The 72089-nt window shown below is 43.0% G+C and overlaps 1 protein-coding gene across 2 annotated transcripts; it reads right to left on the bottom strand.

The window, feature by feature from the left end:
• Positions 1-11704: 11704 nt before the first annotated feature.
• On the bottom strand, positions 11705-53591 carry HPCAL4 (hippocalcin like 4). Of its 2 annotated transcripts, none has more exons than XM_083173796.1 (4): positions 53311-53591; positions 20218-20381; positions 19206-19421; positions 11705-13349 (listed from the first exon to the last, which is right to left on the bottom strand). In XM_083173796.1, exons 2-4 carry the CDS (start codon positions 20377-20379, stop codon positions 13152-13154), a joined length of 576 nt encoding a protein of 191 aa, XP_083029922.1. In that variant the 5' UTR covers positions 20380-20381; positions 53311-53591; the 3' UTR covers positions 11705-13151. The 2 variants fall into 2 exon arrangements, with proteins under 2 accessions (XP_083029922.1, XP_083029921.1); XM_083173795.1 differs by having other exon boundaries at positions 53315-53588.
• Between the last annotated feature and the right edge of the window lie 18498 nt (positions 53592-72089).

Below are 72089 nucleotides of genomic sequence, written 5' to 3'. Positions count from 1 at the left end.
TACGGGGGACCCTAGTCATTTTGTCCCCCGTATTTTGGGAACCAGCCCCGGACCTGGAGCCTGGGGCTAGTTGTTAAAAATCGGGGAACCCCTATTTGTCGGGTTCCCTGATTTTTAATTACCGGCCCCGGCTCTGTCAGCCTGGTGCTGGTTGCGGCTGTGGGGGGGACCCCATGCTGTTTTTTTTTATTTATTTTTCTATTTTTTTTTACACTAAAGCCTGCACAGATCTGACTGATCCGTGCAGGCTTAAAGCAAATACGACAGGAAAATAAGGATTATTTTCCTGCCGTATTTTCGTGGCTGTTTCACGCCAATTAGCAGCCGTATTATCAATACGGCTACTTAGTAAATCAGGAAATATTTTTTTTTAATTAAATATATATTCATGTGCTATAAGCACATGAATAAAAATAACATGCCCCTTCACAGAAAAAAAATCCAGATTTTTTGACACCAAAATTAAAAAAAAAACCTTTTAGTTTAAAAGTTCACATTCCAGTTCTCCATGAAAAGATGGAGAATTGCTACACGGAGAGACACGGAGAAAATCACTTAAAAAGACGGCGAAAATATCACATTGAATAGGGTGGTTCACTTTTGGAGAGCAAAGTGCTCCTTCCAACGTGAAAATAGCACAAATTTGCCATAAAACAAGGCAAATTTTTCTCATTGAATACTGGCCTAAGAATACGAAAATACGTTTTTTTTGGCATAGTAAATGCCAAAAATACGTATACACCAAAAAAAATTGTATTTTCGTATGAAAATACGATTTTTTTCCACGATTTTTTTTTTGTAAATTTCCCCCTTTATGTGTGTTTTTTTCAAGCCAATGGCCCTATAACTCAAACCAAGCAGTGTACAAACCTAGTAGAAACCAGAAAGTAGGCCCATTTTCTGTAAACAAATAATGACTTTTGAGTGTGACCATGCTGCTGAAGAGCCTATTCATTTCAGGGGAAAAAATGTAAATACTGCCTGCAAGAGTCTGGGCCTGATTCAGTAAGGGTTGCTATGTAGCGGTTGTCCGCTATATTGCAAGCTCCTTAACTACGCACGCCACCCAACCGAATGCCCCCCCCCCGGCCACTCCCCAATGGGCCACCCCCCACGCTGAAACCCCTGGATAGTAGCATGTGAGGGGATGTGTACGAGAACACATCCCCTCGCATGCACACATAAGAGAGAGAAATCATTTGATGGTCGGCGACCATCAAATGATTTCCCTCCCCTACGGAAGTAAAGGTCAGTCTTATATTTCTGTCGGTGTCCGCTCAAGAGGGGGCTGGTGTTGATGTTGTTTGATGTTAGTCGCCCCACCCCCGGCAGGCATCATCCCATCCGCATTCTCAGGGAACGCCCAGCATTTTCATGGGGACGCGCATAAAACACTGGGCATTCCCCTGCTCCAGTGCCATTTCCGCCCCCGGCCCTTCCTCCCCACAATGAACGGCCCGGCGAGTGTATAACTCATCAAAGCCATTCGTGCTGGGGTTTGCACATGCGCAGAAATGTGCATGTACAAACCCATACCATCGGGGCTGGGGCCGAATTCAGATCACACCCAGTGATCCTGAATAGGGCCCTTTGTGTGTTATTTTTTACACAGACAAATCTGTTTTACGTTTAGGGGGTTGAATAAAGTTGAATCTTTGCTATAATATAACTAGCAGGAGACAGAGTTCTGATGATCTCTTCTTGATCGCATGTGTATTTTTGTCTCTTTGGTCCATCTGAGTGCTGTGAGGCACTAATGCTAACCCTGCTTCTTCATTATGTTCTGCTGTGGGAAAAGGAAGGGGGCTTCTTTGTCCTGTACTTATGACTGTATTTCTGTGTCTATAAATAGACCGGCCTGCTCTCCCCACTGGTGCCAATTGGGAGCAGGCCAGCAATGACTTCTGCCTTATCATCTGTCCGGGGACTCCAAAAACAGACTGCACAAAAACAACTGAAATCACACAGGGATATTCATATTAAATGCTTTAAGGTTTAAAAGAATTACCATAGCATTTAAATATTAAAAAAAAAAAAAAAATTTGCGAAATGTAAGGATTGGATTAGAATGATGATGAAATTTAGATATGTAACTCACTCATACACCAGCAATGGCACATCTATAATGCACCCATAGAAATATACTTACCTCTCTGCCATCTCCGCTGTCCCACATAAGACATCAGAAATCCCTAGGACAAATGGGTTGTTGCCAATAATTTGCATATTAGAGAGGTCCACAGGAAAAATGTATAGGTGCCATGTTCCTGGAGACCAGTGTATATGCACTAGGCTTTGTCACAAAACTAGTGTCCACTGCTTTCAGTGAACTGCTAGAGAAGAAGTGGATGGCATGAATTGTGCACACAGACCCTCTCTCCTTAAATGACCACTGAATACAAACTCTTCACTGTTGCAAGAATCGTCAAATCAGGAAAACTGTGGAAGTGGGTGTAAGATTTTAGGATCATTTATCAGTAGCTTTTGAAACCTATAAAATATTAAAGTAGTACTAACCAGTGGTGGCACAAGGGGGTACGGGACACACCTGGGTGTCATCCACTGAGGAGTGACACCAAAATGCTGGCTCCTGCTGTGTGACAGGAGATGCCATTGCAAACAGGAAGTCACCAAGGAAAGCCTGCAAAAATGGGGGGTAGGCCGAGAGGCCATGCCTCCTCCCATCGAGGCTATGCCCCTTTAACCACATCACTCCCAGGGAGTGTCACCACTAGACATGTGTCTAGCAGGAAGTCCACCAGGTACAGTGCTAGTTCATGGCCCTGGGTAGGTGATGATTACAGGTACAGCGCTAGTTCTTGACTCTGGGCAGTTGATGATTACAGGTAAAGCGCTAGTTTTTGGCACTGGGCAGTTGATGATTACAGGTACAGGGCTAGTTCTTAGCTCTGGGCAGTTGATGATTACAACTACAACACTAGCACTTAGCTCTGGGCAGTTGGTGATTGCAGGTGCAGCACTAGCATTTAGCTCTGGGCAGTTGATTACAGGTACAGCACTAGTTCTTGACTCTGAGCAGTTGATGATTAGAGGTACAGTGCTAGTTCTTAGCTTAGCTCTGGGCAATTTGTGATTACAGGTACAGTGCTAGCACTTAGCTTAGCTCTGGGCAATTGGTGATTACAGGTGCAGCGCTAGCATTTAGCTCTGGGCAGTTGATTACAGGTACAGCACTAGTTCTTGACTCTGAGCAGTTGATGATTAGAGGTACAGTGCTAGTTCTTAGCTCTGGGTAGTTGGTGATTTCAGGTACATCACTAGCACTTAGTTCTGGGCAGGTGGTTACAGGTATAGCACTAGTTCTTTGCAATGGCCAATTCATGATTACAAGTACAGCGCTAGTTCTTGGCTCTGGGCAGTTGATGATTAGAGGTACAGTTCTAGTTCTTAACTCTGCAGTTTATGATTAGAGGTACAGTGCTAGGTTTATGCTCTGGGCAGTTGATGATTACAGGTCCAGTGCTAGTTCTTGGCTCCCAGCAGTTTATGATTAGAGGTACAGTGCTTGTTCTTAGCTCTGGGCAGTTGATGATTACCAGTACAGAGATAGTTATGGGCTCTGGGCAGTTGATGATTACAGGTACAGCGCTAGTTCTTATCTCTGGGCAGTTGATGATTACAGGTACAGTGCTAGTTCTTGGCTCTGGGCAGTTAATGATTACATGGTAAAGCGCTAGTTCTTAGCTCTGGGCAGTTGATGATTACAGGTACATCGCTAGTTCTTGGCTCTGGACAGTTGATGATTACAGGTACAGTGCTAGTTCTTAGCTCTGGGCAGTTGATGATTACAGGTACAGCGCTAGTTTCTGGCTCTGGGCAGTTGATGATTACAGGTACAGTGCTAGCTCTTGGCAGTTAATGATTACAGGTACAGCACTAGTTCTTAGCTTTGGGCAGTTGATGAGGTACTTATATGTTAGTTGGGTGCCCACTAAGCTATTTGCTTAGTTTTACGTGTCCCCGCGCGGGGCTCACTGCGCTTGCCACACTATATAATATCTACTCCATGCCGACATGGATAGTGGGGGTATGAGCGTACTAACTATAGTGGGTGCCCAACTAACATATAAGTACCATTGATGATTACAGGTACAGCACTAGCACTTAGCTCTGGGCAGTTGATGATTACAGGTACAGCGCTAGTTCCTGGCTCTAGGTAATTGGTGATTACAGGTACAGTGCTATTTCTTAGCTCTGGGCAGTTGATGATTACGGGTACAGTGCTAGTTCTTGGCTCTGGGCAGTTAATGAGTACAGGTAAAGCTCTAGTTCTTAGCTCTGGGCAGTTGATGATTACAGGTACATCGCTAGTTCTTGGCTCTGGGCAGTTGATGATTACATGCACAGTGCTAGTTCTTAGCTCTGGGCAGTTGATGTTTACAGGTACAGCACTAGTTTCTGGCTCTGAGCAATTGATGATTACAGGTACAGTGCTAGCTCTTGGCAGTTAATGATTACAGGTACAGCGCTAGTTCTTAGCTCTGGACAGTTGATGAGGTACTTATATGTTAGTTGGGCGCCCACTAAGCTATTTGCTTAGTTTTAAGCGTCCCCTTGCGGGGCTCGCTACGCTCAATACGCTTCGGGCTCGGTGGCTCACTGCGCTCGCCACACTATATAATATCAACTCCATGCCCACATGGATAGTGGGGGTATAAGCGTACTAACTATGGTGGGCGGCCAACTAACATATAAGTACTGTTGATGATCTGGGCAGTTGATGATTACAGGTACAGCGCTAGTTCCTGGCTCTAGGCAATTGGCGATTACAGGTACAGTGCTAGTTCTGGGCTCTGGGCAGTTGATGATTACAGGTACAGCGCTAGGATTTAGCTCTGTGCAGTTGATTATTACAGGTATAGTGCTAGTTCTTAGCTCTGGGCAGTTGAGGATTACAGGTACAGTGGTAGTTCTTAGCTCTGGGCAGTTGATGATTACAGGTACAGCGGTAGCACTTAGCTCTGGGGAGTTGATGATTACAGGTACAGCGCTAGTTCTTGGCTGTGCACAATTGATGATTACAGGTACAGCACTATTTCTTGGCTCATGACAGTTTATGATTAGCGGTACAGTGCTAGTTCTTAGCTCTGGGCAGTTGATGATTACAGGTACAGTGCTAGGATTTAGCTCTGGGCAGTTGATGATTACAGGTACAGTGCTAGGATTTAGCTCTGGGCAGTTGATGATTACAGGTACAGCACTAGTTCTTAGCTTTGGGCAGTTGATGAGGTACTTATATGTTAGTTGGGTGCCCACTAAGCTATTTGCTTAGTTTTACGTGTCCCCGCGCGGGGCTCACTGCGCTTGCCACACTATATAATATCTACTCCATGCTGACATGGATAGTGGGGGTATGAGCGTACTAACTATAGTGGGTGCCCAACTAACATATAAGTACCATTGATGATTACAGGTACAGCACTAGCACTTAGCTCTGGGCAGTTGATGATTACAGGTACAGCGCTAGTTCCTGGCTCTAGGTAATTGGTGATTACAGGTACAGTGCTATTTCTTAGCTCTGGGCAGTTGATGATTACGGGTACAGTGCTAGTTCTTCGCTCTGGGCAGTTAATGAGTACAGGTAAAGCTCTAGTTCTTAGCTCTGGGCAGTTGATGATTACAGGTACATCGCTAGTTCTTGGCTCTGGGCAGTTGATGATTACATGCACAGTGCTAGTTCTTAGCTCTGGGCAGTTGATGTTTACAGGTACAGCACTAGTTTCTGGCTCTGAGCAATTGATGATTACAGGTACAGTGCTAGCTCTTGGCAGTTAATGATTACAGGTACAGCGCTAGTTCTTAGCTCTGGGCAATTGATGAGGTACTTATATGTTAGTTGGGCGCCCACTAAGCTATTTGCTTAGTTTTAAGAGTCCCCTTGCGGGGCTCGCTACGCTCAATACGCTTCGGGCTCGGTGGCTCACTGCGCTCGCCACACTATATAATATCAACTCCATGCCCACATGGATAGTGGGGGTATAAGCGTACTAACTATGGTGGGCGTCCAACTAACATATAAGTACTGTTGATGATCTGGGCAGTTGATGATTACAGGTACAGCGCTAGTTCCTGGCTCTAGGCAATTGGTGATTACAGGTACAGTGCTAGTTCTGGGCTCTGGGCAGTTGATGATTACAGGTACAGCGCTAGGATTTAGCTCTGTGCAGTTGATTATTACAGGTATAGTGCTAGTTCTTAGCTCTGGGCAGTTGAGGATTACAGGTACAGTGGTAGTTCTTAGCTCTGGGCAGTTGATGATTACAGGTACAGCGGTAGCACTTAGCTCTGGGGAGTTGATGATTACAGGTACAGCGCTAGATCTTGGCTGTGCACAATTGATGATTACAGGTACAGCACTATTTCTTGGCTCATGACAGTTTATGATTAGCGGTACAGTGCTAGTTCTTAGCTCTGGGCAGTTGATGATTACAGGTACAGCGCTAGGATTTAGCTCTGGGCAGTTGATGATTACAGGTATATCGCTAGTTCTTAGCTCTGGCCAGTTGATGATTACAGGTACAGTGGTAGTTCTTAGCTCTTGGCAGTTGATGATTACAGGTACAGCGGTAGCACTTAGCTCTGGGCAGTTGATGATTACAGGTACAGCACTAGTTCTTGTCTGTGCACAATTGATGATTACAGGTACAGCACTATTTCTTGGCTCACAACAGTTTATGATTAGCGGTACAATGCTAGTTCTTAGCTCTGGGCAGTTGATGATTACAGGTACAGTGCTAGTTTTTAGCTCTGGGTAATGAATGATTAGAGGTAGAGCTCTAGTTCTGGGCAGTTGATGATTACAGATACAGCGCTAGTTCTTGGCTCTGCGCAATTGATGATTACAGGTACAGCGCTTGTTCTTGGCTCATGGCAGTTTATGAATAAAGGTAGGGTGCTAGTTCTTAGCTCTCGGCAGTTGATGATTACAGGTACAGTGCTAGCTCTGGGTAATTTATGATTAGAGGTAGAGCACTAGTTCTTGGTTCTGAGCAGTTGATGATTACAGGAACAGAGCTAGTTTTGGTTGAACACTATTAAATAAACAATTAATTGATCATTTTAAAAGCGCCTCAATATTATTAGATTGGTTTTATATCGTTTTTTTTAACAGTTGTAGGGGGTTATTCTGGTTGATTTGCAAGGCTGCAAATTTGCAGCATCATGAGTCCACCAAATGGCCACATGCACAGGTTGCGAATGGATGTTTAGCATAATGCTGGGAACATCCAGATTTTGTGGGACGTGGAAGGTGCATGCATAAAAAAGTGACTATCAAGTCACTTACATATGTGTGCAGGCTGGGACGGAAATGGGCGGGCAGCTGACATCCCGTGATGTCAGCAGCCTGCCCCTCGCACCCGCACCACAACCTTATTACCATGAAAACACCCAGTGTTCTCATAGGAACACCCATGCAATGCTGGGCATTACCATATTGTAATGAGGCTGGCCGGCACCCCACGCCCCTCTCCACCCCCCGCCAGCTATGTTGGGTGGGTGCACGAACCCTGCGTATGCGCACTAAAAGAAACATTGGTACCCGTGCCAATGCAGACTAGCTGCGTATGGACCAGAATAAGGGCCATAGTTGGGAAATAGATCTTAAGAAGCTAGTTAAGTGTAGGAGTTTATATCAGCTACATCCAATTTTAGCAGTGTAATTATGGGATATTGGGCTTGATTCAGACCTAAAAAGCAGGGCTGCAAATTTGCAGTGGCTTGCGTTCAGTTCAGTTAAGCCTACACCCCGCTAAAGTGAAATCCCACCTTGCAATTCAATGTGCAGGCTGTGCATATGGATGTGTATGGCCACACATCAATTCGCAACTGTATGGAGAGGTCATCGTAACAAGCTCACCATCGAATTACTTTTACACTGGCCACAACTCACGTGTTTGCATGAAACATGCACTCGCGGTCCATTCGCTCACCGTCTTACCGCAGTTGGACGGTGTGAGCGATCCATATGGTAGGCGGGGCTAAGAACACTCGGTGCCCATCCGAAATACGCATCCGCCCGATTCAACTAGAATAAGGGCCTGTGTGCTGAGCTATGTTGATTTAACTAATTAATTCAATTCTATTTCTTCCATTGTGGACAACATTGTAAATACTACATTGTCCCTCCCCATAGGTTTATGTATCAGTTAAAAACTATACTTGTAATGCCTGTCAATACGCTGGATGCAGCTTCAGCCACATTTCCTTACATTTTGGTGGATTTATTTCACTGGTTTCAGGATTTTTCATTGCTCTTGTCACAATAGAAATCCGTTACTATGAGAACAGAGAAATAGCAGAGAATATTTGCTTATGTTATGCAAATAAGATGTTTTTGAATCTCATTATTTGAATCATATTTTCTAATCGATATTTGGTTCACAGTGTCTAGGTTGACAGTCAATCGGTCAACCACCATTAGTCGACAGGCAATAGGTTGGCCACTATTGGTCGATAGGCAACATAAAAAAAATCAACACGGTCTTGGCTGATATTGAAAAAATGTTGACTCAAGCAAAAAGTTGACATGTCAGTAGTTGACATAAAAAATGACGTTTTCCATGATTTTCTTTTTTAAACCAACTTGTTTTTCCATCCAAGTGGCTATAGCAGGAGAATATAATAATGTTCATGATGTGAGGGGATGCGGTACACTAATTCAGTGTTCATGTCGATGAATGTCAACATAGACACAAAAAAAAAAAGTGAAAACTTGTGTTGACCTTTTCCTGTGTCGATCATTTTCACAGCAACCTTTTGCTTGTGTTGACCAATTGCCTATTGAACTTTTTTAAATCACAGCACACTAGATTATAATTTTTATCATGGCACCCCTAGGCCAAAAGTTCGTATTGTGAAATTCAGCAACTTTATTAAATTAAGTAAATTGTGTTTATCTGTTGCCCATACATTATGCTGTGTGGTGACAGGGACATGTTTGTCTGTACATTTTTTGTGATTTGCAGACAACAGCTCTGGATTTTCACTGTCACACTGTCAATATTTTTGGGCCCGATTCAGATCTGCTTGCTTGTGTTGACCAATTGCCTATTGAACTTTTTTAAATCACAGCACACTAGATTATAATTTTTATCATGGCACCCCTAGGCCAAAAGTTCGTATTGTGAAATTCAGCAACTTTATTAAATTAAGTAAATTGTGTTTATCTGTTGCCCATACATTATGCTGTGTGGTGACAGGGACATGTTTGTCTGTACATTTTTTGTGATTTGCAGACAACAGCTCTGGATTTTCACTGTCACACTGTCAATATTTTTGGGCCCGATTCAGATCTGCTCGCTAGGCAGCGTATATATTCCACGCCTACCGAGCAGGTAAGAGCCGCCCCGACGAACGCCCACCCCCTACAGCACTAGGGGGGTGGGCACAAACTTTTTGGCAGGGGGGAGCAAAATTTATCATTACGCCACTGATGATGGGTAGAGGGTAGCACCTCCCCAGTATTCTATTTGAATTTACATTCTATGGATAAAGAACAACTTTTTATCCTTTAAGCAGCTTGGAGTGGTGGATCTTCCTCTCGCAATATTAAGTATTTTGTAAGTGTGCCAGTTTTATGCACATTTGTGATCTCTAAACTCAAGCTTAACTGCTGAAATAGTTATGTACATGTATAACACACCTTAATATTTAGTAAATGGGGGAAGTTACAATAAATGCATTATGTGGGAATTCTTTAGACTGCTATAGTCAAATGATAGCACATTGCAGGTGTATAATCAATGGAATTCCACATATAACCTTGGCTAGGAAAAATGCTGATTTCTGAATAGTTGACGGGAGCCAATATGGTTGTCTGGATGCCACCAGATTTGTGAGTCTCCCAGAAAGTAGACAGATATGGTGCCGAGCTGAAGGACAACATCACCATTACCCACCTAGTAGCTTTTCAAGTCTTCACTGCGAGTATTATAGCCTTACCTCCAGTGTCACTCTGAAAAGTTTGCTCAAGAGATATAGAGACTGGGGTTTAGTGGTGCTTTAAGGAGAGTCTTGCAGACATATGTTTAAAATCTTGTTTATTGGTAAAGCTTTTGGCTATTTTGCTTTTATTACCATCAGCCTATTACCTTCCTTAATGCGACTTTGTATGGAGTTTTTGGGGCAGATGTATTAAGCCTGGTGAAGTGTTAAAGTGGTAGTAAAGTGGAAGTTGGTAATGCACCAGCCATGGTCCGGTCATGTTACAAATCCAGCCTGTATCTTGACAGGAGCTGATTGGCTGCTGTGTTATCACCTTCCACTTTATCACTTCACCAGGCTTAATACTTCTGACCATTGTTCTGTAGTTATGTTTGTACATTATGGAGCTGATGTTTGGGTGAACATGCCCTCTTTTGTGGCGAATATTCCTACTGTGGTCATATCTAATTTATGCTAGAACAATAATAATATATTTTCTAATGAAAGAATATAGATTCAATACATATTTTAATAAAGATTTAAACTTTTGCAATACAACATATAAAATAATTAGATATAACCCACTGACAGTCAATGGTATAAGGAATATTTTGTATATTCCAACAAAATAATTTTAAGCCAGTAGATCTATATATATTTTTTTATAATATATGTAGTATATTTTATGATATATGTAGTTATTTTATATATGTTATATATTTTATATTGTAAAAGTTCAAAGCTTTATATTTTTTTAAATGTTAAAATATTTATATAATCGATATGCTCTTATTAGACTATATAAAGTATTACTGTTGTTCTAGGTATATTCATCCAGAGTTATTTTCAGAGCAGCATTATATATAAGTGTCACTTGGGTAACTATATTAGTTGTGATCATATCTACACTTACAGTACATCTAAAGAGGTGAAATTTGGCTATAAAGGGGTGTTTTGTTTAAGCTCAGTGTGAATGTATGGCATTACATGTACAGTATGTTATGCAGACCTGGTGAAAATAAGATTTTTTTGGAGGTGCATCTTTGCACCTGGTATGCGTGTAAGTGCAAAAGTTGCCATACAATGGTCCAACTTATCTAAGGCACAAGTCGGACCAGTTTTCCTTTGAACTTCCCCAGCAGCTCCCCGGGAGTCCTTCATCGGACTTGCCATTTGTTACATGCGATTTATCGGATGTAAAATGACTCCCAGGGAGCTGCCAGGGAAATTCAAGGAAGATCTTATGCGATACATCGCAGATACTATAAAGCACCCACGATGTACCCCTGATGGTCCAATTCCGATTTATCCTATGCTCGGCACATAAGATCTCAGGATTCAATCCGATGCCCACGGGAACATTCATTGTATCCGATCATATCTCAAACACCTTCCATTTGGCCAGTTTTCATCCAATATATCATAATCGGATAAAAAAAAAAAAACAGGCCAAATGGAACCTGTGTATAGGCATCTTAAGTGTGCTCTACACTGATGATGGCACATGGGAAGTAAACTGGTTGGGTTCAGGGTGTGTAGTGTGGCCACCAGCACAATCTGCACCCATAATAAATATGCCACTGAATGCAGTCACATCTTCAGCTAAGTACAGCTCTACATACGGGCGAATGCATACATTTTTTCCAGTGTACACTTCTTTAGAGCAAAATATACACAACTTTGCATAAATCCCATGTGTTTGCCTTGAATCCTTCTTATTTAAACAGTAGTGTAAGATAAAATCCTTAATAAAGTAAAGTAATGTGTATGCACAAATTTATTGCACAGCTATGTATATATAGACACATGTATCAACAAACATACAGTATACAAATCTACATCTACCTTTGTTCTGGAGAATATTAGTATGACGTTATGTTTCATCATTGTTTTTACACAGCAGCACAAGACTCTTAAAGTTTAGAAGCCAAAATGAAAAATAATTTGTATAATGTTTAATGTATTTTATTTCAATTAGAAAAATATACCAAGTCCACTTGCACTGTTCAGACTATACGCTCACACACAGAGCAGGTGAGGGATTGGGGATGTTCTGCTGGGACAGTGATGGGGACAGCTGGGCTCACAGGCCCTAAAGTGCTGACAAGGGGTTCTCGTGCATATCTGAAAAAGCTCTGAATGAGGAAAAATAGCCTGAGAGAATTCCCCCATATTAGCAATAGCAAACCAACCACAGGGCAGAATTCTGCTTGCTCACCCTCTAAATTGGCACATTTGGGGCCTGAAATGAAATACAATGACCTCAGGAATCTTATTACAACGAAAACTCTGAACCTGTCTCTCCAAACGCCCAGTATTGCGGTACTCCAGCTACAAACACGTATCTGCAGTGCACTGGCGGGGGGTCACTTAGCTCTGTACGAGATAACGTTTGTTGCAGCGCACTGTATTGCCTCTGCCACTTATGTACATTGACAAACACACACATACAAGACGATGCACTGTATATATATAACACAGATTGGTGAGCAGCATATAGGCATGCCATATAGATCACATGCAAATATCTCCATATACATAGCTATAAAGCACATGCATTACACTGCATATCCAGAGGCAGCCTTATAATGAGTTACACCAGTATGGTCACCATTATACCAAATATTCTATAGTGATCAGGGACAGAACATGTTTTCCCCAAGGAACAGTGATTACCTATGGCAGCAAAATGACCGTGGCCAACCCCATGCAGAGCTCTATAGCACATAACATATGGTGGGACAGACAGTGTTGCATCAAGCATAACTGAACACTATTATACATAAAATCTACGGCAGACAAATTAATGTCTATTAAAACACTTCCACTTTGAATAAAAACATTTTTTTTTGTTCCTTAGGCATTGGCAGAGACAGGCAGATACATATACGAGTTATACTGTTCATAAAATCTACACTATCAATCCAAAAAATATTATGGGACAGAGCTCAAATCTGGTACTGAATCAAATTGCCCCGCAACGTGGCTTTGTGTACAGCTCCATGTGCATGTGTGTTCCACATGCCAGTATCTTACAGTCTCATTACTGAATAATCATACTGTTACCACTTCCCACTGTTACATAAGATCAGTACTGTGTGAGATGTTCTCATTGAATAGGAGGATGGTCCCAGGACACTGTGGGATGGGAAAGGTAGTGAGGTGCATGCAGGGTGCTCAGCTGAGCTGTCAGAATAGATGGCTTGCTATTTCTGCATGTCACACTGCAAGAGGAGCACTATAGAAGGATCACTCTTTGCTGCCTCTTTAAACTCTTCCAGGGTGATCTGGTCATCTCTGTCCTTGTCCATCTTTGTGAAGATTTTGTCAACCCTTTGTTGTGGAGTTAGACCATCCTGATTCATGCGCATCATAATTACAGTGCCTACCATCTTGTAGATTGCCTAGGGGGTTTAAAGATAAGGACAAAGTTAAGAGTGCATTCTCTGTTGTATTATCATTACAGCTGATGGCACATATATCTATATATACATTCAAAAGATTGGGGTCAACCAGACAATTTTGTGTTTTAGATGAAAACTGACTTTTATTTATCAAATGAGTTGCAAAATGAGTAGAACATATTATCAAGATATTGGCAAGGTTATAAATAATGATTTTTATTTGAAATGATAATTTTGTCCTTTAAACTTTGCTTTCGTCAAAGAATGCTCCTTTTGCAGAAATTACAGCATTCTAGCTGTTAATTTATTGAGGTAATCTGAAGAAATTTCCCCCATGCTTTCTGAAGCACCTCCCACAAGTTGGATTGGCTTGATGGGGACTTCTTGCTTACCATACGGTTAAGCTGCTCCGACAACAGCTCAATGGGGTTGAGATCTGGTGACTGCACTGGCCACTCCATTACTGGCAGAATACCCGCTGCCTGCTTCTTCCCTAAATAGTTCTTGCATAATGTGTGAATGTGCTTGGGTGTGCTTGGGTCATTGTTCTGTTGGAGGAGGAAATTTACTTCAATCAAGCTCTATCCACAGGCTATGGCATGGCATTGCAAAATGGAGTCATAGCCTTCCTTATTCAAAATCCCTTTTACCTTGTACAAATTTCCAACTTTACCAGCACCAAAGCAGCTCATCACATTACCTCCACCATGCGTCACTTTTTCTTCATCTCTCAAATGTTCTTCTGTGTGATCCAAATACCTCAAACTTAGATTCGTCTGTCCATAAATCTTTTTTTCCAATCTTCCTCTGTCCAATGTTTGTGTTCTTTTGCCCATATTAATATATATATATTTTTTTTGCTAATCTCAGTTATGACTTTTTCTTTGCCACTCTGTCTAGAAGGCCACCATCCTGGAGTCGCCTCTTCACTGTAGACATTGACACTGGGATTTTTCTGGTCCAATTTAATGAAGCTGCCAGTTGAAGACCTGAGAACAGGGCCGTTGCTAAGCACTGGAGCACCCCAGGCCAGGGGGGGGGGCGGAGGGGGCGCACCGGTGCTCACCCAGCGTGGGGTGGGGGTGCCGAGTTTTGCGACGGCGGGAGGCCGTCAGCTCCATGCCGCACTCTCTCTACAGGGGGGGGTGTCAGGGCATTGTGGCAGCAGGAGGCCGTCCGTTCCATGCCGCACTCTCTCTACAGGGGAGGGGGGGGGTACTGCGACATCCCACAGGGGGGGGTGTTGTTTTGCCAGGGGAGAGGGAACGGGGGATCTGGGGACAATGACGCCGTCACTCACCTCCATCCAGGAAGGTGGACATCTGCTCCAAACTTCTGCCCTCCAGTGGCCGGCACCCTAGGCAAATGCCTAGCGCTGCCTAGTGGTGGCGCCGACCCTGCCTGCGAAGCATCTATTTCTCAAACTAGAGACTCTGATGTACTTGTCTTCTTGCACAGTTGTTAACCGGGGCCTCGCTCTTCTCCTTGTACTTGTGGTTAGAGCCTGTTTGTGTTACGTTGCCTACTATGGCACAAGGAGCAACGGCTGGTAGATAAATGCAGGTGGTCAGGCGTGAGCCCGTAGCCGGGACCGCCGGTTAGGACGGCCACAGCGGAAGCTACTCTAACTCTATTGAGTCCCTGAGGCAGATGGTAAACCCCTGCAGAGCTAGGCTTCACCTGTGGCCGCCGCGTCCGAAGGCGCGAGTTAGGCCCGCTCCGACCCCGATGCAGCCAGGTCTTATGTATGGACAAGGGGTAAACGATCGCCACAGGGTACCCAAGAGGACTGCTAACTACAGGGCCTAGCTGAGAGAGGACCCCTGACTGCCGGCACCAGGCCAAACCGGGATGCGACCAAGTCGCAGACACAATACAATGGGAAGAGGAGTCCCCAGCAGGCTACGACCAGGAACGGCGACTCCTCAAAACCAGGATGGCAAATAGAGGATACTTCCTATCTGAAAAGATGTTAAGAAAGACAAAAAAGGTACAAATAAGAGGGTAAAGAATAAACTCACAGAAGAACTCGGCCACGGCGGGCTACAGGAAATAAAGGGAAGGAGAATACTGCACCCACGGAGGGGTACGGCCACGACGGCCAGGGGAGGTGTATGAAAGAGACAAGAAAGAACCCATGGAGGGGCACGGCCACGGCGGGCCACTGGAGGAAGAAAGATAGACCGAGGCTCCACTGGAGCACTTACGTGACCCACGAGAAGATGGAGACAGTGGGCCAAACGCAGGCTCAGGCTGAAGCAGGTCTTCTGGTAAAAGCAGGAAGCTGACAGGACACTCCAGGGAAGGCTGGGAGAAGCTGACGCTGGAGACACCAGGAGCTGGACATAGGACTTGTGAGCTGGAAGCCACGGGGACCGGAAAGCAATGGCTCAAGTAAGCATAAGCTATAACCGGCGTCTGTGCCTAGCAGACGCCGGCTATTTATTTTGAATTTCGCGCGTCCTCTGCCGCCGGGCGGAAGCTCGGGGACGTTGCCTAGCAACGTCCCGACGCTCCGCATCAAAAGGAGGCTTGAGACGCTGCCGGGCAACGTCCCCGGCCGCGTCACTGGGACCAACATCCGCCGTCCGTCCGGGTGCATCGCAGCCCGGACGGCGGCGTGCAACAGTTTGTGCTGTTCTCTGAAGGGAGTTTTAAAGCTTCTCTAATGAGCAAACTGTTCACCTGTGCAAACATAATTGCACAAGGGTTTTCAAGGGTTTTGTAATCATCCATTAGTCTTCTAACACAATTAGCAAACACAATGTACCATTAGAACACTGGAGTAATGGTTGCTGGAAATGGGCCTCTATAAGCCTTTGTAGATATTCCTTTAAAAAACAGATTTTTGCAGCTGGTATAGTCATTTACCTCATAAAAAATGTATAGAGTATATTTCTGATTAATTTAATGTTATCTTCATTGAAAAAAACAGTGTTTTTCTTTAAAAAATAAGGACATTTCTAAGTGACCCCAAACTTTTGAACGGTACATTATGCAGTGTGTACAGATGGTATGCAGGTCAACGGTACACTTGCTTCAGATACTGCTGGTGTTGTGATGTCAGAGAAGAGACATTGGTCCAACGATTGGCCAAACCGTACACATAAAAGCAAGATTGCAGTCTCAGACAGTAATGCGGTGAAATCATTCTGAGGGTCTGTTACACAAGTGGGCAACAATAACAGATAACACATGTACAGTAATGTTTTGTTCCGTTCCAGGGTCAGAAACACAGGATCAAAGGTAGTTTGATCAAAATAAGTTTGAATTAGAAAACAGTGTAGTTAGGAATCTTGACTAGAATTGGTGTACAGGAGACCAAACTGGAACATATTGTATAGTAACAAGACAAAGCAAATATTAGCAACTTGCCCACATGCAGTTTCATTCCCACAACAACAAGGACTTGTGTCTGTAGGTCATACACACTAGGCGATTTTGAGCTAAAAGTATCTCACTTATCCCATCTTGAGCTACTTTGAGCTCAAAATCACATAGGTTGGCGTTGAGCGCTGATGCGCACTCCCGCATCGTCTCCAGCCGCCTCCAGTCCTCGCCCGGTATTATTATGATTTTCATAACATTGTTCATGGGCAAAAACGCCACGTGAGTATGCACCTTAAGCTATATTTATTTATTTATGTTGTTTGTCAGTTATAACTTGTTTGACCTCCATATTGTCCCCCCCCAAATAGTACATGATTTCTTCCAGATTACACAGCTCCCTCCTTATAAGGTGACATCTAGTTGTCGCAGCCCGGCCGTGCCCACAGCACTTACCTGTCATGCCACAGGGCCTAGTCTCTGTCCGCACAACAGACCTGCAGGGGGAGGCTGCGTGAGTGTCCGGCCTGCGGCATCTCTCTCCGTCTACTTCTGATACCAGCTTGTCTTCTACAATTATCCTCATCCAAGTCTGGCCCAGTATCCTGGTGAATTCTTCCGGTACCAGCTTGTCTTCTACAATTATCCTCATCCAAGTCCAGTCCAGTCTTCTAGTAAATTCTTCCAATACCAGCTTGTCTTCTTCTGTTATCAATGTTCAAGGACAGTCCACTAACCTTGTGAACTCCTCCTGTACCAGGCCACATCCTCCAGCCATATTGTCTTGGTACTTTGCCCCACATTTGACAAATACAATTCCCATGCGGAAGACCTACATTTGCCCTGCTACCTTCTTGTCACCAACAGTCAGAATTTACACCTATGCTCTCCCCTATTGATGAAGAGGATGAGCTGGAGGCGTCCACTGAGGAACACAGTGGCAATAGAGAAGGAGACAGTGTTGGCCCAGGGAGCGGTGACATGGTGATTGGCACTGGACATGAAAAACGGGAGTCGGATTTCTACGACATTGACAACAATTGACTTTTAAGTGCCGTTCTTTATTGTGGTCTTTATTTTTTATCAGGCTGCAAATCTACTGAAGACTGGTAGTGTGAGGAGGATGGCTTTATACATTACTGTACATATGTATATGTGTATATTTATACAGTATATGTATATTTGTAAATATTGTACATAATATCTATCTATCAATCTATCTATATATCTATAGATATCACTATCTATGTATCTATGTATAACCAATTTACTAATCTGACAGGTTTTGATCATAAGCCAATTTTGTTGGTTTAGTTAATGTATTTCATACCTGCAAAATGTGATGTACACGCTCCGGCTCCAAATGAGCCCCATGGTGTTATATAGTTATTGACACCGATAACCATAACACGCTGCTTACAAATCCTGTTGCTTCCAAGGTGTAATGATATTGTGTGTAACATAAGGTGTAATATACTGCATACTTTACATAACTGTGGGTAAAAGAAGTCACCCCAGAGGTCTGTGACCTGTATAATAAACAATGCCTACAGACTACTGCATGGTCTCATCGCTCCTCCTTCTAATATCTGTGGGGTAGATTTATTAAGCCCGGTGAAGTGATAAACTGTCTGTTTTTTTATCATTGGCCAATCAGCTCCTACCTGTCATTTTTCAAACCAAGCCGGTAACTTCACAGTTAGGAGCTGATTGGCCAATGTTAAAAAACAGACACTTTATCCCTTCACCGAGCTTAATAAATCTGCCCCTGTATCATTTAAAGAAGGGTGCGCATTACCCCAAATAGTGGGGCAGATTTATTAAGCCTGGTGAAGTGATAAAGTGCAAGACAGGAAGAGGGAAAACCCACATGAAGTGATAAAGTGGCTGGTAAAAACCCACCTGCCAATCCGCTCCCAAATGTCATGTTACAATGAAAATGGCTGTTAGGGGCTGATCGGCTGCTGCATTATCGCAGGCCATTAAATCACTACACCAGGCTCAATAAATCTGTCCTTCTATCCTTAAGCCCCCACCCCCCAGAATCCTCTACATAAGATGACAGATCATCTAGTATATACCCAGCTTTAGTGTACCATAAGGACCGGGGTTGGGAATGCATGACATACAGTATAGCGTAGCGCAAGTAAATGACAAAGAATATAAGAAATTCTATTCCACAGTGGTTTATATCTATGATGTCAATTAAATGGTGTTTCTATAATAACACCATTAGATGAATAGTAATAGAATAGTCTGTAATCTGCGGAGGTTTCAAAAGAAACTGCTGCCAAATAGAACACACCCCAGCGGGTCGTCATTTAGAACCACCAGGGATCAATAGTGGTTTTAGTTTAGACATCAAAACCGACTTTTAGTAAATGTTATCAGTGACATTGAAACCGCCATAAACTGACAACAGTTTCCGTCTGTTTCTAAATGACACAAAACCTGTGGTTAAGTTCATGTTGCACCTCATCTCACAAACTTTATTGTACCCTACAATCTGGGTTTTATTTCACAACCTACCTCAATAATCTCCAACATCTCCAGCCTTGTTATCTTCCCATCTCCATCTAAATCATACATCTCAAACGCCCAGTTTAATTTTTGCTCGAAGCTCCCACGTGATGTGACACTTAAAGCACAAATAAATTCCCTGAAATCAATAGTTCCATCACCGTTCTTGTCAAATGTACGGAAGGCATGCTGGGCAAACTTTGAGGCATCGCCATATGGGAAAAACTGCATTAATGATAAAAGCAGAGAAATAGAAGGAAATATAGTTTGAGTGAGTAAAAGTTAAACAGTAATTCATTATTGTTCACTAATATGCAGTGTGTATTTACTCATTTAACATGAATGTAGTTACTTGGAAAGTATTACCATTATGCTACTTTGGGAAGTAGCATTGAGTTTCCAATGGGTGCCAAAATGGACAGTAATGTCTTACTAACTGCAAAACACTATATTTACAGTAAAAACTATGTTGTTATCTTTTTCTGTACTCTGTTTTTATTATTTCTTTATGAAAAGTTACGTTTTGTCTCCACGTACTGTCATATTGTTTGCCCTTTGTACGGCTCTGCGAAACACTAGTGGCGGCTGCTAAATAAAATATAATAATAATAATAATTTATAATGCGCCACATGGGTATCGTAATGCTGTACCTATGTATTCATCTTTCATTTATAATATGCCACAAGGGTACTTTCACGTTGTACATAGGTATAAGAACAAACATCATATTACATACAGTGTAATACATTACATGAATCATAATAACAGCCGACATTTTACAGATTTTCTTAGCGTAAGATAAACGGAGAAGAGCTACCTCTTAAACCACTTCTATTCACAGTGCCAAATGCTGGTTTTATTTGTACACTGTCGTGTGAGAAATGTATTTTAAAATATGAATATTTATTACCTAGATTTTAATCCTCAAAAATCAATATTTCAAATATTTTTATAATATTCAGTAATGTTATGATTATGGACGTTATGTGAGTAGCGTGTAAATGCTTCTAAATACAGTACCTTAATATAGAGCTGCTGGAACTCATTCAGATTGAGGATACCAGATGGACAGTCCTTCAGGAATCCTTTGTACCAATGCTTGAGTTCCTGTTCTGTGAATTCTGTGCTCTGAACTAAGTCCTGTAGCATCTCTGGAGCCAGTTTACTGTTTGGTTTCCCCATTTCTATCAAATGACAAAAAACAAAATGAAATATGAAATGTATGTTAGTGACTGCTTTGTGAATTTCAATCCAGACACACGCATACTGTCTCTGGTTCTAAATGGCACAAATTAAAATGTTGCCATCGGACAGTAGGATTATACAGTACAAGGCAGACACAGAGAATGTGGATAGCAGATAAAGATCAATTTCCCAGCTAGTAAGGGCCATTCTTTTTATTGTTTATTTTGTGTATAGTTTTGTTTGCCATACAGACTAATATTTTTAGCACATTGATAAGTGATTCTTGTTGAAATAGGGCCTACATATGGCAGTATATTCAGCATTCTATTATCGCATCTGCTGGATTTAATTCCAATCTTAGTTTACTGTATTATAATATTTTGTAATGTTACACCCTCAGCTTGTTTGATAGTCACTATTTCTATCATTTATCTTACGCTGACTACATCGTTCGTATGGTTGGTGCACAACATATTAGCTGATGGAGAGGGATACAAAGTTTCCTCTCCAGAGAAATTGTTGTCTATATGCTACAGAGGTTAATGTCATCTAAAGATGGGGTTAACTACTGAGGCCAATCTCCAAAAACCTAAGCTTCTTTGGAGCTTGGTAAATTCTTCATTCCCAATTATGAATAATTGTAAATGTTGAAACAAAATGTAATATCCTCATAGGTAGAATAGCACATCCAGAAAATATTTATGCATAGGTTTTGGAACAGGGGGGAGTGGTCAGCGGGGGCATCTGGACACCTCTCCCAAACAGTTGTGAGGTGCCAGGTATGCTGCTTTCAGACTGCAAAACTGACTTTGACCAGGTATTTTAAAATGTTTCTAAAAACGGGTCTGCCAGCTAAAACCCCTTTCACACTGCATGTCTTTCAATGGTATTCAATGGTATTTCAGTGCAGATTCTGTCCTTAAAAGGTACTTCAATGCAGTTTTTGTTCCTTCACAACACTGAACCCATTTTAACCCATAGAAAACAGTGGATGAAAAAAACGGGTCTGAAACGGGTAGGACCCTGCTTTATTACCGTTTAGAAATACCAGTTCAATAGAACCGGTAAATTCACTCGGCACCTTTCACACTGCACAAATTACTGTTTAAAATGGAAAAAAATGGAAAAATAACGGGTAAAAAGTGCGGTCTGAAAGGGGCATCAATGTCCTGGGTTGCAGGTCACAGTGTAGCCATTATCAAGAGTTACCATTGGGAATGTCAAGACAGAGGTAATCTCATCTTCATCTGCTCTACCTCCTCCCTCCCCACAATGTATGGTTAGTTACTGTGAACTGGCCCATCCCCAGTGACCAGCCCTGCACCAAGCTCACCTCCTACTTCATATGTTTTTCCCCTTAGCTCCCCCTTCATTCTTTCTCTCTCACTCATTTGGACTCAACAACCCCCTAAGGCATCCCTATTCTAATATACTTTTATCTGCATTCCCAGGAATACTGATTACTTCCCTTGCTCCCCAACCCTAACCCTCCCTGTCCAAAACTTAAAGGCATACACTAGTCTGACTAGTCCTAAAGATGATTCGGACCTGATTTCTCTTGAGGTCCCCTGGCAGCTCCCCAGGAGGGCTCACATACGATTTATCGCATGTATCTCCTGGGGAGCTGCAGGCAGGGGGCGCTGGAGGATTAAAAAAATTCCATTCAAAAGAATGGGTGAGCTCTCTTAGGCAATCAGCAACCGCCAATTCTTTTGTATTTGCTTAGTTTTTTTGTTTCCTGCCCGCCGGGGATGCAGAGCAGGGAGAGCTCTTCTCCTGCCTGGTGCTTCCCTGCTCTGCAGATAGGTTTGTGCCTGCGGTGCAGCCTGTCCGACCCCCTACTTCGATGTGCATGGGACCGCGCATCTGATCGAATGTCATTCACATACAATATGGGCTGATTTCACCCGATTTCTCAGCCTGATCCGTGTAAAATTGTGCCCAAATCGCATAGTGCATGGGGGGACCTTAACTCTAACACCCTGGCCTGCAGTCTAACCCTAACCACTATTGCTTAATCCTAACCTTCCTACCCTGCACACCAAACCCCCCCGACCCATGACCTTGTTAAAAGTCCCCCCTCGTGCCTAACCCTAACTCTCACCTTCTCCCAAACCTACCACTAACCCACCCCGCATACTTAAATTCGGTATTCTGACTGCTAGCATCTTATCTGCCCGGGATTTTACTGCATCCCACATTACCCATATTGTCCTCTACGCTTATATACTATATGCTACAGTATGACATGAAATAGATGTTGGCCTTCCTTCCTTCAGAAAATACAGTATGTAGTCAGTTCCTGAAGTTTTGCACCACTCGACGGGTCATTTCTGGCATTATTGTTGCAATGGTACTTATGTAGTATCTGGGCTGCCGATTTCTAAATCGGGTACATCGCATCGCATCGCATGCGACCATCGGATGCGATGCGATGCGATGCGATGACCCGATTTTTCCATAGGAATCAATGTTAAAATGGACTGAGTCCATTTTAACATGGAATTCAATGGGAAAAAGGGGTCCTTTTCATACCCCTACTATCCAAGTGGGCATGGAGTTGGATATAAACCTGTGGCGAGCGTAGCGAGCCACCGAGCCCGAAGCGTGGCGAGCGTAGCGAGCCCCGCGAGGGGACACAGAATACCGTCCCCTCGCGGGGCTCGCTTCGCTCGCCACGCTTCGGGCTCGGTGGCTCGCTGCGCTCGCCACAGGTTTATATCCAACTCCATGCCCACTTGGATAGTAGGGGTATGAAAAGGACCCCTTTTTCCCATTGAATTCCATGTTAAAATGGACTCAGTCCATTTTAACATTGATTCCTATGGAAAAATCGGGTCATCGCATCCGATGGTCGCATGCGATGCGATGCGATGCGATGCGATATCGCATCGCATCGCATCTGATTGTATGCCTTAACTTAAGGCATACAATCAAAAAATCGGCAGCCCAGATACTACATAAGTACCGTTGCAATTTCTTGACAAGGCTCACTTTCATTTGTCTGGTTACATTAACAATCAGAATATTTTCATTACTGAGCGAAAAAAATCCTTATCAGCTTCATAAAAAAGGCTTCCACACAGGACTGAGGTCTACAAACATCACCAAGAACCATTAATGTTTGAAGGCTGCTATACAATATCATATTTAAACCTATTAAAAATAAACTGTTAAATTACGTAATAACATTTTGAATAGCATTTACCATGATTTTTTGTTAACCTTTAAAAATTTGGGAAATTTATTTGCCTCATATATAATACCTATGCCTGTCATCAGGTAGGTGGAGTAGTGGGTAAGTTCATCTGTCCCAAAGGGGGTGACATTCAGAAAATGACCACAGTTGTGTATAGGAACGCTGTATGTGTATTTCGACTTGACTGAAATAACTTTCAAATAAGACTTGATTAAGTATTGCACATATATGATGTCTTCATGTTTCCTTGACTACAAAGCTCTTATGAGAAACAGCTTAGCAGTATTCCTAGTAAGCTGCCTTGTATAGATATCTTTATGTTATTTGAACAATCTCAATCCTTTTTAATTACCCATCATCACTTATTAGCAGAATGTTCTTATTTCTGTGAGTTTATATCAAAATAGGTCACTACTACAATGAATGTACGGCTTTGGCACATGCCTTTTGTCCCTGTGATTCGTTAATAATTGCCCTACTCTCTCTTCGTCCACTTTACCTGAATGGGGACAAAGAGAAAAACGAAGATGGAGCATGTGGGCAATTTGAAGGTCACGCATTTCCTTTGAAGTTTAAGTTAGTTATTTGGGCCTCTACCAACATGAAGCCTTGTTTGCTTTTCAAATCCAGGGAAGTGAACAAAACCTTTGTCATCACCATAGTATGCCAGGTGGGTGAACTCAGACATGGCTGCCTAAAGTCTAAAATGTATGCCAAAGATGTAAAGATTAATAGAATCTGAACAAACCATTCCACAATGATACTGTCAGGAAAAACACAGACATTAGGAAACATGGGATTGATTAAGGTTCTTTCGCAAAGAACATTTGGTTTGTTAATGGACAGATGTAACGTGTAGAGAGAGTTAGATTTGGGTGAGTTATTTTGTTTCTGTGCAGGGAAAATACTGACTGCTTTATTTTTAAACTGCAATATAGATATCAGTTTGAAGTACCCACCCAAGTCTAACTCTCTCTGCACATGTTATATCTGCCCCACCTGCAGTGCACATGGTTTTGTTAATCACCTCCCATGTTTGCAATAAAACCAAACATGAAAATCCCTTTCTTCTTATAAACATTTCCTTTTTTAACCCCTCCACTACATATGTCCTCTTCTCTTCACATTATTACTAGATACGATAGGCCAGCAACAAAAACAGACAGGTGTAAATGCTATATCTACAAAGCCAATTTGCGTCTCCCACATTGTTGTGCTGGCATCTTCCATTTAGACCTTAAAAAGCTCCTCATAGTTTGATACCTCACATTTTTACCATACTCCATTTATTCAACATCATTCTTTGATGGGCTGTGTTCCCATACAAAGCACTTCTATTAGTAATGGGCACTTAAACAGTTCTTGTCTTGTTTTGCCCTGCGACATGATTTGTATGACCCCAGCATTATATAAGGATATTCATACAACTCAGACTAATGACCAAATTCAAGTAGTCCTATTAGGTTAACAGGGGTAAAAAAGGGTGGTAGCCACTGTCACCTGACACTATTCAATTCCAGTCCATTTTGAACCCGAGCTCCTTTATAACACTCTTTAAATAAATAAAAAAACAGGCCTTAACACTAGGGGGTAAGATGGGAGTACTATTAAAGATGAGAAGCAACATTAAGGAGACCATACCACAGCAATTATGTTGATGCTCTGTTAGATCCTGGTTAAATTTATTTAACCCCAATCCATTGAATAGCTTGATTCATGTCAATCCTTCATTATACTCCCTAGATGGTTTCCACAATATACAACTACCAGCCTCACATCAACAGTGGGGAGCATTTGCAAAAGGATGTACATGTATTTGTTCTCCATAAGAGAAGCCAGCAAAGCATGTTTATGTGCATATGTTAGGAGACATCTATCAATATGCCTCAAGTTTATTTATTAACATATGTAGCAGACATACATGAAACATTACAAATGTAACCCAATACAACACAGAAAAGAGCTTGTTTGCTGATCAACTGGGGCATGAAATGCCTACCAAGGAATGCAGTGGGAGGGGCCCATGATTAAGGGGTGTGATTAGCCACTTCAGAGGCTTGGCCAGCCATAGCCTGCAGACAACATGGACACTGCAGTGCATGGTCTGGGCTCTTTTATAAATAGATAGATAGGTAGGTAGATAGATAGATGATAGATAGATAGATAGTAAATACTGTTTTATTTCATGAAGTATAATCCACCATCCAGATTCTATACTGTAGCCATACCTCATAACTTTTGGGTCTATTAAAATAGGGGCCCCTGCGAGCCACAGGCATGCTCTGGCAAAAGGTTACGACCTCAGATGTAAGGGATTTTGGCATCACACATAGGGTGGGATGTACCAAGCAGCGGCCATGTCACTACTGCACCTTGAATGTAAATCAAATTCGATATCGAAATCGAATTGAATGCAAAAGTGAAGATCGAATGTGAAAACAAATGGAAAATCAAAGGCAAAATCGAAAGGTGGTGGAGAGGGGAAATCAAATTGAAAGCGAAAACAAATCTATGCGTCTGTACGCACCTTAACACACATTGACTTACTTTCGATTCAATTCGATTTGCTTTCGATTTCCCCAATTCCATCCACTTTCAATTTGGCCTTTGTTTTCCATTTGATTTCGCATTCGATCTGCACTTTTGCATTCGATATTGATTTCGATGTGCATTCAAGGCAAACTGTATACTTTCTATTTACTGGATCAAATTCAATATTTTCTTGCCTGCAGTCTATTTTTCGATATAGAGAAAACGGGAATGCGCTTCGAATTGAATACGTATCGAAAGCATCTTAAAAACCATTCGATTTCTATTAGTTTTTGGTTCTTTAAGCAAAATCGAAACGAAAACCTGTCAAAATCGAAGCATGTGTGTACCCCTAAAGTCTGATAATCACAAACACATGTTTGTGGAAGTGTATCATGCCAAGAACAAAGGAGATTTCTGAAAACCTCAAAAAAGAGTTGTTGTTACTAATCAGGCAAAATCCGCCACTGTTCTCTGCCTATGAAGCCAGATGCAGTCTGTGAGACTGTTCTGGCTTCAATTTGAATGGCAGTGACTTCCTATTGCAAGTCTGACCTGCCAGTCACTCAAGGCATCCCATTGGGAGGTATTCCCTCCCTCCGGGATGCCTATCACTGTGCGCAAATGTGGGGCAGCTCCAAAAAGGGTTATGCGCATGCGCAGTACCGCGGACGACACTGCACATGCACCGGACTCGGGAACCTAATTAAGCCTCCAGGAGCTGCTGCAAACTCAGCCAATGGAGGCTTGGGCCAGCGTATGCGCAGTATGTATGATGTTATTTTGCATGCGCTGGCCCTGTGCAGGGGACCGTCAGCAGCAGGGAGCACAGCAGGCAGCAGCGGAGAGTGCCGCATCACGGTAGCCCCCACAAGAGAGCCGCCACTGTTTCTTACATTAGCTAATGTTAATGTTCATGACCACCATCAGGAGGACACTGAACAACAATGGTGTGCATGGCAGTACAGATGGTGTAATGCAGTGGCATGCGGTGGGGTGAGGCAGGTGAGGCACAGCCTTTCCTGTCATACTAGCGTATTTGCCGGAGTTTTGCATTTTTTAAATATGTAAAAAATACAAATAAAATATTAAAAAAATCTTATTTTTATTATTCTAATAATTTTTATAGTCAAAACTCTGGAGTAAAAAGTCTATGGCAGGTGAGGCAGTGCCTCACCTGGCTATCTTTTCGGCACATCTCTTATCAAAACTCATCAAATCTCCAGCATTGTATACTGCTGTACATGTGTATAATGCTGGTATGTACCCCATGGCTCATATATTGTGTGCAAATCTGGCTCTGATACTTGCCAGGGACTCTTTGGCTATTTACCTCACCGCACGTCCCTGGTGTAATGGTTAGCATTACTGCCTCACAGCACTGAGGTCATGGGTTCAATCCCCACCATGGCCCTAACTGGGCGGAGTTTGTATAGTCTCCCTGCACTTGCGTGGGTTTCCTCCGAGTACTCCGGTTTCCTCCCACCATTCAAAAATATACTGGTAGGTTACTTGGCTCCCAAAGCACAATATAATGTAAAGCACAATAGTAGTGGCATCATAGTTTGGGCCTGTTTTCCTGGATCAGGATGAATTGTTATATTTGATTGGATATTAAATTCTAAATTATATCAAAATATTCTAAATGAAAATGTCTTGACATTTGTCCATGAGCTGCATCTCAAGAGAATGTTGGTCATGCAGCAAGACAATGACCCAAAGCCCACAAGTCATTCGACCAAATAATAATCATGGTTAAAGGAGAATAAATTTAAAATTTTGGCATGGTCAAGTCAAAGTCCTGAAATATTTGAAATACTGTAGAAGCACCTGAAGCGAGCAGTTCATCAGTGGAAACCCACCAACCTAACAGCGTTGAAGCTGTTTTGTACAAAGGAATGGAGTACAATTTTTTGTGGGTGATGAACCTAGGTTCAACTGAAGTACATAATATGCAACATGGCAGTGGGTGACAGGGAGAGGCAGAGGGTGACAGGGAGAGGCATAGGAAGGCAGAATGTGGCCAACTCTAACATTTGGGATGATTCAGGTTGGCTCGTAAGGAGCCAAATTTAGTCCGGGGACCGATGTTGCAGATCTGAGCATGCATATCGCTGAATATACGCATGTGCAGACCCGCAGTGCGAATGCCTTTGGTCAGTATCACACTCACCAAGGATTTTGCACACAGCAGTGCAGACAGGGGGTGGGAGCATGAGGTACATTCCCACAAAAATGGTGGGTGCGTCCAGAAAAACGCTGGGCGTCTCCATTTGAAAGCAGGTGTGCTGAAGCCTGCTTGGAGTGGGCAGCTGACATCAGAGCCGGCCCTAGGCATAGGCAAACTAGGCAATTGCCTAGGGCATTTGGGATGCCTAGGGGCACCAGCAGCTTCTGCTGATTAAAATGATATGCAGCATGCCTATATTCTGTGTGTGAGTGAGGCTGTATCTGCATATGAAATAGTGTATTCAGGGAAATTACTGTAACATAGCATTCCGTATGCAGGTACAGCCACAGTCGCACACAGAATATAGGCATGCCGCATATCATTTTAATCATCGGAAGCTCCTTGTGTGTCCTGGTCACATAACAATGCAAATAAGACGGATTTTCAGCAAAAAAGGCACCCAACGTTAGCAGAACTGGCCAGGAGCTGCATGGCCTATTGAGGCAAGATGTATGAGGAAACATCTGTATCCAAGCAGAGGCAGAGGTCACAGTGTTAGCAGCTGTGTGAGTGCTGTCTGCGGGTGGGTTGGTTGTGCAATAGTGTTCTGCATATGTATAAGGGGCATTATGTGTGTCATGTATAAATGCATTAATAATGTGCGACATGTGTAAAAGGCATTATGTGTGCCGTGTATAAGGGCATTAATAATATGCAACATATGTGTAATGGGCATTATGTGTGTCATATGTTGCATATTATTAATGCCCTTATACACATGACACACATAATGCCCATTACACATATGTTGCATATTAATGCCCTTATACACATGTGCAATGGGCATTATGTGTGTCATGTGTATAAGGGCATTAATAATGTGCAACATGTGTAAGGGGCATTATGTGTGTCATTATGTGTATGAAGGGCATTAATAAAGGTTGGCATAATGTGTAAGGGGCATTATGGTTATAAGGACATTCATAATGTGTGTCATGTGTAAGGAGCATTACGGTGTAGTATTATAAGGGGTGCCGAGAGAAAGGGGTAGAGGGTACAAATTACCCAGGCCAAAGTCTGATGGAAGGGCAAAGTGGGGGCCCCGGGCCCCCTCCCCTTAAATGACAGCAGCAGCTCTTCTCCTCTGCCCAGCACACACTGCTTTGTGCTGGGTTGCATTGTGGCCATGGAGGTGCTTAAAATACAATATTTTCTCAGGATTTTTTTCTAAGGGTATAATATGAATAATGTGAGTAATGTATATAAGGTAAAGTGGTACTACTGTGTGATGCAACGTGAATAAGGGACACCATCGCATGATATAATGTGAATAAAGTTTCACTAGTGTGCAGCATAATTTGAATAGGGGATACTATTGTGTGGCCATGCCCCTTACCAGCAAGAACACACCCCTGTTTGAGCTGTGCACCAAATGTGTGCACTGCTTCTATTTAAAATATTGCGGGTAGGAGCACCAAAATGATGACTGCTATGAAGAGGGTTGATGGTGCTGGGAAAGGGGAGCAGGGTCAGAGGCAAAACTAGTGGCGGTGCTAGGGGGCACCAGACAAAATCTTGCCTAGGGCGTCATTTAGGCTAGGGCCGGCTCTGGCTGACATCACACGACGTCAGCCGCCCGCCCCATCTTTGTCCAGGCGCTCAGCCAAGACAGACTTTTATTTGCAAACAGGTGTATCTTGTCCCCCGTACACTCGCATGCGATTGGATGTGTGAGTGTATACATCCATTTGCGGCAGTTTGCTCACGGAAGGGAATGTACACTGCTTATCGAGCCAGCGTGAATCACCCCCCTTATGAATCTCCTTAGGATGCTGGAACTTGAGGTACTGTATGATGTAGTTGCATTCTAATGACAGATATATTCTCATTTCACTTAAAGTTGGTGGCAGCTATGGAATACCTAAGCCGCTGATACCACACATCTCACTGTTTGACTGTACTCTCTGGTGCAGTGTTGAAAGCCAGGCAGGGCAACCCTCCCTCCCCTCCCAGTCAATCAGCCAGACAATCTGCTCCCTTTGAGGAGACAAGGAACTAAGCAATGAAGATGAACTGACCAGCACTGCAATGTTATCAGGTACAAATTGGTCTACACTCTCAGACCATACATCAGGTCCATACTGTATGTCAGGACATATTTTCTAGTCACTTATGTCACTATACGGCAGATGTATTACGTCTTGGAGAGTGATAAAGTGGAGAGAGATTACGCAACCAATTAGTTCCTATCATTTTTCAAACAAAGCCTATAACAGTTAGGAGCTGATTGACAGGTACTTTATGTTTATCCACTGTACCACTCTCTAAGGATTAGTACATTACCTCATAGTAACAAAGTAAGAATTCTTCACCATGCATATCAGATAAACCACAAAGCAAATCTAATAGTCAGACACAGAGGATGTGTTACTCGCACAGGACCCTCATTAATTCTGGAGGAGAACAGGTGGACCCCCAATGAACAGGAAGGACAAGAATGCTCCTTATTCTGTTTCTGCAGAGGGTGTGCTACCATTGGACATATTTATTGTACATAGAACAAGGAAAGAAAAAGCATGTCACAACGTGGTGCACCTAATTGACTTAGCACGAATAAAAGTTAACTTTTATTAACATTATTTAAGATAGCGAAATATAAAAAAACACAGACAAAACAACATAAATGGTGTGTTTAAAAACGGTGGCTCACGGAAATCGCACAATTTCAGACAATTTCAATATGGTTGTATACAGGAATAGGTTGCCAACATTAGTACTGTACTTTATATATTTATATCTCTTGGCTTAATTCTCCAGTATACAGGTACACGGAATTGTGTATTTATACAATGCAGAAGTGTCCGTCCAGTGTGGTGCAGAAGAAAATTTCCCACTAGTTATCTGTATGTTTCGTGTGGCACATTTATTGGTGTAATATACTGAGGTTTATTACATTTGTATTATTGTATCACTTTCAGCTTACACTTGCTGATAGAGAGAGTCGACATTGGTTTCAACCAGTGTCAATTTGTCACATACAATGTAGGACTAAATTGTCCCTTTAAATCACTTTGGAGAATCTCAAACTGTTAGTAGACTTCTCAATTAGTCACCCTGGTGGAAATGTGACATGTTAGAATGTTTTTCATTCCTTCACCGAGGGTATCGCTCAGTAGGTCATATAATGCGCGAAAAAAAGGGGGAGAGAGATTCTATTTGGGACAGTCAACACAAATGTCGACCAGTTTCAGAATTATCACATATAATATATAATACTGGGGCTGGACTACTCCTTTAAATTTGTCACAGTGACGAGAGTTAGTAGGCTGCCCAAGTGATTATAGAAATGAGGATGTGACTAGTAAAGTTTTTTACACACGTACAGTTTGTGCAACTGTTTTCTTGTATGTCTCACATAATATATTGTGTCATGTAGGAGAAATCCGTTTAAACACAATGCTGTTTGTGTGGTTTCTTTTTTTGTATCACATCAAACAGTCAACACATACATTAGTCCATGTCGACCGTCCGATGCAATATATTAGAAATAAGACACTTTGTAATATTTCTAAAAATGTCTCAAAGTTGCTTAGATATTTTCCCTCCTGGGAGTATGATTTTAGTATAATTTTGCAACAATGTATGCGACCTTTTTTAGAAAGTGTCAAGGCAGTATCCTACACTGTGTGGTGCTGGAGAGACAAATTCAACAGAAAAACCTCAATATAATGGTGCTACAACTGCATATAGGTGTTAACCACACTTATATAATCTGTGAAGACGGCATTAGGTGACCAGTGTCTGTCTGCACAATTTCCAACTGTCAAGGTTGGTGTCGACTATTGTGTTGATAACATGTTTATAGAGTCAGGGGGGTGTAATATGTCCATCTTCACCCCCAGGTCGTCCAATAGTATCTGGTATAAGTTCTATCACAGCCAATGTATCTCATTATGTTGATTTCTTTCTCCAACCCTATGTTCCGACTTTAAAATCATACATAAAAGATACCACCAATTTATTAAACTAAATTCAGCATATAGTGTGGAGGGACAATTATGCCTTCCTCACTCAATGCCCTCTACACACACATACCCCACCAAAAGGGTTGTGATGTTGTGACGAGACGTTTATCCCAAGATGAGAGTTTGAAGTCGGAACATAGGGATTTTATTCTAGACAGTATTTCCTTTATACTCACTCACAATTATTTTGTTTTTCACAGTGATTTTTATTTACAGACTATGGGGACGGCCATGGGGACCAGGTTTGCGCCCAGCTATGCGAACCTATACATGGGGGAGTTGGAGGAGACCCTTGTGTGGTGAAGCAGCTGGGCGGCGAACCTGGTCTTCTATGGCCATTACATAGATGACCTTATTATAATTTGGGATGGGGATTAACTTTCCGACACACATTTTGTACAGTCACTCAACCAAAATATATACAATTTAACTTTCACTCACACATACAGTCCTATTTCTGTCAATTTCTTGGACCTGACTCTCGAAATTAGAGATAAAAAATCATATCATCAAATTATGTAAAACCAATCATATCATCAAATTATGTAAAACCAGTGAACACAAATTCTTATGTTCACTTTAAAAGTGCACATTATATGCCTTGGAAGACCAATATTCCTAAAGGCCAATTTTTACGCCTTCGGCGTAACTGCACTGACACAGATCAATTTATGAGACAAGCATTTATGAGACAAGCATCCATCATGTCGGATTCTTTCAAAGAAAGAGAATACCCTGAAAAACTGTTAGACGAAGCCCTTACACTGGCACTTAGAACAGACAGGGAGAACTTATTGAAACCCAGAGTCCAAACATCTGAACCCAAAGAAAGTAATAAAGATCTGGCTTTCATAAGCAAATATAATGTCTGTGCTAAAGATATCAAAACCATAATAATGCGTAACTATAGAGTCTTACATCAAGACAAAATATTGTCCGATATCATTCCAAAAAAGCCTGTAGTCATATATAAAAAGAACAAAACCCTAAAAACTATCCTTGCCCCTAGTTTTCTAAAAAAAAATAATAATAATAATAGATGGGAAAACAACCACAGCAATAGATAACCATTTAACATGGCTACCTAGCAAACCAAAAGGATTTTTTAAATGTGGTAAAAACAAGTGTACCTTGTGTAGACACATTCCCAAATCCAAATCACCATACACAATAACACCCCTAGAATCACCCCATGTCTACAAAACTTTTAGTAATTGTGATTCCATATATATAATTTACCTTTTATGGTGCAGTTGCAATCTACCATATGTGGGTCGAACAACTAGATCCCTTAGAACAAGGTTCATGGAACATCACAGAAACATTAGAAAGGGTTTATGAAACATAGTGTCTCTCGACACTATAAGACACATCACCAATCTGATCCCACCTGTTTAACTATAGTAGGTCTGGAACCATCGGCGAATCTAGGGGGTGGTCCGGGGGTGCACCGGACCACCCATTAGCCCATTTTGTAGCTGAGGGATGGGGCTTTTCAACGAGCCCAGCCCTGTGTCTCTAGCCCCCTGGGAACCAGAGATACTGCCTGGAACGTTTTCCCTATAGGATAGGGAACCCACCCACAGACGTCCCTCGATACTCATCTGGATCAATTTCTTCTGGGATAACCGCTTGATCCCTAATTCATTCCAGCAAAAACAAGAGGAGGCCTATACAAGTGGGAACCGTGAGTCCTTGAAAACATAGGACAACTCAGGACACATACGTCACCTGTCTGGATACAATCATTCAACAGACCACCCAGGATGGTAACATTGATTGTCAGCTTATGATTTGCCACCAAGCCCATAATATCCCGGTGATATATAATATAATTTTAAAGGATTTGATTGGACACAAAGTCTATTGATTCACACCCATTCATTGTTATATTGTATTTTATTTGTGTTTTATTAATATTACATTTGTTATATTTTTGAGAACCGTCTGATCCAATCATTGGCATAGCCAGCGCTGACACATTTTCTCATTTATGTTGTTTTGTCTGTGTTTTTTTTATATTTCGCTATCTTAAAAAATCTAATATTCAGATTACCATAGTTTCGGTCACTGGGTCTGGGCAGCACAACTGGAGGCTCCACAGACAGTGGGTGAGGGATGTCGGCTTGGTTGGTGTGAGTCGGCACTATGGGAAAAGAAGGCCATAGGGTTCTGTAGGGTAGGGCCAGAGAAATCTGGGGTAACCCTCCGTGGCGAAAATGCAGCGGTAGGTAATTAATACATTCGTAAATGCAGTAAAAACACAGAAAACAGGATTTTTAGCGCACTCTTCGTTTTGCTAAATCCTAGCCTATGGGAGAATAGGATGAGAGGGAAAGCTGGGGAAAGAGACCCAGCAAGTGATGAGTTTATAATTCTAGTTTACATATTATTACATTAATGCTTTAAGATAAAGAAGCAATCATACAAATAATCTATTTAAAAAATATTTATTTCTGATGCATGTAGCACTACTAGGTTACAAGCAACATTAAAAAATATATGGGTCTGTTAATTTGTGGGAGATAAGTCCTGTCTCACAGGAAAATTGTTTTGGGTGTGTTTTTTTGCCGGATTTAGGCCTTACAGGGGTGGAGGTTTGGCCCTGACAGAAAAACTATTCAATGGGTGTTTCCGGAGAAAGCTTCCAGGACTCCTGTATGTAAGAATTTTCTGCTTGCTATAGCCATCTCTGGTTGGTGACAGTATGGGCAAATTCAGAACAAAAATGGACTTAAATGTACATTTATTTAAATCTAAAACTGTACATATATATTTCTAGAAATAATAATGACTAGTATCTGTGAGTCTCCAAAACATTGTGATGCTGCCGGGGACTGAGGGCTGGGGACACTGGCGTGAGATCGCTGGGGGGAGGGGTACGGATGGTGAAGCCGGTGGTGTATGTGTGTGATGATGGGGTGTGTGTGAGGGGGGAGCTTGCGGATAGTGGCTCACATGCCATGGGGGGGGGGTCCTCCTGTCGCTCCGGGCACCCTGTCTCCACACATTGCATCACAGGTGCTCTGGCCAAACCTTCCACTTCCAGGATTATCATCCAATGCCAGGGCGGGAGCACCGCCCCCTCCCTGCCCCCTGACAACGACAGCAGAGTAATCGCGGGCACCTGGTGGTGCACACAGGACATATATGTATATATATATACATATACATATACAATCTGCTGTACCCCACTGCCCCCCTATATTTTTTAATCTCTTCTCTTTGATATATTAGCCCAGATCTGTGTGTATAACGCTGGGCGTAGTCATACAGTGACTACGCCCAGCATTATACACAGACTCACAGATTGACAGTTCTGGGCTATTATATAAGTCTTAGAGATATACACACACACATGAACACCATGTTGCTTGTACAGTTTTTTTTTTTTTTACCGTTTAAAATGGAGTAGGATGATCTGTACAGAACAAGCTGTCTGACTGTTGGTTGCTATGGTAGGACCCAGGACTGGCTCCTGCCATACAAGTGGAAGTAGTACTTTGAGTCTTAATAGTGGTGCCTGTCAGGGCTGTCTTAACAGCAGTGTGGGCCCCTGGGCAAAGTAATGCACTGGGGCCCTTACCCATTCTCCCCTTCTAGGGGTGGGGGGTGCTATCAGCAGCAGCTTTGATGTCCCACAGGTGACAGGGGGTGCTCTATCTTCCATTCAACATGTAGGACCTGGAGCAGTAACTTCTGCTAATTACTCCTTTACTGCACAGGTGGTGGGAGGGTGAACACTAACGTGTGGAAGGGGGCACTGAGCTGAATGAAGGGTCCCTTGTGAATGACTTCCAGGGAGGTAGGTGGTGTTTTATATGCAGGGGAGGGTTGGATAATGGAGTGGGCTTGATATTCGTCATTTTCCGGTGGAAGGGTAGCTTGTTTGACTGCAGATATCGCCATTATCTGAAAATAAATTTCTTAGCCTTCAGTAGTATAAAAACCTAGAGTCCCACCTTTCAGAAGGTGCTGGGGACTTGGGGATCAGAGATCAGGAGCCAGAGCAATCTGTTGACAAAAATATAAAACTGTACACCAGACGTTTGGAGCTGGAGCAGGGACCGGCTGCTGGAAGGCTGATATCTCTGGTTCTGGGAATGATAGAGACAAGCCGCTAGTGTCAACAGAAAGGGGAGAGTCCCAGCTTTTGTAATGTACTCTGAGAAAAACTCTAAGTCAGAGAGAACCTGATAAATATGACTGGGAATTGCAATTAACAGGTCGGATGTGGACTGCTGCTTTGAAATTGAATATCTCCAGTTCCCCAGCGCCGATTTTCAAAATTCGGGTATCCCTGGAAAAAGGGGATCCTCAGCTATCAGGATAGGACCATTCTTCACCTGGGGCCCCTGGATAAGTGCCCATTAAGCCCATACGAAAATACGGCCCTGGTGCCTGTATAAAATGAACAAGTTTTTATGCTATCACTGAATTTAATGGAGATCCAGACAGCAATCCTTTGTTGACCTGAAGACTCAGGGAACCAGCTGAAGAGAAGAGATTTATGGATTGGAGCCCAGGCAAGCATTTGGACTGCAGCCTTGCCAGTTAGTTAGGAGGCGTTAGAGCCCTATTTATTTTACAATAGTTAAGTGTGTGAGGGGCTGGAATGTGGGCATTGGGAAAAGGAGGGGTAGTAGGTTGAAAATTTACCTCGGAATCCATGAAACCTTCCAGCTGCTCTGAAATTATAATATATGAAACTCAATGCCTTTATGTATTTATAAAGCGACCGTCCATGCATGTTAGAGTCATCACAAATATCTGAACACTGCCAGTTGCTGCACATGTTTAAACCACAGCGAAACTCCCAAATGTCATTATTTATATGGCACCGCAGGGATTCTGCAGCACCTGACAATACATAGATGAGTAAAAAACAAGAAAATAATGAATTACAGTACAATGCAATTTAGGACAAGTACATGCTCCTTCTATTCTCTTACTGTACATTGCTTTGAATCAAATGCCTTTTTTCTTATGTTTTTATATTGTATGTTTACATTTTTTATGTAACATTTTTAAATAGATGTAAACTAAATTTTTTTGCCCCGAGTTGTGTATGAAAATACTTATTTCTTTAATATAATGCTCCTACTTGCTCAACAAAAGCAAATAAAATCTAGAAATGCATCCCCAAACCATATTATGAAGAGTTTAATTTCATTGGCTCCTTATTGTGCCAGTAAAGAAATAAATGATGGCACCTGTTTTACTTCCTGTCAAATACACTCCACAACCCAGGTAATAGCACCAGTGTTTTTTTTTTCTTTTGTGGGTCCAATTGGCCCTTGGCAGTACAGTCGTGCTCTGACAAGCATAGGGCTGCTAGATAGTACTATAGAACAGGAACTCTGCTAGGGAAATGTAGATCACATGGGTAAGCATTTAAATCACGGCTGCAACTGAATGTATGACTGAATAGACCATGGGTCCTCAAACGGCGGCCCTCCAGATGTTGTGAAACTACAAATCCCAGCATGCTTTGCTACAGTTTTAACACTTCCTTATAGAAAAACTGTGGCAAGGCATGCTGGGATTTGTAGTTTAACAACATCTGGAGGGCCGCAGTTTGAGGACCCATGGAATAGACCATCGACAGAACTTGGTCACATTTCTCCATACACTTCAATAGGACCGGCAAATTTATGACCATTCTTATGAGAAAATATTTAAACCACGAATTCACCTCAAAATACAAATTGCAAATATGGCACCTTTCCCATTTCTGTTTGGTGAAGCATCACTTGGATCAGTCAGATCTGTGCAATGCTTCTATGTGTAAAGAAAGAGTGAAAAATAAAAAAAATGGCTTGTGCCCCCCCCCATCCCCCCACTAAGCATAACCAGCCCCGGGCTCTTTGAGACAGTTTTGGTTTCAGAAATACAAATAGACTGAGGTCCCCTGTAATTTAAAAACCAGCACCGGGCTCTTGGACCAGTCCTGGTTCCAAAAATACAGGGGACAAAAGAAGTAGGGTCCCATGTATTTTTTAAACCAGCACCAGGCAAAAGCTAGTAGGGTAATGGCACAGCCAGGAAACACTTTAGTACAATTAACCCTCTAACTGCTCAGCTCTGGCTGTGGTCCCTGGAGGAGTGAGGACCCCCGAATATTAACCTGGCACCCACCAGGACCCCATGCCGGTGGGTGCCGAGTTTACAGTATTAAAAGTGTCAAAATAAAGAAAGAAAATAACATTGGCTGTGTAACAATAAGTCCTAGCAAGCCTCCACTGCATGCAGGTTCTTGGAGAAAAACAAGTACCAACCTGCGGGGAACTAAATGGCCCACTGAGACTTTTAGTTCCACAGCTAAACCAATACTAAAATAAATACACACACAGTGAAAGTACAAGATTATTTACTTAGATGCACTCACACATGCACATACATACATACATTTAGCTATGTTCTAACGTAGTTCGGTGCTTGTCTCTAGTAGAATCCATCAGGAAGCGATGGGGAAAAATGTTACTCGCCAAAATCCATTGTAGGTCGGTCCTCTTCCTCCCATGAAGGGGGATCCACTGATGTCAGTTAATGGGAATCCCTTCAGCTAATCAGTTGTGTGCTTAGAGGAGGTCTGTGTCTGATTAACTGTTCGCGTCCCATTGAAGCCAATGATATGAAAATAAGACTGACTTCTATGACGGTTTTCATCATAGGACACAATGTTATGAAAATCGAAGGTATCCCCAGGGTGACCTCTATTAACCTTGGGAAGGTAAGGTACAGTTACTCCGACTTCCTAGAGAAATTGTCAGAATGGCGAGATAATATTGGGAATTGCAGAATCTTATGGATGGGATAGGACTAAAATGATGAGGAGTGACAAATTTTGCCATGATGGAGCAGTACCTATGTTGTGAAGAGCCAGCTCTTCCTCATTTCCAGGCTTCTATTCTCCAAGAGAGGAGCAACACACAGTCGGCAAGTATGGCTCATAATAGTGCACAGTCTGAGGAATTCTTCTTATTTCTGTGTATGCACACTACGGAAACCTCAATATGAGGAAATACTACCTATAGCCAGCTACTAGACGTATTGTGACATATTCTCTTTACATTATTAGATGTCAACTAATAATGTACCTCTTAAATAAAAGCTCATTATGTATTTTTTTCTCATTCTGTTTTATAAAAGGCACTAAAACGTAACTGGAACAAAGTAACATATTGTGGGACTGTTGAGATAACTACTACTCTACTAATGTCCCATGGCTCTAAACCAGGGGGTACAGTGCAGAGCGGTTGGGGGTACTTGAAATTAATATTGGTAATGGTAATATTTGGTAATGACGGAAGAAGTCTCTCGTTGCCATGGAGATGAACAACTTCCGGTTCCACCTGCAGCGTCATCAGCATCCCCTTGTGCTTTTGCCTGACCAGCAATCTACTGGGAGCTCTCACGCTGCCCTCAGACATCAGCATGCATCTGGAGGAAGAAGCAGCATGAATCATGCAAGCATTAGTGGGAACCCTGGAGAAACCACGTAGCCAGAGGCCAGACACAGAGGGACCTGATTCCTGACCGCACACTACTCCTCCGCTACTCCTTAATATAATGACACGCATATAGCTCAATTCTACTCCAATCATAAGTACTGTGGATATTTTGAATTGAGAATAGGGGGTACTCATAAATGAAAAACCTAATCATGGGGTACAGGCAGGGCATAAAGTAGTCATGCAGAGGTGGGGGAACTCATTTCTCTATGCCACCTAATTACACCCACTCCCCTTCCCCCATTAGGCAGAAACAGGGCCTAATGGTAGGGTATTTGGCATCCCCCTGCAAACTAGAATGTGTTTCTGTGAGAATTACTGTGCAGGGCCAATGTGGAGGTTAAAATGTTCCACCTCACCATTAGAGGTGGTGGAACTCAGTTCCACCCCATTCCCCCTCACTTTAACCCCTGGGTACAGGAGATAAAAAAGGTTGGGAACCATTCTTTTGATGCCCAGCCATTTTCCCTTTAGAGGGTGGATGTTAAAATTCAAGTAATAATTTCTATCCCTAAACTGCAATACATATTGTTTAAATAATGTTGTTTATATAAAGTAAAGAAATTTATTCCTGTAGTATACGTATTGTATATGTAGTCTATTATTTTTATTCTGTATTAAAGTACATCGATCAAACATACTTGAATAAGTTTCACTAGCTATTTTAAGTACAATGCTTACAAAGAGGGTTTATGTAAGATGCACTTATTGCTATATGTCATACTTGACCATTTCGTTTAGCTATTTTTGCCCTATCCTGGCCTACCTTTTATTTTTCTGAAAGTTCTTCAGACTTCAGACTTTCTACCTCTATCCCATGTTAGACATTGATGTTCTACTTACTATGGACTTTTGTACTAACAATATCATACCCTAACTTTTCTGTTTTTTGTTCCAGAGGGTGCAATGGTCTGATTGGCCAGTCTAGCCTAAAAGCATGGCAGAACACCCATAGAGACAGAGGCTGGCCGAGCAGCTCCACCTCCTAGTGTTCTGTTCGGATACCCTGCATACAGAAAGGAGAGGGCATGCCACACGGCCTTGGCACGTGCCGAGGTTGATTTAGACCCCAGTTCATCCCTGTTCTGTTGTATCTTGGATTTTGGCTATTTCAACAAGCAATTAATAAATGTAATAAATAAGTAGTTAACGATCTACACATATTATCTGGCATTTAAAACTTTGCAATCATGCTATCCCTGCAATCATGGTCAAATGGGTCGAATCCTTGTCAAATATTTCTCCAGGTAAAAAAAAATGGCAAAGATTTGCCTATCAGTATTCAATCACGGGTGTTTTCTCCTGTTTTTGAGTAGTTTCGCCAGCAAATTTGCCAAAACTACATGGATTTGTGACAAATTCAATGATCTATGTGTTTTTCGCTGATGCTGTTTTTTTTGGCCAAGGCACAGGAATTGAATAGGGTGAGTCGAATTCGCCTAAAAAAAATGGTGAAAATTACTGATTTTTCGGCTGCCGAAAAAATTGTCTCAGAGTGATTACACTGCACTTGTTGAGCTTATGACGAAACCTAGTTCCTGTGATTTTTTTTCAAGCTTATAGATCATTAAACAGTTTAAGAGTGTTTTAGTTTGTGTGTTTAGGCATGCCAGGAATTTTATTCATATGCACTGTACATTGTTTGGCACTTGAAAAACTAATCTCTCTGAAATTAGTTGTAAAGGAAGGGGGGTGGGGGAGGGGGGGGGGCAGCAGCTGCCTGCCCATATCACTGCATTTCTTCGCTCATATGTACGAGTGGTCTGGACCACTCGTACATATGCATGTGCCTTTCCCATCATTCGATGGTCGGTGACCATCGAAAGTTGGGGGAGGTTCCCACTGGTATGCGAATGGATGTTTATGTAAAACATCCATACTCGTGCCAGGTGAATGTACCACCATTCGCCAGGCGGGGTCTGGATGACTCGCAAGGGAGCTAATTCGCGCCTGAGCAAGTCAACCAGAATAAGGCCCTCTGTGTCGTCTGGACTGTGGGATGTGGCGTTTGATTGTGCAACCAATGATGCCTGCGCATAGCTGTTTATGGCTCAGGTTGTGTCTCCTAATTTGATAAGAAAAATGTATTTTGTTATACATTGTAACCAAATTAGCTTTTATTGCTAAATGAAACTAATTTAATTCCCTACTCTCAACTTCATTCCCATCTATTCACAAAATTACCCTGAAGTCTTATCCACATACACAGACTCAGGGCTGGATTATCCAAGGAGTGGCAAAAGAAGGACAGGGTTAATCGCACAGGAAAAATTTACATTAAATTGATATCGGTTGACCCCCCAAAATACTGATGTTGTATTCATAAATATTTATATTGAGGGTGTGCTATCACGGGACATAGGTTTAAGACAAAACTGACACTTTCTTGTAAAGCAAGAAGAGAAAAAGGATGTCACTTTGTGATGCACCGAAAAAAAGAAATTTTTAATAAATAACCTTTATTTAATATTTCTTAAAACTTTTGGCAAAAATATAAAAGACACAATACACACAATAGACATAGACAAAAGTAAAAAAGGATAAAGATATCCTTGACTCCGTGGTGTCCCACTTCACAATATTTATATATGTTCAAGTATCGGTACTTCAATATGTATTTGGTGCATTCACTGTTTCCACAATAGTAACTGGATAATATTTATTTTCCAGTTTTCCAAATATTAGCGGTATCACTTTAGGTACCTATAAGGTTCACAACAATTTATATATCAATTTAGTCTGTGGCGTGAGGGTAACCTAAAAGTATGTGGTCTCACCCAACAGACTGATATACTTAGAACCTATGCAAATGAGCTTGTTAGTGGCAAAAGTATGCACAAGTAGGTATAAATGCCAGAGATAACAAAAGGCTGTGTTGCCACTGCGGTACCAAAGACGGTACTAAAGTGAGCGGTACTTTTAGTACTTTGAGTCCGGTCTGTGTGCCGGAGCAGCGGGATTTGTAGTGAGCGATCGAGACACGCTATGTCCGCTCTCGTCACTCCAGCTGAAAATAATACAGCCGGTTTGCACTACACTGCACGTGGGGAACTGAATCAGTCTGTAGGACTGTCAGCCCATGTGCTAGGCATCAGATCTGCGGTGCGCACCGCGTCTGCCTGCCGGGTAGGTGCTCGAATGCACGCCGCTGTGAGTGCCGCTAATAGGAAAAGAACAGATCAAAATGCATTCATGGGGGGAAAAGGAAGTGGGAACACACTGCGGAGTGTACGGTCGGCGTACGCTTCGCCAGTAAGCTGGCGAAGCTTACTGGCGAAGCGTACGCCGACCGTACACTCCGCAGTGTGTTCCCACTTCCTTTTCCCCCCATGAATGCATTTTGATCTGTTCTTTTCCTATTAGCGGCACTCACAGCGGCGTGCATTCGAGCACCTACCCGGCAGGCAGACGCGGTGCGCACCGCAGATCTGATGCCTAGCACATGGGCTGACAGTCCTACAGACTGATTCAGTTCCCCACGTGCAGTGTAGTGCAAACCGGCTGTATTATTTTCAGCTGGAGTGACGAGAGCGGACATAGCGTGTCTCGATCGCTCACTACAAATCCCGCTGCTCCGGCACACAGACCGGACTCAAAGTACTAAAAGTACCGCTCACTTTAGTACCGTCTTTGGTACCGCAGTGGCAACACAGCCTTTTGTTATCTCTGGCATTTATACCTACTTGTGCATACTTTTGCCACTAACAAGCTCATTTGCATAGGTTCTAAGTATATCAGTCTGTTGGGTGAGACCACATACTTTTAGGTTACCCTCACGCCACAGACTAAATTGATACATAAATTGTTGTGAACCTTATAGGTACCTAAAGTGATACCGCTAATATTTGGAAAACTGGAAAATAAATATTATCCAGTTACTATTGTGGAAACAGTGAATGCACCAAATACATATTGAAGTACCCAGTGGCGGATTCAGGGGGGGGGCACCCGGGCACGTGCCCCCCCTGTCATTTATTTTGTAGCTGAGGACCAGGGCTTTCCAACGAGCTCAGCCCAGTGTCTCTAGCCCCCCGGGAACCGGAGATATCGCCTGGCAAACCTGTAACGTTTTTTCCCCATAGGATAATATGGGACCCGTCAATTCCGACCCCCACCCGGTTTCGACGGCTGCCAGTTCCCGCCCTGGCATCACAGAAGCTTGTGGTTGATTTCATTCAATTCCAAATCGCTAGGCCTTCAATATGATACCAGGCTGGTCCAAATCGGTTAATCGGTTCCAGAGATATTGCGTGTAAACCGATTTCTTTATTTTTGAAATGTAATTTCATGGCTGTTCATGTTTTTGAGGGCAGATTACTCTGGAACCAAACGTTCCAGTTTCACTGGACCAAAATCAATCAAAGCCCACTCAAAAGTTATTCAATATAATACTTGTCTCATGTAAATGGGTCAGTTGGTTCCGAAGATATAGCCAGTTAAATGAGATAACTGGTTAAAGGGGGGAGGGGTGGTTTTCTCTCCCCCTCACACCATAAAATGCAGGGACTAGGCTAGTGTTAAAAGGGGCCAACCTGGAAATGCATTTTCTGGTGTGAAAGGGGTATTATTTCAAATAGGCGGGACCTGCAGTGCTCTGAATACAGCCAGGCTCTGACACTGTCAGTGGCTATCACTTCTGCCTGGCGGCGGCTGTCCCCCATTTACCACGAGCATGTATTCCCCCTTGACAATGAGCATGTAATCCCACATGGCAACGAGCATGGAACCTCTGGCAATGAGCTTGGAACCCTTGGCAATGAGCATGTAGAGAAGCAGCACTTATGTAGCATAATTTTTAATAGGCATTATGGTGTTTGGCATAACACATAATGGACATAATGGCGTGTAACTTAACGTGTAATGGACATTATGGTGTAAATGTTTAATGCGCGCCTTTGGTGGACAATGTCCCTGTTTATGAAGTGTATTGTGCATTTTGGCTTAATCTGTGTGGCATTATGGGAATTCTGGCTCAATCCATGTGGCATTATGTGAATTTTGTCTCAATCCGTGTGGCATTATGTCAATTTTGGCTCAATCCATGTGGCATTATGGGAATTTTGGCTCAATCAGTGTGGCATTATGTGATTTTTTTCCCAATCCGTGTGGCATTATGTGAATTTTGGCTCAATCCGTGTGGCATTATGTGAATTTTGGCTCAATCCATGTGGCATTATGTGAATTTTGGCTCAATCAGTATGACATTTTATGCATTTGGCTCAATCCGTGTGGCATTGGGCGGGATGTATTAACATACATCGCTGCCCTTCGCACTGCAGCCGCCGCGATGCTGCTGCATATGTACTAACATATGCGGCCAGCATCGGATTGCGGTGACGGAGACCCCCGCGATACCTGTGATGTGGGCTGCGGGGGTCTCCGTCACCTCCCTGTGGCTGGCAGCGTCCCCCTGCGTCTCCTCCTCCCGGCTGTCACACCAGGGGGAGGAGGAGGTTTTGGAGGACGGGAGTGGGGGGGGCGCGCGGACGTCGTATGGCGGGAGGCGAAAGAAGCCCATAGGCTTCTATAGGGTATCGCCACCCAAGGGGTGGCGATACCCAGCCTTGCGAAAACGGGGCGGACGGGGATTGATACATAGGAAAATGCCGTAAAACGGGGGTTTTACGGCATTTTCACTTTAGTAAATCTTGCCCATTATGTGAATTTTGACACAATCCATTTGGCATTATGTGAATTTTGGCTCAATCCGTGTGTGTTATTATGTAAATTTTGGCTCAATCCATGTGGCATTATGTGTATTTTGACACAATCCATGTTTCATTATTTGAATTTTGGCTCAATCCATGTGGCATTATGTCAATTTTGGCTCATTCCATTTGGCATCATGTGTAAGGGGCAAGTATAATGGGGTCTAGTATTTTGTTGCATAATGTGTAGAAGTTGTATATGGTGTTGACACGCCCCCTGTTGAGTGGCCACACACCCTTTTCTGGAGCGCGCCTTTGGCGCGCACACAACTACATCCTTCACTTTTGTCGCCATGGTGGGACTGCGTACTTTAAATGCCAGGGCCTATTTTTAATTCCATTCCCACCCTCTCCTGCCGCTCTCTTAGCATGTACACTGGCACCACTAACACCGCCCCTCCCCCACCCAAACCCTTTTTTATCATGGTGCCCCCCCTGTCATTTTATCCTGGATCCGCCCCTGGAAGTACCGATACTTGAACATATATAAATATTGTGAAGTGGGACACCACGGAGTCAAGGATATCTTTATCCTTTTTTACTTTTGTCTATGTCTATTGTGTGTATTGTGTCTTTTATATTTTTGCCAAAAGTTTTAAGAAATATTAAATAAAGGTTATTTATTAAAAATTTCTTTTTTTCGGTGCATCACAAAGTGACATCCTTTTTCTCTTCTTGCTTTACAAGAAAGTGTCAGTTTTATCCAAGGAGTGACAGGGGCGTTCGTCTCGATGCCCCCCACACATTAGGGGTCCTCACAGACTGCTTTATAAATCAGAGCAATTTCTTAAAAAGCAGTCTTTGGGGGCCCACCGGGACAGGCAGCACACTCTCAGAAGGACCAGAAGGCTCCTCTTCCTACCCGTGCTCTCCCAGCATTTGCCCTGCTGCCGATCATTGCTGATTGGTCAGTACGACAGGACCCCTGTCCCAGTGGCTGCAGACAATAGCAGCCGCTTGGGAAGTGTAAATTAACCTCCCCCAAGTGCCTGGGGTGCTGACATGACTTGCACCGGCACTGCACGCTCCACACCCTCATCTGACACTACTGCACAGTTCATATTTTAACCTGGATATATCCCCCATCTAATGTGTGAATGGTTTCCAAGATCGGCAACAGCACTAAACCACAATTAATCTTGAATCTCAAACATCTATACAATCCTTTCAGCCTTCAGTCATATCTTCCAATCTTGATAAGCTCTTTGTACACTAATTAATAACCTTAAGATACAATACTATCCTTCCAACTGTACTCTGTAACTGGAAGCCTGGATAACCTCTTAACTGGATAAGTTCTCTCTTGCAGCTCCCGCTTATCTCCTTGCAGCTCCCGCTTATCTCCTAATGACTCTATACTCAATTCTTACTCATTAAAGGGCCCATATGCTATTGAATATTTGCAGCTAACTTCCCGATAACATCCATTTTCGGGGGTTAGCCGCAAATATTTCCTATGTGTATGCATGTATCACGGAGGGACTGCAGCAGGAATCCCCGATACCCATCCCTCCTGCCTCGCATAGATTTCTATTGGGGAAGAGATGCTGCCCGATGGATCAATATCGCATACTGTCCCGGGGTTATTGCCCAATGAGATGGTGGTAGGCCATTGTAGCCTACTACTTACCAGACTGCCACGGGTAAGCAAGGGGTCAGTGCTAACAGCACATGTGCAGTTTCCTGGGACCAAGCGAAGTAGATCACAGGGAGGGTCTTCTTTCGGAGCCTCTGTCCCTATGTCTGCAGGGGCTTACATCCCGCTGATAGGATCGCATATTGCAGTGCAATCCTGGGTGGCAGATCCTGCCCAGATTGCATTGCATATGTGATCCTATGGAAAATGGTCCCCTAAGCTCTTGCATCTATATACTGAGGTCCAGTGGTGTAAGTTTGTCCCGGTTGCCCGGAGGCAAGATATATTGGTGCCCCCCCCCCCAACACACACACACACACACACACAAACCCAACCTTAAATACTATATGAAATATATGTGTTCTATATATATATGTGTAGCTATATATATATTTAGAGAGAGAGAACACATATATTTCAGAACTCAGCTACAAAAGCATTATTGACAGTTTTCAATTAACTGATTTAGCAGGGAAGGAGATGTGCCCCCTTGGGAGCAGGAGCCCAGCGGCAGATGACTCCATTGCCTCCCAGAGTTCTGCCACTGCTGAGGTCCTATTTCATATGCTGAAGTTGCAATACCCATTCTAGCCTAAATTCCTCTCCTTAATGTACACCCGTCTGTTTACATAGGTGTTTTTTGTCTGCCATAAAAATGTACTGTTTTCAGAGAGGATCTTAAAGATGACTGGTAATTCTTATAAATGATGTACCATCATTAAACTTCAGCAGCTTTCACTTCCAGTGCAAGAATTAGGAATATTTCATGCTCTCGATATGTAATAGTAGTAAGTGAAAAAGATGTTTTAAGATTTTTATGGTTTTTTTTTTTTTTTCATTTGTGTTGCACATGCCCATGGTTCCATCTATAAAACACCCACTAACGGCTCATTCTAACCTTGGTTGTGGATGTCTCACCAGTGGTTCCATACCTTAAACATTTGAAATAGTTCTAAGCGTATGTTTGTATGTATGTGTTAACAGATCTATGTATCTAGGAGCACTTTGAACTAAAAAAAAATAATATCAGGATGTAGTATATAAATAACATTTACATACATGCCAACACTCTATAAATGTCATGGAGACCTTATGAAATGTAGCAATCTCCCTGACGAGTCTGGTAATCTCATTGATTGCATTTTATTCCCATTGTGTAGCTGTTACATACTTGTGAAATAAATACATAAATCAAAGATATATACATTCAAATTAGATCATCAGTACAATTTCCCTGCGTTGGTCAAAAGGCACAATGGGGCAGATGTAGTAAGCCAGGTGAAGAGATAAAGCAGAGATAACGTGGAGATAAAGTAGAAGGTGATAACGCACCAGCCAATCAGCTATGTCTGAAAAATGACAGTTAGGAAATGATTGGCTGGTGCGTGATCACCTTCTACTTATCTCCACGTTATCTCTGCTTTATCTCTTCACCAGGCTTAAAACATCTGCCCCAGTGATCCCTATGGCTACATGTAGCGATGGCAATTTGTGGCCTAACCATTCATGTTCACTATTGATGTAATACAATGGGTGACTAACCCCGATGGTATAAAACCTTCTGCAAGGGAACCATTAATGGGTTTTTTTGATGGCCATTCCTGCTTTACTATTCACTGCACTGCTGGCCAATTAGAACCTGGGGGCGTGGCTTCACATGAGAGAAATGCACACACATGACCCAACAGCCCCTGAGGATGACTGCTGTATGCAGTTGAAATGGCTGTTGGGCCGTGTGTACATTTCTCTCATGCCTTAATAAAATCACATTGGCTCTTTGTACCTGGAGTGCCGGTTCTTCCCCTATTCTGTCTACAGGAGGGTGTGTGAATATTTATCTTTTATGAACTGTGCACCACAATTACAAGCATTTACTACAGGAGGAAACTGTGTGCAGTCTTTAATGACCTCTATTTTCTTATAAATAGCAATATTATTTAATTTTTATTGCTACATCTGAAACTCAATATAGTCCAAAACCCCCAAACTGCTGCTAGTGTCTCTTCAGCTGTACTGTGAGGTGAAAGTGGTGCATTGCTGAATGGGGAGAGGAATATTGTGCTGTGCTTTTAGGAGACAATATACCCTAAAGAATGCCTTCTGAGGTGGTGGTATAAGGGCCTTTCCCCTAAAACCCGTTCCTGTTTTCTTTAGTTACAGTTTACTATAAATAGCCTTAATACTTTATTCCCTGTATTCAGCTGATAGTCTCTCACAGTGCTTCTGTTTCAAACCAGAGCAGGGGTAGTCACATTAATATAACCCTAACCTTGGTGGTGGGATTAATTGCTAGGGAGCACCAGCAAAATTATTGCCTATACTGTTTCAAAAAAAGAAGAAAAAAAAAGAAAAAAATTAGAATGAATTGCAACTGTGTTTTTAGATGCCCATACATCAGCGACAGATTGGGGCAATTTGACCAATTGTGATGATTTCCCTAAACCATTGGTGATGTATGGGCATCCTCATTTGATGATTGCATTCAAAAAGTGATTGCAATCACCATTATATTCACCAACATGTTGAGGCCCCCATACATCAGCAATAAATTGGGGCAATTTGTAAATTTGCAGATGATTGTATAAATAATTCAGTTAAGATGGCCATACATCTACAGATCAATTGTCAGATTGGGCTGGTTGGAACAAAATTCTGGTAATGGATGAGAGCAAATGACAGTTGACCATTTGCATTAAAATGCTGGAAAACTGCCAAAAACTGTCATTCAGATATTACCAGGTTTTTGTACCAACCAGCCCAATCTGACAATCTATCTGTAGATGTTTGGAACCAACATAATGTATGGGGTTCACAGATTGATGATTACAACCTTAAAAGTGATTGCAATTGGTAAATAATATTGTTCCAACATGTTGGATTTCACAGATCAATTGGGGTTGTAGATTGCTAGTGTATGGTAACAATAATAATTAGCGGCTTTGCAGACCATTTCTAGAAAACTAATGGGCCTTTCAAGATGGTCAAATCTGTATTTCCTGAAGATGATCTGCAAATCACTGAAAAATATCTGAAATGTATGGGCACAGATTGGTGGGAGACTTTTTTAATCTGGGAAATTAAATCTGCAATTGATTGCAATTTGTTGTATTTGCAATTGCTAATGTATGGTGGCAATCAGTCTTTTGTGCAATCGTTTTGACAATACAATTCTTACATTGCAGACAATGGCCAAAATTTACTAAGATGGGAGTTCTATTTCACATGGGATGTTGCTATGGGCAACCAACCAGAATCTAGTTCTTATTTATTTAGCACTTACAAGAAGATAATAAATAGTATCTGACTATAAGCAACGCCCATAGCAACGTCCAATGTGAAAAAGAACTCCCATGTTAGTAAATTCCCCTCAATAACTGCTTTAGAGATTCTAATAGGTGGTATATGAGCAGATTTGAGACTTCAATCCCCCCAAAATGGGCAAATCACTGGTAAATATCTGTAGTGTGTGGGAGCAGATTATAAGATTGGAAAATTGTGGGATAGTAAGAGAAATTGCTAAATCTTCAAATCATGGATTGCTAATGTATGGGCAGCATAATTCCGCCTGATTGTAATCTCGATAGCAGTGATTGTCAGCACAGTCGCACAAAAGACCAATTGTCACCATACATTAGGAATTGCAAGACCAATCTATTGCAATGGCAAGTGTGATCACTTTTTGATCACATTTGTCAATTGAGGAGTCCCATACATCAGAAAGGGTTTAGGGCAGTGGTCGCCAACCTTATTTGGGGTGTGAACTACTCGAGAAAAATTTAACCGCTTGAAGAGCTACTAAAAATGTTTTTAGTGCTAATTTCTCATGTGGTACCCGTACCTGTCTGGCCAACTTCCAGCGGTTCCCCTCTCATCACATCTCGCAGTGATTCCCAACTACCTTCCCATGTTTCTCTGTGGGAGTGTCAGCTGTTCTGCTGTCTCCCACCAGTGTTGTGCATCTTCATGGGTCCCCCGAGCAGCCTCCAGTTTGCTATGGGACAATGACACTGCAGCTGCCAGTGACTTCCGGGTTCTCTCTTCCTGCCATGTGGTGGCTCCCGGATTCAGATCCTGATTTCAGGCACTTAATCCTAGCTGGCAGCAGTACTGTAGCTAGGAAAGCTACCCAAATTATGACTGTGAGCTACTGGTAGCTCGCGAGCTACAGGTTGGAGATCACTGTAGCATGTGAGAAAAAAATCCTGATTCTGCGATCCCCAATTCCCCAGTACGACGGTCAGGGGATTGCCCCAATAAACAGCAGGTGTATGGGCCCCATTACCCAACATGTTGGACAATCTGCAATTGCAATTGCGATCACTTCATCGTCTACTGGGGAAACCCATACATCAGCAATGGTATAGAGCAATCATCACAAAATTGTCAGAGTGCCCCAATCCATCGCTTATTTATGGGCAGCTATACATAATGAGGATTGTTGTATTTCTATGTAAATATATATATATATATATATATATCAGGGTTGCCGACCCTCCCGGAATTTGCGGGAGTCTCCCGAAAATCGGGTCCTTCCTTCCGGCCCCCGGAAGGGTGGGCAACCCTCCCGGAATCAGGGGGACCCCCACTGAGCCCCCCGATCGCGGCATTTATATGCCGCAATCCGCGGGTCTCAGGGGAGGGGGCGGAGCTAAAACGGCACAATCGTGACGTTTTAGCCCCGCCCCCTCCACGGAGAACTGATATCTCGGCTATTTGTTGTAGTGGGGGCGGGGCTTAATGACGTCATAGTTAAGCCCCGCCCCCAAAACGCGTAATGCAAGATTCCTCTCCGGGCTTCTCCCGGAGAGGATTTTTTCAAAGTCGGCAACCCTGATATATATATATATTAATGGTTAGCATTACTGCCTCACAGCACTGATCTGAGGTCATGGGATCGATTCCCACCATGGCCCTAACTGTGTGGAGTTTGTATATTCTCCCCATACATGTGTGGGTTTCCTCCGGGTACTCCAGTTTCCTCCCACAATCCAAAAATATACTGGCAGGCTAATTGGCTCCTAACAATATTAACCCTAGAATGTCTGTGTGTGCGCGTGTACATGTGGTAGGGAATATAGATTGTAAGCTCCACTGGGGCAGGGACTGATGTGAATGTTCAAATATTCTCTGTAATGCGCTATATAAGAAACTGTTAATAAATAAATATATATATACACACACATATATGTGTATGTATGTATGTATGTATATATATATTTATATACATACATACACACACACACACACACACACACACACACACACACACACACACACACACATATATATATATATTTAATATATATATATATATATTTATATTACACACATATATATGGGTTGGAAGAAGACTTTCATCAGTACTGTTACTCTTCCCTGGTTTTTTCCCTCCCCCATTCTGAGAAATGCAAGATCAGCCCCATCTTCCGTCCTGTATAAGTGTGAGCTGGTGCTGAGGTGGTTTCCATGGTAACTATTGCCTGGTACACACAGAGCTCCCAGAGTGCATTCTAAGGGTGTTTATGTGCCTCACTTTCCCCTGCAAAGCGTTGTCACCCCCCTCACTGTGATATCACACTGAAAGCCCACACGGTTCTGTAAAAGGGAGGGATTTGTCTATTTGTCTACAACGTTTGTGTATCTTAGGCAAAAATATTGGATTTATGCTCATAGCCTTGTCAATATCTGTTATACCTTTAGATGTCTTCATGTATGCGTCTAGACACACACAATGCATTTGCCTGTGCATTTAGATAAGTACGCATAGTATTGCGCTGAAGCACAGCAATAAACACGTACAGCACCGCATATTTACCTCTGCTGGTATGTTTCACACCTGTTGGATACTTGTTTGCTTTATTGTTAGAGATACAAATAAATTACTACATTAGATTTTGAGAAAATTATTTCATTACCTAATAATGGAAAATGTTAACATCATCTGCATATTGAGATGTATTTTGCAAATAATACAGACATATACCCACTTTCTTTTTTTTAAATGAGCTATAATGTAATCCTCGTTCTATACGTATGTATAGCCAGCGTTGGGCTGCGGACAGCGCAGTGCATGCCAGTGTAAAGCCATATGGTACAGTGCCCACCCTCTGTAGCATACCACTCTTATGTATAGATAGAAATACGTACTCACTTCACAGATGGCAGCTAGCCTCCTCTCTGATTGTCTCCCAGAACCTTGATCCTGTCCTCTGCAACAGTGCCTGAGCTGCCTCTGATGGTCACGACGAGCTGGTTTTGGGGGGCAATAAGCAAAACCTGGATCACGATGTTTCCCAGTCACTTATTTGCATAAACACACCCCTTTCCCAGATTAGCTTCTTTCATTGGTGGGGCAATCAATCATTCAGGTGAGATGCCTGTATGATGGCTCAGTGTTATGCTGTTACACAGGCAGGTTTGGCTACTGCTAGCCTAGGGGCTTGCAAATGATTGTGTAGTTCAGTAATGGTAATAAATGGCTCCACACATTGAGTTGTTGCCATGGAAACAGTATTGTAAGATAAATGCGCAGGGCTCTGATGGAATGATGCAATTGATATGCACATGTGTGCACACACAAAGATACATGCACTTAAAAATACACAGGGATATAGCTGCACTGCAGCAACACATATAATATGTATATACCTTTTGTGGTATTAATTCACAATAAATGCAGTGATGTAAGTGTATTGTACAGGCATTTATGTATAGTTAACAACTAACAATCTTTCCTCTTTACCTCCAAATTCGTTCAACATCAGGTTATGGCGTCAGCTATTAACCCCTCATTGTGAGAGCCTTAATCCAGTCACAATAACATCATTCTGAAGGTCATTTCTAAATATGCTAATAATGTAGGCTGTAAAACATGTCTATTTGCACCTAAGTACCCTTTGTGCATATTCATGCTATATATGTATGTATGTATGTGCACAATCGTATGCCATGTTGTTGAAACTGACCGTGATAATACATTTGCACTTCTGCAGTATTGTAGATCTGACTGGAAATATGCATGAGGGAATCAGAAAGATGTCACTTTAAAATCCTCCCTTATACTGTTTAGGACCATCCCCCTCATTCATTTCATCTTCCATTTTTATCCTGAAATAATGCTAGGTTCAACCTCATTTATATCTTAAAATAATCATGAGTATGAGGGCACATCACAGCAATCTCCATTATATGTGTCACATTTCTGCACACTTAAGTGCTGATGCTTTTTAAAGTGCCACAGAAGGTGCAAAAGACGTCCCTTCAAAAGTACCAGCTGAAGGTATAGTCTGACCTTGCAGTCTTGTGTGGCACAGCAAGCTGGGGGCACCAGTGTTACTGACCCAATTTCTTTGTACAATTGGTCACATGCTGCCATATTGCTTAGTTCAGTGCATCTGGGCCCCTGAGGATGAAGGGGCCCACAGCTGCTCTTGTCACCATTTCCCTGTCTCACAGTTTTTCCCTATCACACTCTGCCTCCCCCTGCCTCTCCCTGTCACTGTCTGTCTCTCCCTGTCACCCACTGCTGTGTTGCATATTGTGAACTTGGGTTAGGGTGGAGGAGGGGGGCCCAAATTATATTTTTGCACCTGGGCTCACCACCCACAAGTTCTGCCACTGCAATACAATGTGACATAATATGAAATTGGGGGTACTACAATGTCTTATAATGTGAAATTGCAGCACCAATGTGCCCTGTGTGGACTATGGCACATACATGTTATATATATATGTGTGTGTGTGTGTGTGTGTGTGTGTGTGTGAAACCGAGGCGTAACTAGATCTCTGTGGGCCCCATAGCAAAATTATGAAAGGGCCCCCTCCCACCATTATGACTACAATGCCTCTTATGGTCAGGGGAAAGAGAGAGGAGAGCGAGGGCTTCATGGAAAAGGAGGGAATGCTGACAGAGAGAGGGTGTCAGAGAGAAAGGGGGAGGCACAAGAGAGGTAAGCAGGAGGGGAAAAGGGAGGAAAGAGAGAAGGGGGAAGCATAGTGAAAGATTTAGGGTTGAGAAGTAGACACTAGCGGCAGAGAGACGATGGAGGAGAGAGATGAGTGAAAGAAGGGGAAAGAGATCAGGGAAGAGATTGAAAGAGGAGAGTTAGTAGGGAAGGAGGAGAGAGTAGGGGAGGGGGAGTGTTAGAAAACTATAAGGGGTCCTGTGGGAGAAAGATGGGGAAGTCAGTGAGGTGGAGGGGCAACTGATAGAGAGGTGTGTGGAGAGCGAGAGAGAAAAAGAGGTGTCATCTAGAGAGGGAGAATGAGGGAGACAGAGGCGGAGGAGAGGGAGAAAGGTGCTATACAGTGGAAAGGGTGGAGAGAAGGGCAGGGGGGATAGGCACAGAGGGGAACAGGCGGAGATAAGTAAAATGAGAAGGGAGATGGGGGTGGGAGTAGAGAAAAAAAGAGAAGAGATGTGATCAGGAGAGAGGTGGAGGGGGAAGAGAAGTGGATGGTGAAAGAATAGGGGCTTCAAAGGGTTGAGACGTACTCCTACTAATCCAGCCCCCATCAGCATAGCTAGCACTGTGTGTCCCCTCCCTCCTATCAGGACAGGTAGCACTGTCCCCCACCCACCCTCCCCCCATCAGGACAGGTAGCACTGTCCCCCACCCACCCTCCCCCATCAGGACAGATAGCACTGTCCCCCACCCTCCCTCCTCCCATCAGGACAGATAGCCCTGTGTTTCTCACTCCCCCCTTTAGCTGAAATTGCTAGGTACCTCCAGCACTGGCAGTGGGTCTCTTCTTCTGCGCCGGGTATTCCGCTCACCCGTGCGCAGGTAGCTGAGCTCTGGGTCTGTATCACTGCAGCATCTCCAAGTCTCTGTGTCTCCAGAGACGGAGCACAACATCAGCAGGGCAGCACTTCCGGTTTTCGCGCTGGGGCTAGTCCGAGCAGCGTCGGAGAGCCACTTAATTGTGTGCGCCAACAGTGCACACACTTTTGCTGCTGGCGACAGCAGGACCTGGGACGGGTGACTGCCCGTGCGCGCTACTTTAAGAGAGCCAAATGTAAAAAACAAAAGGGTGCAGGGGATTGACTGCTGGGGCCCGGGCCCCCCAAGCCCCCGGGCCCCCTAGCAGCTGCACCCCCTGCACCCTCCATAGTTACGCCACTGGTGCGAAATATGCCGGCACTCCTTTACTCGATCAAAAGGTACATGCACCCTTCCCTAGGCGGTATTCCTGGACAGGGTCCGCAAATTTACTTTGGATGGGTTGGGTGGCACTCAGACGACTTTGAAGTAATAACTGGAGACCTGGGCCGGTGCTAGGGTGTTCGGTGCCCCCCCTGCAAACTATAAATTTTCGCCCTCCCATACTTTATAAAGCGACAGTGTGTGCTGAAAAAAGGTTGTATAATGCCCGTAGTAGTAGTGTCTCATACACATACTGTATGAGGTGATTCTAATTGACTTGGTAAGCTGCCCTGGCGAATACCTCCCAGTGGTGTAGCTAGGTACCATGGTGCCCGGAGCATGGGCATGTTTCGCGCCCCCCCTGAATTGTAGTAGGTGGGGCTCTTGTGCAGCGAAAAGGGGGCGCAGCCTAACATTATACCTCACACCATAATGCCCATTGCACATTTTAGCAAACTTTGTAATACCCAATACACATAAAGCCACATGCCGTAAAGCCAATTACACATAAGGCCTCACATGATGCCCATTGCACTATATAACAAACTGTAATGCCCATTACACATTTGACACATATGTGCCACTTACCTACATGCTCATTGCTAGGAACTTCATGCTCTATGCCAGGGGCTTCATGCTCGATGCCAAGGGGCTTCATGCTTGTTGCCAAGGGGGACTGAAATTGCTCGTTGTCAAGGGAGTCTGATTTTGCTCATTGCCAAGGGGGACTGACCTTGTTCGTGGCCAAGGGGACTGACCTTGCTCGTTGCCAAGGGGACTGACCTTGCTCGTTGCCAGGGCCGGTGCCAGGTTTGTCAGCACCCTAGGCGAACTGAATGCCCCCCCAGTCCCCACATTCATACACATAAATACTTGTCAACAGCATGAGGCTATTCGCTGGGCGGTAGCAGAAGGCAGCTAGCAGTGGGCGGGCGACAGCAGGACTCAGGAGGCTAGTGGCATTGTAGCAGGAGGAAGCTAGTTTGTGGGCGGATGGCAGAAGGAAGCTAGAGGGTGGGTGGGCGGATGGCAGAAGGAAGCTAGCTTACGGCAGCAGGAGGCAAGCGGGTGGGCCGATGGTGCACTCTGTCTCTGACGCCAGGCACAGTAGGAAGCAGGCGAACAGGGCGGGAGAACCGGCAGCAGAGAGCACAGCTCCAGCGCCCGGTGACATTCCGGCGCCCGGAGCTTGTGCTCCACCAGCTCCGCCCTAGCTACACCTCTGATACCTCCCCCCCCCCGCGCAGCCATTTCTCCTCGCAACCAAAGGAGGGGATGTGTTACGAATCCAGCAGGAGAAATCATTTGATGGTTGCTGACCATCTAATAATTTCTCCTGCCTTCGCAAATATAAGTCAGTGGAGCCTGACCTATATTTAAGAGCACCAGGACAAAGACCAGGACAAAGACAGGGCACGCGGCTGACTTCATGTGACTTCATTCCGCCTGCATTCCCATGAAATATTTTTCTATTTTCTGACAGCATCATATATATATATATATATATATCCAGACCTGGACCGGCACTCCCCACGGAAAAGCAATGTTGCTGCGTGCCCTTGTAGAAGTAAGTATAAACAACAGGGTCCCACCTTCCCACAGGTTGCTGGAACACACACGTCACTGCAGCTTGAAGAATGTCAAAAATGCTTTATTGACCTGGAGGTCAATAAAGCATTTTTGACATTCTTCAAGCTGCAGTGACGTGTGTGTTCCAGCAACCTGTGGGAAGGTAGGACCCTGTTGTTTATATATATATATATATATATATATATATATATATATATATATATATATATATATATATTTTTTTTATGTATGTGTTATATGTTGTATGTCATGTATTGTCTATGAATTATATGAAGTGCACTTTGAATATTATGAAATATATATATATATATATTTTTTTATTAAAATAATTTACTTCATATAAATTGTTGTAATCATTGGATTGGGTATAGCTGCGCCTCTTAAATGTAGCGATTTATCATCGCTATCACTCCTGAGTGCAGCTTGTTACAGAGGCTCACAAAACCTCTGATAAGGGGCTGCAGCTATTACCCGGAATAGTGAAAGGGTTGCCACCAATTTTAGAACTAGCACTACTGTGTGACTGTAGTGTCACCCCTTTCTTCCTTTTTGTAACTAGACAAAGACTCTGAGCCCATGAGTTGTCGCCCACCCTGCTTATCCTGGCTCCTGTGTTTATTTTATTTTTAAATGGTGGGTGTCATGGTTCCAGCGGGAGATAGCAAGCCGAAGGGGAGCGCTGCAGCGTTTAACCCACTTACCGGGTCCTGCCGGCTCTGCCCATCCCTCCTGTGCCCCCATCACACAAATCTCCCCTGTGCCCCCCTCCTACATTCCTCCTGTGACCCCCCATCACAAACATCCCTCCTGTGCCCCCATCACACGTCCCTTCTGTGCCCCATCACACACATCCGTCCTATGCCCCATCACACACATACCTACTGTACCACCTTATCACAAATAATCCTCTAGTGCCCCCATCACACATCCCTCCTGTGCCTCATCACACACATCCGTCCTATGCCCCATCACACACATACCTACTGTACCACAGGACTTGCTGTGTGGGTAGCGCCGGCCCTGCTGGAGACCACACAGGTTCAGTTGAAAGATCTACGTTTCTCGATTTATTCTCGTCATCAGGAGATTTATTCTCGTCATATATAAATATATATATATATATATATATATATATATATATATATATATATATTGAGCCAGACTGACCTGTTTGCAGTGATGTACCCTGTTCACCCATGATTATGGACGGTTGTATTATCCTTTTCTTCCTTCGGTGCAAAATGGATTTATCCTCACTTTTTTCAATATAAAAGCTTCCTTTTTATCGCAATGGTGTGCCAGCCTCTAATTGCCCAGCTTTATATATATATATATATATATATATATATATATATATATATATATATATATGTATATATATATATATATATATATATATATATATATATAAATAAGCAAAAAGGAAGGACCATCACTCAGGACTTAAGGTGCGTACATACGGTTAGATTTGACCAACGATCTGGGCATTCCCGATCGATTTTAACGACCAATCGTTCAAATCGTTCCATGTTTATGGACGATATAGGCGACGATGCGCGCACCCACCAGTCGTTAGTAGAGGTCGCTGATCTTTCCTGCATGCAGAAAGATCAGCGACCAATCGCTATCAATGTGTACCAATCGTTTGCATATCGTTTCCACAGGATTGGCTGACGACTGGCTAACCACTCCCCTCCGCCATTTTCTGTCCCAGGCTGCGTGGAGAGGAAAGCAGAAGAGACAGGGCCGCATGGAGAGGAAAGCAGAGGAGGCAGGAAAGCGTGCAACTGTTTTCAAAAGCAGCATGTAAGTACATTTTGCTTCTTTTGCTGCTGTCCACCAATGCAGCGGACACTGGGCAGCATCAGTGTCTTCTATAATCAGAGTAGTGTCTGCAAATGTCCCCTATATCATGTGCCAGCGTGTGTAGCATTCAGCAGAGACTGCCCACCATCATTTATGCAGCTGCAGCGGTTGCTGAACTACACATCCCACCATGCCCTACATTACTTTTAGCAGGCCAAATAATAGTAGTGGAGTGTTCACTAATTTATGCACCCCCCCCCCCACTATATGTCCCCCATAGCATACATGCACATTGCTGCAGACACTGCCCACCATGCTTTGTGCATTGCCCCTCATGTGTCGGCACGCTATATGTCCCCCATAGCATGCATGCACTTTGCTGCAGACACTGACCACCATGCTTTGTGCATTGCCCCTCATGTGTCGGCACGCTATATGTCCCCCATAGCATGCATGCACTTTGCTGCAGACACTGACCACCATGCTTTGTGCATTTCCCCTCATGTGTCGGCACGCTATATGTCCCCCATAGCATGCATGCACTTTGCTGCAGACACTGATCACCATGCTTTGTGCATTGCCCCTCATGTGTCGGCACGCTATATGTCCCCCATAGCATGCATGCACTTTGCTGCAGACACTGCCCACCATGCTTTGTGCATTGCCCCTCATGTGTCGGCACGCTATATGTCCCCTGTAGCATGCCTTGCTGCAGACACTGCCCACCATCTTTGCATACAATAAATAAGAGAAAACAGTGCTCAGTGGCACGCTGCACTATATAAAGTCAACTCTATGTCGACGTGGATAGTGGGGTTATGAAAAGGTCGGAGGACGCGTACTGCCGCCCCTCTGGGGCTCGCTGCACTCGTCATGCTTCGGGTTCACATTCATACTGGGGGTGGCGTTGGGGTACATTTATCAAGCCCCCATTAGGGTGCTTATATAATTTTAAATCGCATACCATTGTATATGCGATAAAATGGCCTTATGGTCTGCGATGCTATGGACGCCGTGCTAGTACACAAGTAACATTATTCCTTAAAGGCTGACAGTTCAGCTTATTTCTTACAATTTCTGCTCAAAAAGCAGCAATGTGTTGTGCATTTTGGTTATGGTTATAAAGCATATAAAGGTGCCATTTCACCTTGTTTTTGAAAAGTAAAATAAAAAAGAAATGGTTTGCACCAGAATAATATTGTATGTTTTATTTACGCTTACCTTAAAGTACTGAGACTTCAGGACTTCCACAATAGCCTGACAAGTTTCCGGTATAATCTTCCCCAATTCCTGAGGTGAGATCAGGGAGCCGAATTTCAGATCAGCCAGGGATCTTCCAGTAGCTAGGAACCTGAGGGTGATGACCAGTCTCTCCTCCGCAGAAATAGGAGCCCTCATATTGGTGCTCTCCTTCTGGATATAGGGAGTTACTAGGCCAAGCAATTCCTGGAATGTGTCCTCATCCATTCGCAGGAAATTGTGGTAGTCACTGGGGTGGGTATCTTTAATCTCCGTCAGGAGCGTCATGTGGGAGCGAGTGTCCCTCCTCATGAGCCACTCCTTGCTCCTACACGATCTGACCAGCCTCCTCCTTCGGGCCGGATCCATATTGCGTTTCAACTTGAGATATGCATAGGACAACGCAAGTTTGTAATGATAGGAATCCATGCTGATCAAAAGCTCAAAGCACACTTTGTTAACAAGCAAAATAAATGCAGTTCACCAGGGAAAAACAGGAACAAACCAAGCCTCTCCAACAGCAGAACTGCACTGAGCTAAAATGGTGGATGCCTTTTAACCTCTTTTTTAAGTCACACCCATAATTAAAATTTCACAGGGCAGAAGATCAATCTTGTGTGTTTATGGATGAACAACAAACGATAACGACTCTTTAACGATCGGTAGTTTTTAAGCAATCGTTTGCTCAATCGTTTAACATTTGACAAGAAATCGTTTTTGCAGGAGTTCAGAGCAAATCGAGATCGAATCGTTGGTCAAATCTATCCGTATGTACGCACCTTTAGATCTGCTGCTGGATAACAAAACTTGCTCTGTTGCCACTTGCAAGATGGCTGTGTATGCACACAGCCAACAGAATACAGTTGGGGGGTGAACAAAGGCACTCAGGGGCAGATTTATTATACTTGGAGAAGAGATAAACTGGAGATAAAGTGGAGAAAAGGTAAAAGGAGATAAAGCACCAGCCAATCAGCTGTGTTTGAAAATGACAGTTGGGAGTTGATTGGCTGGTGCTTTATCTCCTTTTACCTTTTCTCCACTTTATCTCCAGTTTATCTCTTCTCCAAGCTTAATAAATCTGCCCCTCAGAGGCTAGAACTGCAGGTAAAAAACCGTACCAAGTTTAATCCATCATAGGAGCCTGTCAACATTTCTGGGGTCGGACCCCCGTCGTCAGGACATGTAGGCAGGTGTACTACATATATATATATATAGTCAATGATGGTAATGGCCGGCACTCCGCTGACAAGTGATAATGGACTGGGTGCCCTCCCAGGAGGTGAAAACTCACTCCAATATAGCAGCATACAGACAGGGCCGGCTCTACCATTAGGCAGCTTTAGGCAGCTGCCTAGGGCCCCAGGATCTGGGGGGGGGGGGGGGGGGGGGCGCCACCAAGTCTATGAAGGATGTCTATGAGGATTCTTGTTTTACTTAATGCAGGTGGTACTAAGTACTCCCATACTTTCCCTTGAGGCATACTTCCCTACATTGCAGCCCTCTCCTTCTTGTACTATATTGTGGGTGGCAAAGGGGGCCTCCAGGGAAGCAAGGGACTTGCCCACCTTCCCGAGGTGGGGCTGGGAGGACCATCCAATTTTTGGGAACCTCCCTGCCATTCCAGATCGTCTGTCAAGTATGCCTTAAGGGGTTGGAAAGTGGGTATTGGTGGCAATATGGGGAAGAGGGGGGTGCAGTAAGTTGAAGTTTTGCCTAGGGTGCTGTTAAGCCTCACACCGGCCCTGCATACAGATGGGTGGCACTCCAAAAAAAACGACTCAGCAGCCAAGTATGGTGGACCGACGTTTCAAATGTATTACAACATTTTTTAGACACCCTGATGATTTTTTGGAGTGCCACCCCTCTGTATGTTGCTATATACAGTATATATATATATATATATATATATATATATATATATATATATATATATATAAATATATATATAGCATAGGTGTAGAACTGTATAGAATCCACAAGGAGCACTCACCAGTAAGATCACAGAGACAGTGAGACAGAGACAGTAATGGTACTGTTCAGGGTATAATACATCTTACTTTGTATATGGAGTCGACGTTTCGGCCACTAGAGGGCCTTTGTCAAGACAGGTCAGCAATGCACGTCGGTACAACACAAGAAAATCCAATATATATATATATATATATATATATATATATATATATATATATATACAGTATATAGGAACCTGCTGTGTGGTCTAAGCTGTGCCCTCTGTTGGATTGCTGTATCAGTTGCTTACCTCCTGATGAAGGTCCCAAGTGGACGGAAACGTTGAGTACCTTGATATTTATCCTTTTTGTACATTTTTTGAATACACAGCTAATTTTAAATTGCATTTAAAACACTGGAGATTGCGTCCTTTTTTTCTATATATTTGGACTGTGGTTCTGGATGACACCCTAGGAGATGTTTTTTGCTGGATGGAGTGCAATCTTATCTCTATATATATATATACAGATCCAATAACTGCCGGCACTCAATGGTTAACAGGAAACAACTTGCTCTCGGTGCCAGAACGAAATAATATGTAGCTTCCAATATTCCATAGGGAAAAATGACGGCACTCGGGAGACTGGTTACATGCAAAAAAACGTTGTATTAGGTGTACAGGGGAACGTTTCGGGGAGTGACCCCCTTCTTCAGCCCCAACCTACAGCACTGGAAATGACATTACAAAAACAATTTATACTTACCTGGCCACAGAACACCCCAGGACGCGCCGTTAGCGTGGATCCAGCCGGCGGAAGTGAATCGCTGACCACTTCCGTTACGCGATACGCAGCCTTAGTTGCTAAGCAACGTCTGGCTTGCGTCTCAACAACCCGGAAGTACAGCGTTCCACCTTCCATTCCTGGTGGAACACGCTGCAGGCACCTTCACTTAGAGCGTCTGCGGCCAGGGGTACAACATAAACAAAACAGGCGATGGAAGTGCATATCGATCCAGCTCCAGTAGGCCAACCACGCGCGGCCGGGACACTGCAGACTTCAGACTGATATCAAGATTGAATAAGTGTGTCTTACCGTGGATGTCCCACTCGGTAGACTCACACAGGATACCAGGATTAGTCCGCAGGGACACCTGCCGACACGGTGTCGACCTCTGGGCATCTTGATCAATTATGCATATGTGCCTGTATGTAAAAAACAAAAAACAATAATTAAGACATGTTAACAAGGTGGAACAACAAAACAGTACACATACATAGCTTCAAAAACCCAAACATAGTAAGACAGTCTCAGAAAGAGAACCAAGAACCAGGGTAAAGAACCATGTTTAATAAAGGGTGTTCCAGTTGATCTTCTCGTTGAGACCATCGGGATGGATGGTACCCAACTTGAAGATCCACTCGGACTCCCTGATGAGGAGTTTTTTAGATCTATCACCAAGTATTTCAAACGATGTGGCCACACCATCTCCTCCCTCAAGTATTTTATGATCGACCACATGGCTGAAACACCACGTGGTGGTGATAGATCTAAAAAACTCCTCATCAGGGAGTCCGAGTATATATATAGCGCAGCGAGCCACCGAGCCCGAAGCGTGGCGAGCGGACGCGGATACCTGTGAAGCCCGCGAAGGGACGCGTTTACCTGTGAAGGTATCCGCGTCCGCTCGCCACGCTTCGGGCTCGGTGGCTCGCTGCGCTCGCCACACTATTCTATTCTCAACTCCACGCCGACGTGGATAGTGGGGGTATGAAAAGGTCGTAGGACGCGTACCGCCGCCCCTCGCGGGCTCGCTGCGCTCGCCACGCTTCGGGTTCACGTTGATCGTGGGGTGGCGTTAACAATTGTGGGGGCCATTTCACACTTTAGGGTGCCTATTTGGCCTCTGTGGGCCATTTAACATTGTTTCCTATGGAAAAATCGGGTCCATTGAGGCATTGAACAGTAAAATCGGGTCAATTGAGAAATTTAACATTGATCCCTATGGGAAATCGCGGGCATCGCGTCGGTCGCGTCGCACCCGATTTTTAGTGCATTCAATGGCCGCGATGCCCGCGATTTTTTTACCTGCGATGCCCACGATCAAAATCGTGGGCGCCGTGCTAGGTAAAGAGTACCTATGAAGTTAACGCCTACCGGCCCAAAAGTTCTTTTGCCAGCCGCACCCATTGGGAGTCTTAATATATAGGACCAGAAAATTGTCTGACTCAAGACTAGCACAAGTAGTAATACTCAAGGTATGTACCTTGTGGAACATATAATTAAGATCAAACAAATGAACAACAAAGGAAAACATGCTTTAAAACACATATTTTATTAGAACTTAGTGTAACTTTTATGCATTTTTTTCTTCTGTGGTCCCTCCATCCTTTCTTTGTGTAAATCATTCAATTATAACACTCCATGTTATTAATTAATTCTTATACATTCTTTTAGTTAACTGTATGTAATGTCATTGTGTGATGAATATACTGTAAAATTTTATATTGCATTTTTTAGATTGTAAACAAAACCCCTGATGAAGTCTCTGAAGGAGACGAAACGCGTCGGATATTGATTGCTGCTCTCTGAAAATAAAAATAAAAATATTCTTCAGAAAAGATAAAAGATTTAATTGCTTTTAATAAGACATTACATTCATAGGGCGCTGAAGACACTACTGTTGTTGTATTTCTGAAGAAGAAAGGAGAAAGTGCACCATGAGCATAGAAGCAATTAACACTTTACTATAGAGAATACATGCTTACATACATTGAAGTTTAAAATAATCAGCTTGGCAGCAGAAAGGGGGTAAGACGGATGATAAACACCTGTAAACCGGTACACAAGCAGGTTGGATTTCATAGACCAGTGTCCGCTTGCAGCGTGCAGCCGCGGGCAGAATGCCTTCACTCCGGATCGTCAAGTGTAAACGTGATGTCACCATGTCTTCCTCCAAGTAAGCCATCACCAAGCAGGTTGGACTTCATCAGGAGTGTGTGTCCTTTCTGCTACTGAGTCAATATATATATATAGCCTGGAACCCACTGCTCCACACATATGCCAGGAATTAGACCAATCAATCACAAACTTTCAAAGGCAAGTATCGTATCACATCTCATTATGATGTTTTCAAATGACATGCAAATACATAATCAAACCATACAAAATGCATTTATATGCAAATCAAAAATAAAATGACAAATAAAATTACAAATAAACTACTTACAATAATTTAATAAATCATTTAGGTTATTAAAAAATCGATATACATAAAAATCAATGAACAATAAAAAGCTAAAAATACTGCAATCACTCCGCAACACAACTGAATAAAAAGGAGAGAAAGGTGAGAATATTATATATATATATTTGTGTATATATATATATATATATATATATATACACACAAATAAGATTTGGAATGCACCCTGTTTGTTTGTTTGTTTGTTTGTTTGTTTGTTCCATTACCTATCATGGTTGCTGAGAAACTATATATATTAAGTACATGATAAACAGCTGTGCCGGACAAGCCTTTGTTGGCTATGGGTGCCCTCATGAAAATAATGTGGAGGTGTTGGAAATAAACTCGCAGCAGGGTCCTCCTTCCTCCTTGTATGTCTGTTTTACCCAGTTTGTTCTTTCAGTGCTGTCAACATTGGTAAAGCGCAATGGAATCTGCTGCGCTATATAAGAAACTGAAAATAAATAATACCTCTTTCCTAAGGGTTAATGGTGGGAGGGGGGTAGTTGGCAGCGGTTTTGCCTAGGGTACCAAGAACCCTGGCACCGGCCCTGACTAGGGGCCTCATCAATATTTTACTATGGGAACCACAAAATTCTGGTTATGCCACTTCCACCAAATCAGTTAGAAACAAAAAACTAAGCATTTGGTAATTATATATACATTTTAGAATTGTGTTAAAAATGTGTTTGATGGCTTCCCATTGGATGTGGTCTCTGCTAATCGGAGCCCAACAGTCTGAGGGGTGAAAACATCTTTCCCATGGACTGGTTGTTTGCTGCTCCTTGCTAATATCTGGCACTGCTTACTAACATCAGAATAGGCAGACCAAATGTACAAAATGTAAAATAAAATATAAATTGTTGGTGCTGGCCGGCACTCTAATGGCTGTAGATTATAGCTGGCCCGGTGCCTTCCGTAGTAGCCCCTTCAGTAAAGTGGGGGATATTTAGGGTTGTGTGGACGGCGGCACTCCCAGACTGGGAAAGAAATACAGCAGATGCCCAGCTTGTGGTCAACGTTTCAGTGCCCGTGCACTTTTATCAAGATCAGCAGAATGAATAAAAAACAGTGTAACTTACCACTCTAATGAGACAGTGAACACATCATGGGGAGTCAGCTGCTTCCGGACGCCATCACTAATAAGGGCCAAATAAGGGATGACCAGAATCTGGTCTTTAATCTATCATCCAGAGATTTATCACCCATTGAAATGTCCATCCTCCAGAAAGGGTTATCATTTGTACCGACTGTGGCATTTGACCCCCTACAGTGGAAAATCGACACTTACAAATTAAACAAATCGATCCGCCGCAAGGAACATTATGGTAAAAACCCAGTCCCTCCTACTGCTGAACCTCTACCTAGACACCTGTTACCCCTCAAACAAAAGTCCAACTTTGATCCAGTAAGCTCCAATGCATCCCTTAAGACATACAGTCGACCTTTGGAGAAGGAGACACTGAGAACCATCGAGAGCATTAAACCACAATTTTGGAATCTCTCCAACCAGGAAAGGACAGCCCTAAAAAATCTTTCCAACTACAAGGATATAATTATCCGACAATCGGACAAAGGGGGATCTATTGTGGTCCAAGATTTGAAGGATTACCAAGTTGAACTTGACAGACAGTTATCGGACTCGAATACCTACTTATTGCTTAAAGGGGACCCTACAATGACCTACAAAAAAGAACTTGACAGTCTCATCACACATGCCCACAGTGAGGGGCTTATTTCATCTGCTATTAAAAGATGTCTGACCACCGAGCATCCTGTAAGACCCCTTTTATACTCTTTTCCTAAGATACATAAAAACCTTGACAGACCACCGGGCAGGCCGATCATATCGGCCAGGGGGTCCATCTTTTCTCCGATTTCGGTGTATTTAGATGGATACCTCCAGCCGATCATTCAGGCCAAACCCTCATGTCTTAAGGACACGGCTGCCCTCCTGACGGCCATTAGAGCCTTTAAAGAATTATCTGATAATTGTTTACTGTGTACTGTAGATGTCTGTAACCTTTATACCTGTATACCGCACAATCTGGGGTTGCAGGCAACTAGAATGCTGTTAATCAATAATCCTCTTTATAATGGTCCTGATCTTAACTTCTTCATGTCACTTTTGGAAACCATTCTAACAAAAAATTATTTCTTATTTAACGGTAATTATTACCTCCAAACGGCCCGGGTAGCGATGGGGTCCTGTGTGGCCCCGTCGTACTGGAATGTTTTTATCATTATGATTGAAAATGAGACCTTCTTCTCTGATCCAGAGATTGCTAGAAAAATCTTTGCTTACTTTAGATTCATCAAGGATGTCCTCATCTTCTGGAGTGGCACTAAAGAAGAATTTTCCCAAATCATGGAGAGTCATAACTCGACCAAGAGCCCGGTGAAATACACATATACAATTAGTGACCAATCGGCCAATTTCCTAGATGTGACTCTGACACTGGCCGATAAGAAGATCATAACCACACTTTATCATAAGCCCACCGATAGAAACAATATCCTTCTATCCTCCAGTGCCCATCCAACCAGTCTAAAAAATGCTTTGCCCTACAGCCAATTCTTACGGGTGTTACATATTAACAGTGAGCGCAACCAAGCGCTCATAGAACTAGAGTTAATGGCCAATAAATTTTTAGAGAGAGGGTACGATAAGAAAATAATACAAAACATGAAGATGAAGGCATTAGCTGTCCCTGATAATAAATTAAAAAATCCAACACAAGGTTGTGACAAAGGGACGAAGCAAGCCCTGATCTGGACCAACACATATAACCATCAGACGCCCAACCTGATTAAAAATGCAAAAAAGTTTTGGCCCATTATACAATCACATGCAGATCTATTTCTATCAAATAAAAAACTAATGCCGGCATACCGCAGGAACAAAAATCTTAAAAACTACCTGGTACATAATGACATCATTGAAATGGTTAAAAATCCCACCAACACATTTCTAGGTAGACCAAGGACAGGTTGCTTCCGATGCCCCAATTGTACCACCTGTGGTTTCCTCCAAACAGGCTCCAGCTTTAACCATCCATTCACCGGTAAAAAGATTGACATACACTAGCGCTTAACATGTACATCGAGATTTGTGATATATCTCATCACGTGTCCCTGCTCCCTTTTTTATGTGGGGAAAACAGAAACCACATTTAAAGAAAGAATGGCCAACCACAGGTCAGCTATTAAAGCTGCTATTGCCAAGGGAACGAGCGAACAACCTGTGGCAAGACATTTTGCGAAAGCAAAACATAGTGTCACGGCCATCCGTTACATGATCATTGACCAGGTACCCCCACTAAAACGGGGAGGGAATAGACAAGTCAAATTATTACAGCTAGAAACCCGCTGGATAGAGAGATTGGGTACACTAGCGCCCCGGGGATTGAACGAATCCCTGGGACTTCACGCCTTCTGCTGAATGTTCTGATTGTAACGATGTGCTAACAATGGGGCTACGAGTCCGGTAACCCTCCAGCTGATCACAGACCGGGGACGCACATTCCCTAGATAATCATTGTGTATACTATTTATTACTTTAATATATTGAGCTGCTATATACACTTTTATGCTGCACTGTAGGTATTATGATGTGGTGAATTTGACTCAATGTATCACGGTTATACCTCTAGTATAATCTAACACTTGTTTTAACGCATATTTTGTCTCCCACTCAACAAATACCACTGTGGGATATGATATTCACACTTATATATGTCTCACATTTTTTCTATTTTAACTTTTTAGATGTGTTACTAATTCTAGCATATGGTTGCTAAGCAATGCGTGTGTGTGTACTGGCAATGACGCAGTGACCGAGCGCCGGATCTAGAGATTGCGTCCGGAAGCAGCTGACTCCCCATGATGTGTTCACTGTCTATTTAGAGTGGTAAGTTACACTGTTTTTTATTCATTCTGCACTTGCTGGCTGGATCCTCATGAGCACACATCTCCCCATAGAAAAGAAACCACAAAAAAAAATAATTTCTTGGGGACTTATATGTAAGATTTGCAGTTTTGAAAAACTTTGCTGGATTTGTCTCAAATAAATCCCAGGAGGAATTTCACAATCTGCCAGACTAATATTACTCTAGGAGATATATACAAAAATTCTCATACTATAGTTTAATAACAGGTCCTCTATCAGGTCTATAAATACCGGAAAAAAAACGGGTTCGACAGGATACCCATACCAAATACCACTAACCTGACCCTGAAAAACACTAATTTCAAAATTTAAGATCACTAACCCCTGATGAAGCCTCTCATGCAGGCGAAACGCGTTGGGTTGATCATGGTGTTTTGAAAAATAAAAGAAAATCTTTCTTCAAAAGAATTACCTGGAGTATTAATCATTATTAATTTTATTGTATGGACATTACAGTTAAAGGGCGCTGAAGACTCTACTGTGGGTATATACAGTATATATATATATATATATATATATATATATACATATATATATATATATATACACATATATAGAAGAAGTCTTCTAAGACGAAACGCGTTGGGCAGTGCCTGCTGACTCCTCCACTAAGTTAAGTTATTCACTTTTTAGACTTTTTAAAAGTGTATACTATTTATAAGGAAGAAAAAAAAAAAAAAAAAAATAAATTTTTTAAATTTTTTTAGCATAATAAAAAAATTCCCCTCGTCCAATTTTTAGCACTCATCAAGTGTAGGCTTTTTTAGCAACATTGCCGCATTTTACTAATTTTTACTATTGTTTTTTCTATAGAACTTGTATTTGTATTATTGTCTGTTCTCCCCCCCTTTTTCGGTGCTATTGTGCACCTTTTTGTATCAAATAAAACTTTTTTACTATAAAGAGTTTTCTAGTACATAGGTATTTATTGTCGCTGTTTCCTCTATTCCAACCATTCACATATATATATATATATATATATATATACATATACATACTTTATAGCCTCGGTCTCATTATGTAATAGCCCCACCTCGTAAGTTATGGAGTATAAAGCACAAGGAAAAATTATTATGAAGCCAAGCTAAGGGGAAAGCCATGCTTCCAATTGTTAGAAAAATAGGAATAGGACCAAAACTGAAGGGGAATACAGACGTGGCGATTCAGCTGTTTAGCTTAGCGATGTGCTTGTGCTGAATGATAGTGCTGAGCGGGGCTTTGCCTATTTTTAATAGGCAAATTCACGGATTCTAGGGAAAGCCTGTGCAAGCACACACATACACACACTACCTTTACCTCCTCCAGATTGGGCGCACACACACAACACCATTACCTCCTCCAGGTCGGGGTACACACACACACCACCATTACCTCCTCCAGATTGGGCACACACACACACACAACACCATTACCTCTTCCAGGTTGGGGCACACACACACCACCATTACCTCCTCCAGATTGGGCGCACACACACACACACACACACACAACACACCATTACCTCCTCCAGGTCTGGTGCACACACACACAGACACTACCATTACCTCCTCCAGGTCTGGTGCACATAAACACACACATACACCACCATTACCTCCTCCAGGTCTGGTGCACTTACACACACACACACATACACCATCATTACCACCTCCAGGTCTGTTGCACACACACATACACCACCATTACCCCCTCCAGGTCTGGCACGCACACACAAATATACACCACCATTTACCCCTCCAGGTCTGGCGCGCACTCACATACACACACACCACCATTACCACCTCCAGGTCTGGTGCACATACACACATACACCAACATTACCTCCTGCAGGTCTGGCGCACCCATACACGCACATTCACCACCATAACTTCCTCCAGTTTTGGCATGCACACACATACAGTACACCACCTTACCCATGCCTTCCAACTGTCCCGATTTTCATGGGAACGTTCCTTTTTTAATGTTGTTCCCGTGTTCCGCCCAGAGATCCACCTGTGAATGCGCAC

Source organism: Crinia signifera, chromosome 2, assembly GCF_055691185.1.
Source record: "Crinia signifera chromosome 2, ASM5569118v1, whole genome shotgun sequence".
Lineage (NCBI taxonomy): Eukaryota > Metazoa > Chordata > Amphibia > Anura > Myobatrachidae > Crinia > Crinia signifera.
This window is presented reverse-complemented; position numbering and strand designations above follow the sequence as displayed.

Excerpts from the sequence above, each read along its gene's own strand:
- HPCAL4 (XM_083173796.1), bottom strand. The coding sequence starts at position 20,379 with ATGGGGAAACCAAACAGTAAACTGGCTCCAGAGATGCTACAGGACTTA. Across the intron at positions 19,422-20,217 it reads TCCAGCAGCTCTATATTAAG|TTTTTCCCATATGGCGATGC; the intron begins GTACTGTATTTA and ends TCATTAATGCAG. Across the intron at positions 13,350-19,205 it reads AGATGTTGGAGATTATTGAG|GCAATCTACAAGATGGTAGG; the intron begins GTAGGTTGTGAA and ends TAAACCCCCTAG.